General features: G+C 35.2%; 2 protein-coding genes across 3 annotated transcripts; both read left to right on the top strand.

Moving 5' to 3' along the window:
- The first annotated feature begins 43,850 nt into the window (after positions 1 to 43,850).
- On the top strand, positions 43,851 to 63,904 carry LOC145692762 (solute carrier family 61 member 1-like). Of its 2 annotated transcripts, none has more exons than XM_081768222.1 (2): positions 43,851 to 43,920; positions 61,214 to 63,904. In XM_081768222.1, the coding sequence occupies exon 2, from the start codon at positions 61,250 to 61,252 to the stop codon at positions 62,594 to 62,596; it is 1,347 nt and encodes a 448-aa protein (XP_081624348.1). In that variant the 5' UTR covers positions 43,851 to 43,920; positions 61,214 to 61,249; the 3' UTR covers positions 62,597 to 63,904. The 2 variants fall into 2 exon arrangements, with proteins under 2 accessions (XP_081624348.1, XP_081624337.1); XM_081768211.1 differs by lacking the exon at positions 43,851 to 43,920 and adding an exon at positions 43,927 to 44,320.
- Positions 63,905 to 68,875: 4,971 nt separating this feature from the next.
- Positions 68,876 to 70,990, top strand: LOC145678370 (zinc finger MYM-type protein 1-like). Its single transcript, XM_081748441.1, has one exon. The coding sequence runs from the start codon at positions 68,876 to 68,878 to the stop codon at positions 70,988 to 70,990; it is 2,115 nt and encodes a 704-aa protein (XP_081604567.1).
- Positions 70,991 to 72,089: the final 1,099 nt, after the last annotated feature.

Raw genomic sequence — 72,089 nt, 5'->3', positions numbered from 1 at the left:
TTCATAAGCCCAATTTACTGGTGGCCCAACAAGTATGTTACAACTGTGTTCAAGATGAAGATATACATCATCCGTGTGAAGTTTGTGGACAGCGGGAACATATTTTTCAAGATGATCCGATCAATGCCTTTCTTGCGTATTTACGTCAACCACGACCCAACATCAAACTTATTGTATCTTTGGCACATAACTGTAAGGGATATGATGGTCATTTTATTCTTAAATCTTTAGTGGAAGAACATGAATTGAAACCTACCTTGATCTTGAACGGAGCAAAAATTTTAAGCATGAAAGTGAATCACTTATCGTTTATTGACTCCTTAAATTTTATGCCAATGGCTTTAAGTAAATTATCCAAGGCATTTCATTTACCAGTGACCAAGGGATATTTTCCACACTTTTTTAATACTGCTGCAAATCAAACGTATGTGGGAAAAATACCGGACATCCATTATTATGGTGCAGATGAAATGAAAGTGGATGAACGAGAAAAATTCATGACATGGTACAACGAACACCAGAATGATACGTTTATTTTCCAAGAAGAATTGGTGAACTATTGTGTCCAGGACGTCAACGTACTTCGAATGGCTTGTATATCTTTTATGACCACTTTTGAACAAGAAACTCACGTTAATCCTTTCCTGGAGGCTATCACTTTGGCGAGTGCGTGCAATTTAGTATTTCGACGAAATTTCTTAAAACCCAATACTATTAGCATTCTTCCTGCACGAGGATACCGTCACAGAAACAATCAGTCACGGATTGCTTTGCAGTGGCTTGCCTACATGGAAGAAAAAGAGGGTCATTCAATTCTACATGCGGCCAAAGGAAAAGAAGTTTATGTTGCTGGTTTTCATCTGGACGGTTACTACAAAGATCACGACACTAAAGAGGAACACGTGTATGAATTTGAAGGTTGCAGAATTCACGGCTGTCCTCTATGTGTCCCTACAGGTCGTGATCAGCCCATTTATGAGAACTCCGAAGAAACGATGAACTATCGCTACGAGAGAACACAGCGTAAAATCAAATTATTACGATCCATGGGATATAAAGTACATGAAATGTGGGAATGTGAATTTCGTCAAGTGTTAAAATCCAATCCAGCATTGGCCTCTTCTTTAAGCACACATCCTTATATTAATAAGACACCATTAAATCCAAGAGACAGTTTCTATGGTGGCCGTGTTAATGCCATTAAATTGTACCACGTCGCAAATGAAAATGAAGGTGAAGAAATAAAATTCTTGGATATCGTTTCCCTGTATCCTTATGTGAATAAATGTGGACGGTATCCAATAGGACATCCACGAATATATCTACAGGGAGATCCAGAAATGCCGGCCATTCAAGATGTCAACGGATTAGTCAAGTTGAAGATTTTGCCTAGCAGAAATGTGTTTCATCCAGTGCTGCCATTTCGCTCAAATAAGAAGTTGTTGTTTCCACTTTGTGCTGCCTGTGCCACAGCATTAAATCAAGATTCTGAATGTACACATTCGGACAGTGAACGAAGTCTAACAGGAACATGGGTGTCCTATGAAATTCAAAAAGCCATTGAACTTGGGTATCAAGTCATTGAAATTTACGAAATTTGGGATTACGACATCACCGTATATGATCCAGAAACCAAGACTGGCGGATTATTCAGCGAATACATTAACACATTTTTGAAATCTAAGCTGGAAGCTTCTGGTTGGCCTGCCAATTGCGTCACCGAAGAAGAAAAGCAGCAGTATATTCAAATGGTACAACAACGTGAAGGCATAACTTTGGATGCAGCAAATATAATGACAAATTCAGCACGTCGTAGTCTTGCAAAACTCTGTTTGAATGCCTTCTGGGGACGACTCGCTATAAGAGACAATTTCAGCCAAACGACCATCATTAACGACCCCAAAGAACTGTATCAGAAATTAACTGCTCCAGACATAAAAGTCAACCAAATGTTACCTGTTAACGATTCGTTGTTATACCTTTATTGGCAGTATGAAGATCATGTTCCAGTACAAAATCACAATGCTAATGTTGTCCTTGGAGCATTTACAACGTGTCAAGCTCGTCTGGAACTCTACAAATATTTAGAACTGCTGCAAGAAAGAGTACTATATTTCGATACAGATTCCGTGATATTCACGCAGCGACCATCACAGACCACAATAGAACCAGAAGTATTTCTTGGTTCAATGTCAAATGAACTGGAATCAATTGGACCAAAAGCATACATTAAAAAATTCGTGTCTGGTGGCCCAAAACAGTACGCCTTGGAAATCTACGACCCCGACACGAAATCAACCAGTTATGTATGCAAAATTCGTGGATTCACACTCAATTATACTGAAGTCAAAAGTTAAATTTTAACAGTCTGGAGCAAATGATCATAAATCAATCGAGTGAAAAAATCTCCATTAGCACGCCGCACAAAATTTACAGAACCCACGATCATCATCTTGTCACAAAACCTGAAGAAAAGAAGTACAGTTTCAACTATAAAAAACGCCGATTAGTACCAGACACATACGAGACATTGCCCTATGGGTATAAAAAAGCCAGAACAGAATAACAGCCATATTTTTCCCTAATTCCACCAACATCACTTCCCAAAGACGGGGCAAAGAATCAACCGCAACACGGGACATGCTTCAACGAGGCCACAGCGGAGACAAAAACTCAGATGACATCACCTTGCAGAAACCAGTGGAGAAAAAAAAGGAATTCAGGTACGTCACATTTGCTTTTCTTTTTCTCACCTCACTCTCTCTTGATCAGTTAGTTCGATGTTAATTATCTGTTTTTCTTCTTTCACAGGAAAAAAAAATAAATATTACCATGTATATTCATATGTTTTATTTTCTCTTTACAGAATTTGTACCCGTCACGGACACGTCTTCCTTTGAAGAAAAAGAAATTCTGTATTCTATTTCACATGCTAAAATAAATGTACAGAAACATGATTCTGTGTTTTTATTTCACATCCTAAAATCAAATTCTTTTCCTGTACTGCGATTTCAATTTCTTTTTTCTGAATCAGTTTACCGGTAAAATAAATCAATGTTTTACGGAAAAAAAGTCAAACTAAATTTTTGTTTCAGAACTTTTTTTTTCATGTACGAAATAAAAAAAATTGTGTACCCCTATGGATGTATGTATGGATGTATGTGGAGTGTAATAAAATGATCCATTTCAATGAATTGTGTTTTTTCATTTCAAGTACAACCCCATATTCTGATGTGTACTATTGCACCACAATGTTGCCAGAGGTTTTAGTTCTAAACAGTTCCGGTTCTTTACTAATGAGTGCACAAACTTTTAAAAATGTCAAACAAAAATTTCAAACAAAAAATTTTCAAACAAAACTTTTCAAACAAAAAAATTTGAAACAAAATTTTCCAAACAAAACTGTTCAAACAAAAATTTTTAAACAGAAAAAAATTTTGGAAACGAAAAATTTCAAACGAAAAAATTTTAAACAAAAAAAATTGAAACAAAAATTTACAAACAAAAAATTTTCAAACAAAATTTTGAAACAAAAATTTCAAACAAAAAATTTTCAAACAAAATTTTGAAACAAAAATTTCAAACAAAATTTTGAAAGAAAGTTTTCAAACAAAAATTTCGAAACAAAAATTTTTAAACTAAAAATATCAAACGAAAAAATGTCAAACCAAAGTTGCAAACTTTTTAAATGTTCAAACAAAACTGAATGCAGCAAAGATTTGAAACTCATCAACCAATCAGATTGCACGAAAGATAGTGATCAGCCAATCAGATTGCTGCACTCACCTCTCTTGCAGTGTGATTTATCTTCTGAAAAGGTATGAGCAATCGTGGCACCCACTATGCTGATACTTTTTGAAGATGCAACTGGTTGTGAATGATATTCCAGGCTGACCTATAACTCATACCAATTGCACATATAATACTTTCATTATAATCCTGTCTGTGATCTTAACTTTCTCTGTCAAGACGGCATCATCAGTGAAAGATGGTCTTCCAGATCTAGAGCCGTCCTTGGTGGTCATTTGTCCAGTTTGGAATTGCCGTTTTCCACTTGGACACCATTTCATAGGATGGGCTTTCATTCCCATAGACTTCTTTTATGTCTTCGTGGATTTGCTTTGATGATTTCCCCTGAAGATGGAACTGACTGACACTCCGTGCTTCAACCTTGTCTATCATATGGGCGGGGAGGGTACTAGCACGTGGTCCTCTTTGCAGTGTTTTGAAAGTGAACTTTGCGGTAAAGGTGAAGGTGCCTCCTTTACGGATCTTTGGGGCTTTTGGATCCAGGTCTGGAACCGGTTTCTAAGGTCCGGTTCCGGAACTGGGTTTCCGGATTTAGTTCTGGAACCGGTTCCTGAGATTCGGTTTCGGAGCCGACTTTTTCGGTTCCAGGTCTGGAACCGGTTCTGAAAACCGGATCTGCAAGAACCGGTTCCTCGCGTTACCAGAACTTTGTGGCCATCCCTAATTTGAATGTTCGATCGAGATCATCGGTTTCCTCGACGACCTTTAGGGAGAATGCTCGGATGGGATAAATAGGGCCGGAATAGATCGTTGATTTATTCTCTACCACTCCATCAAGCTGAATACATCGCTGTTTGTTGCTTCTTGAGGTATGGAAGAAAGATAGGTTAAGTTTCGACGACATGGCAATTCACAGCCAGATGCAGGAGAGTAAAACCAAATCTCGAGACGTATTTTAACTTTGTGTCTGAGCGGTCTCGACCTGAAACTTTTAACTCTTTGAAGCACGGTGGTATACAAAAGGTGGTGTAATATTAGTACCATCGTGCTTCAAAGAGTTAATAGCAAACGGAGCTTAGGTTCGTGGATCACTTGTTATTGGCTTTCGGACTTGTCTACTGAGAGAACGTTCAAACTTAGAAACAAATAACTCAGATCTCTCTGTCATTGTGAGCCTAGAATAATTTATCAACAGCTGTCGAACGGCTGCCAGAAAAAAGTATCCCAAGTCTTTTGCGTTGAGATTCCCAACTTTTACTCACTCTCTCTTGAAGAGGGGTAGAGGAAATTGAAGAACTCAAGGAAATTAATCGGGCATATATATTATTAACCCTTTGGAGATCTTGGCTTTTTGGGCTATTTTTGAGACTTTCAGTCAAGCAGCTACTGCATCGTCACTATTTATCCTAGGATCATGGTTCATACCTCATTCTCTTCAGAATAGAGCTGGCTTTCAAATGATACCACTTGCATGCTCATACCGTATACCAGAAGCGGGAAAAAAATGTCAAAGTGAAAATTTCGGAGGGAAAAATTTTTTCTTGAACTTTGGCCCCCCCTGGACCCCCCCTGTGTGATCGTAGCCATCTAAAAAAAATCTGATAAATAGTACTTGGTATACTGAATGTGTGTGCCAAATTTCAAGTTTCTATCTTGAATAGTAAGGGCGGGAGAATTTTTATCAAAAATTCCCACAATGCCCCAAATCACCATAAAACACTATGATCTCAGGGGGAAAAAATCCTGAGACATCCCTAATTACCCTAGGGTCATGTGTCGCCCATATTATCTTCTGAATAGAACTGCCTTTTAGGCGGTACCATTCACATGTCTCCATCATGTATCTAAGGCGGGAAATTCCTGAAAAAAGGGAGTTTTGGGGGCAAAATTTCCTTTTTTTCAACTTTTGCCCCTCTGGTCCCCTCCTGTTTTTACGCAGAAATCGAAAAAAAACTTCTGGTAAATACTACTTGGTGGACTGAATGTTTGTGCAAAATTTCAATCTTCTACGTGAAAAAATAGGCCCGCCAGAAAAAATTTCCCTACCATGCCCCACTTTTACCCTATACAGAAGTATATTTGGATAAAAATTCACTGAGACATCCCTAATTACTCTAGAATAATAATTCGACCGTCGTTCTCTTCAGAATGGAACGGCCTTTCAGACAGTATGACTCACGTGGTCCTATCATGTTTTTTTGGCGGGAAAATGACGAAATACGGGATTTTTGGGGTAAAAAATCCCTATTTTTACCCTTTTGCCCCTCTGGTTCCCCCATGTTTTAGCACTGACATCTGAACAAAAAATCTGGTAAATACTACTTGGTGGACTGAATGTTTGTGCAAAATTTCAATCTTCTACGTAGAAAAATAAGCCCGCCAAAAAATATTGAACATAGGCTTAGAAAATGAGAAAATAAATTTTTGACTTATGACGTCATCACCTCCCATGTCTGGACACAGGACGGTCTGACACCATACGTAATGTCTTCTACAATGTCTCTGGACTTGAAAAACAAAAACAAAAACCGGACGAAAAAGTTCAAATAGAAGAGAAATAACGCAATGTACCATGAAAAACGCGTATGGTACAAAATGTACCATAAGATCTTCAAAGGGTTAAACCATTCTAGTAATCATCTTTATAGAATTATGAAATGTTACTTGTCTGGTGTGGTTATGTGTTAAGAAGCGGAACAATAAAACTCACTTTTTCGTAAGTTTTAAATATTGGATTATATATGAGCCAGACAATTCCGTTTTGAAATAGCTTCTTTCAGGCAGGGGCGGATTAAAGGAGGGGGCGAGGGGGGCGATCGCTCCCCCCAAGAGCCCTCTAAAATATTAAAATTACACACACTGCTGCTTCTAGCTTACCGCCACACGAACGAAAGTTTGGGATCGTTCTTGCGTTATTTCAAAAGAGGGTTAATTTTTTAAATTCTATTTAAAAATAGTCTCTATCCGGCACGACGCGTTTTCGCTAACGATAACTCGAGTCATAATATAAGATAAATCTCAGGAAGAATGACGGTGTTACTTGAGGCTAGAACATCTGGAAAACTATCCATTGCTGGTTCTTTCCCATAAGGTGAGGATCTTTTTGTAAATATTGCTCACTTTTTGCAACGATTTTTTTTTTTTTTTTTTGCGGGGGGCTATCAAAGAAACGTGTCCCTCCAAACTCTTGGGACTAAACCTTTAAAGAAATTCGCTACTTTCTACGGTATTTTAGAAACTCACAACAAGGCACAATACCACATTAACGCTCTTGAGTTCGGAAAAGCGTTTCTGAAAAACTACTGGGAATCAGTGAAATCAGTCGAGAATCAAATCAACTCGTCAAGAAGACAAGTCATCCAAAATCGCGACAAACTGAAATTAATGTTGCGGAATGTGATATTCCTTGGAAAGTGATATTCCTGGGACGATGCTTGTGCAGATAATTGGACCTCAGATGGTGACGGTGCAGAAACTAAGTTCAACGAGGGCAATTTTTGAGAATTGCTCAAATTTAGAATGGCTTGTACTGACGATCTGTTAAAGAATCACTGAAAGAAAGCATCGAAAAGGATCATTTTTGTCAATAAAACCACGCAAAATGCCCTCATTGAGGGTTGTGGATGAGAAATCATTTCTGTAAAATTGTCAATCGAGTGCGAGAGGATCAGTTTTATTCTATTATGTTTGATGAGATTACGGTCGTTTCGCACACATCTCAGCTGTCTTTGATTCTAAGGTACAAACACATGGGTGAAAAAAGAGAAGACTGTTTCACTAGTGTCGACGCAATAGTGTCACTAGTGTAGGCACAGAGAAAAATCTGTTCTCCGGACAACGGTATATTGTGCAAATATACGGTATCCTCTTGCTTACTATAGAAATCAGTACGGAGCACACGTTATCCGTATGCTACATAGGCACTGCCATTAGATGTTACATCATGCCGTTGCAGGATGGCCGACATCTAACAGTTTTCCGTATATCACATGCATATACTTATATTACCTTCGTCAGCTATATGTTATATACGTCCATTTGTATGTGAGATCCTGACCGCCTACATTGTTTCATACGGAAAGTACGTATAGATGGAACACTTATACAGAAAGTATTATAAAACATGCGTTTTCAGTTATAAGTCTGCTGTACGTTAAGTCCAAAAACTACAGGAAGTACGCATGTAACCTATCTTTTTAAGTATGCCACCTACATTTTTTTTCTCAGTGTGCAGATTCAAACTCCTCATCTCACTAAAAAACAAACACATCGTACGACCTTCAGGGCAGATGACACGACATTTTACTACTGAAGAACTGTCTACATTCCGTTTATAGAGTCGGTTGTAGAGGACCTCAAAACTCGTCTTGCGCAGGAAGTTTTCAATGTATACGGACTCAACATTTTATTGCCAACACGCGCAACTGACTAAACTCTGAGCAACAACTTCTGCATTCTATCAGAAAGATTTTACAAAACTATCGGAACTCAAGAGAAAATGCTGTTTTCCCTCTTTAGTTCTGAATTTGCAATCTGCACTTGTAAATGGAAGAGAATTAAAGAAGGTGGAACTCTATCACGGACTGCGTTGGAGGCATTGCCCACCAGCGACGAAGATCTTCACATGACTGACTATTCGACAACTGCTGCGCATACTTGTAACCCTGTGGTACGGATTCGACGTTAATCAGTAGGTCTCATATAGCCTCGCTGCGGAAAGGGACGTTTAACTCAACATCAACTCAACTTGTAACCCTGCATTCGAGCGTGGCCAGTGCAGAACGATCTTAATATACATTGCACCGACTGAAAACGTGGTTGCGATCTCGTTCTGGCGAAAAGCGGCTGAAGGGACTAGCACTTTTAAATGTCATAGGGACATTGTCGTAGATCGCGACAATATTATATCGACAGATACGCCTTTGGTGGTATTCGCCGAAAAGCGTGTTTTGAGTGTAACGTCTAAGTTCTTTTGTCCTTTTGTTTAATTCATTTTACTACCTGTAAAATACAGAAACATTATGAGCTTTCTAAAATATGTTTAATCTGATATTTTTTCTAGCGAAATATTTAGTAAAGCATAGCCACGACCAGGTCTATAGACAGAATATCGTTTTGGGGGAGGGGGCATTGTGGTGAAAATTCCGTGGCAATTATATTTTTTTACCCTCTTTTCCTGAATCCGTTTTACCTTTCTTTTTGGGGGGGATTTCGGGGAACATATCCCATTCCACAACAAAGAGACTCCCCCCCCAAGACGTTTGGTTTAATCCGCCAATGCTTTCAGGGCAGTGTGAGAACTAGTAGGGGGAAACAAATCTCACTCCAAGTGTGTTCTTTTGATGTTGTAAATGCAATTATCATTAATGAAATAGAAGGCAAATATTCACACAAACAGTTATCATGTCATAGTTAGTAAATGCCAGCAGTTTTTCAGCATATTTCCTTTCGAAATAACAGTAGTTGATAAATACTAACTGAATGTCGGATGATCAGTTTATATTCTTAACGGTTGTCTCAAAGTTTTCATTCATACGTTACGCCACAGCACAGATCTTTTTTTTCTCTTACTTGCGGAAATTTCGTACCCCTTTTTATTAATAAATTACCATATTTTAAAACTTCATACCGAATGGATTATTTACGAAAAGGTGAAAAGGATGTGGAAATTCTTCATAAGCTGGGAGCACAACTCTTCGTTTTACAGAAAGTGATGGATATCTATGTTCGTGATAGTAAAGAAAATAAAGTTATCTTCATCGCAGTGAGTATACTTTATCAAAAAAAATTTTTTTTAATTTATCACTATTGTATGATTAATTGGTTATCAAATATGTTTGCAGTAGAAAAGTATTTTATCAAATATGAAATTAGTTTTACATGCTTATTTGCGTTTATTTCAATCTAATTTCATACCCATCCAAGTGTCTGATTATTCTAGAGATTTTAAACCGAGAAGTCTTAGTCTAATTTTGGAACTAAATGTGAAGAAGAAGAAGAAAAAAAACAATATAGCAATATACAAAAATTTTAACACCAAAGCATTAAATTTAAATTTTACCTGTTTAACAAATACTACACTTTGAATTATTTCATGACATCTACATGTCTAAAAAAAAATAAAGAAAAGTATCTAACCGAGTTTTGAACCCTCAATCTTCAAGTTCCACAAGCTCTTTACGATCAGTGTCTCATCTCGCTTGGCAAGAGTACAAGTATTTCTTGCAGCTAGTATCTATATAGAGAATGAGGGAAAACAATTCCCTCTGTACAGATCTGTGGAAATTGTGATGGATCTAGGCTCACTTTTTTTGACTTAGTCTCTGAACTTCGGAGGTAGTGTGTAGAATAACTAAAATTTTATCATTCTACGTGCACTCCTGGGTTGGGCTACGAACTTTTCAGCAGCTCCTCGTCAACCCGTTCACAATACAATACTGTCACATAATTTTCTCCGTAGCATATCATCTTACTGTAAAATTAATTATCGAATGTCAGCTGCTTATACACAAGTTCGGTTGAATGTAGACAACTAGATGTTATGTCAATTTCATTTCAAATAATAAATAAATAAACAAGAATAACTGTAAAAAAAACACTTTTAGAAACATAAACAATGCTTTTATAAAATACACTAAAAAGGAGAAAATAATAAAATACACAAAACAAAGAGAAAAATGTAGTTGAGTGAAAACTAACAATTAAAGCTAAGGGCATTCACCACTCTAGCATTATTTTCAAATCTTATTAGGTTGTTATTGCTACGATAATTCGTATGACAAATATAAAATGTGGCTCTGTTGATATTGTTAACTGAATTAACATGGTTGGTAATCTCAATCAGGCCAGTAGCCACAACACATTGGAATAGATATTTTTTTGGGTGGGAGAGAGGGGGCAGACTTGAGATAACGTTACATTCAGGGCCGGTTCTAGACATTTCTTAAGTGTAAGCAAATAATATTTATGTGCCCCAACCTAAATGATAATAAAAGAGTAGAAAGTTGTAATGGACAAATACATTTCAAATAATTGTTACAATTGCAAATTTCTTCAACACCTGTAGCCTCCCTGTGAACATTAACGAAAAATGGCGAAATTATAACTAATTGACTGTGGATGAATACTGAGAAAAGTTCCGATTTTAATAATTAATAGCATTTTTATTTATTTATTTACGAACACAATTCCAGATACGGCTGAACAACCAGTATACACTGGAAATCTAAGAGATGAAACATAATATAATAATAATAATAATAATAATAATAATAATAATAATAATAATAATAATAATAATAATAATAATAATAATAATAATAATAATAATAATAATGACAACAGTAATAGGAACAACAACAAAATAATATGTAAGTGATAACAAGACGGTTGACAATAGCTGACTACACAACTAAGATATTAAGATATATTTTGACAAGTATGTTTGAAACATAAAAGTCAAAACAGAATAAAACTCATAGGCTTTAAGTTTAACATTAACACAAGTTTGATTTTGATAACGAGGTATGATCTTATGCTTCACTAAAAGCATATTTGCATGGAATTTTCTAGTGAAACGATTATGTTAATTAACTTAATTTCTCGTTTTCTTTATTACTGAAAAGAGTTTCATTAGCGTCTTTATTCGTTATAAAGACACTTTTTTGGCTTTCAATTTGGCAAAAAAAATCTTATTGCATCTGTATCCATTTAATTGAATATGTCTTTTTCAATAGCCATAAAAGCTAGTCCATTTAATCGTTCATTGTTGATCTTAAATAGTTCTTTATTAATTTTAGCTGAACTTCTTTAATACACAACAAATAACTAAAGCGTGTGCCTTAAGGGGATCTGATACCTCTTCGCTTAGGTTTCTAACTCTCCATTTGATAACATGTAAAATTTAATATGGTAATTTCTAACAAAGTATTGCAGGTAATGACTTGAAATTTTTAATACAAATACACAAGACCCATATAAATTTAACCACGGTCTTCAATTTACGTTACATGCGTTAGATTAACTGTAATATATTCTTCAGTAAATTTGGCAACTATGCTGTATATAGTATATGGATAGATCTTTTTGAAGGAATTGAGAACCCTCGGAACCTCTAGCCCTACTAGTCTTCGCGACACGTGGTTGTGATTTATGAGCGCTTCAGGCTAAAAACTAATGTCGCCTCTGATCCTTTCTTTCTAATTTTCTTTCTTTTTTCCTTTTTTTCAAAAACTTGTTTTGGGCAGCTTTGCCCTTTTGTCGGCTGTCTATAGAAATAACAGTCATACTCCCTGGAATTGTTGATTCTCGGTTGGAACAGTCACTTACTCTCCGTCGTGAACCTCAGTGTTAGATTCGACAAACAAAAATAAACTCGAAGACAGTAAATGTAAGACAACAGCAGCAGTAGTTTGTATTAAAAATTTGGAACGAACAAAAATATTGTATCTAAATAACGTATTTGTGTTAAATGTACTTTATCATAATAAGAAGTTCTATATTGTTCTCGTATAAGATGCTATAAATGCTCTACTTTGTAATAAAACTAAAAGTAATGTCTTTGAAAGATGGTATTAGACTTGGCAAAAATTGGTTTTGTGGGGTCAATGTAATAATTTCATATATACAATATTTTTATTCAATTTTCAGACATTAGTGTATTGGTAATATACAAAGTGTACAGTACATGTAATCAGTGTACAATATTAAGATATTTTATTGATAATTGCTTTTCGGATGAGTTAACTTCAAGCATATAATCATTTTATTCTTTTCTATAATATAATTAATATAAATGTGTACACAGAGTATAAATGTTGTTTGACAATAGTAAGGTATTTTGTTGGGAAAAATGCTTTTTGTAGAATCGTTTTAATTTCAGATATGTAGTTTCGTTTTCATAAAGTAATTAATATAAATGTATCAACAGTATAAATGTCGTTAGTGTTAGAAATGTAGTGAAATATTTCGTTGATATTTGTTTTTTGTAGAATCATTTGAATTTTAACCTTATAGTCATTCAATGGGGTTTCATAGTCTAATGATTAGAGCGTTCAACTCCTGATCGCCTGGTTCTAGGTTCGATTCCCTGCTAGAATACTCAAATTATTGGCGTCTGCCCATCGCCGTGAGGCATGCTGGGTAGCCATGTGATTAAAAGACATAACAGTCTATATACTTAATATAAATATATACACAGTACAAATGTTGTTTGACAGTAGTGAGGTATTTCGTTGATAATTTATTTTTGTAAGATGTATTCTATTTTTATAATGGTAGAATGTGTGTATACTATTTATAAGATGTAGACCTATACATTTCTTTGTATATACTTTTATAATGTATAATGAATTTTTATAATCAAGAGCGAAAGTTTAAAACCTTAGAATGGGCGAATCTTGCCACAAAAGCGAGATGTACCCGTAGAAAGATTAATAATAATAATAATAATAATAATAATAATAATAATAATAATAATAATAATAATAATAATAATAATAATAATAATAATAATAATAATAATAATAATAATAATAATAACAAGGGAAAGAATGAAGACGTACTAAAGGAAGCTAGTAAAGGACGACAGATCATGAAGATAATAGGAAAGAGAAGAAAGAGCATGCTTACCTATCTTATTCGATACTCAGATCGGACACCGTGTTGATAGAGGAAAAGGCAGAAGAAAAACCAGGAAGTGGAAGACCAAGGATAGAAAAATCTATAAGTTTTACGTCCTACAGTTATGCCTGGTAGGTTAAAGGAGCTAGTGATGTTGAGAAATGAAGGAAATGGTGGAAGGCAGAAAGTAGAAGGAAACGGAAGAACCCCGAGAAAACCCCCACACATGGTGTTTGTCCTCCACAAAGTTCACTTGGTGCGAGCTGAGATCGAAATAAGAACGCCATGCATTAGAGGTAAACGCTCTACCACTGAGCCACCGCGGCCCGACCAAGGATACATGCAGTAACGAAGAAGAGACCTTATCAAATTATAAAACAGCTCTCCCAGGGGAGAGAAAAGTTTTAAAATTTCCTTCTTGCCCATCAACCTATGATTGAAGTGAGGAAGATTATTATTATTATTATTATTATTATTATTATTATTATTATTATTATTATTATTATTATTATTATTATTATTATCTGTGGCGTATTTACGATTTTGTTTCGGGGGGCTTTGCTAAATTTTGGGGGGCTTTGCCTGAAAATGAAAATTCTGCAAGATATTTCATATACTTTACTATAGTAAGATTTCAGGGGGGCTTAAGCCCAGAAGCCCCCCTAAATACGCTACTGATTATTATTATTATTATTATTATTATTATTATTATTATTATTATTATTATTATTATTATTATTATTATTATTATTATTATCGAGAATGTACTTCTGGGTTTCCTCCTAAAAAAATACACACACTATTTCCAACTATGGTTATCTTACTTTTTACAAATTTGTCTAATTCAATATTGGTTTAAATAGTAGTTTTCAAGCTACGAGTTCTTTGACTAACTGAATAGTGCACGCTCCTTCTGGCTCACTCGCCACTATTTAACATTAAATTTCAGATGTCTCGATATATTTGCATAAGTTTATTATTTCTAAAATAAACATTACGTACAAGGTCTATTCAAATTGGTATCAAGTTTTTCTGATATGTGTCAGTGGCGGCTAATGTAAGTGTTGCAGCGTTGCGCAACGACCAAAGTATTTCAAGAAAAAAAATATTATCATCAATAGTAGTAAAGAACAGAAAAAAATACTTTTTAATACTTGCATATATACACTTTAAATAACATATTTTTTACTTCTGTAACTCTCCGTTCCGTTAATCCATTTTAAAAAGCGAAAAATAATCCGTCACAGAGTCTCTAATTTACATTGTGTTGCAGCGAGCATGCAACGACCAGATTCCTTCAGCGCGGGGATTGGAGCAAATGTTAAGTCTCTTTTCCCCTATCTCAGAAGTTAAAGGGACTGGTCGTTGCAGTGCTTCTGCAACACAGCACGATTTCCAGTGAACGAGAAGGTTTTTCACGCTAAATAAGATTTCTGAATTTTCTTTCACTAGCAATTAACAAATGGAATTTGTTTTTATGAATTCATATTTTTAAATTACGGGACCATACTGAAGTAAATCAATATAATGGCAATTAAAAAAAAAGTGATTGCAAAATTACAAAATAAGAAAGAAAATATCAAGTAGAGGAGAAAACAAATGAAAGTAGACCCACATTTACAAGTTAATTCTTAGCTTATATTGATAATGAAGGCTTCTTCTACAGTAATTTTTGAATCAAATATTAATAAGTCAGTATGTAGAATCGCCCCCCCCCCCTCTGTGGATAGTATTTTAGTATAAACATATTTCTTTTATAAAATAAGTATATTTTATACTCTTGGTAATTTCCACATAAAACTGTATGATGGGGAATGCCACATTGAATTTGGGACTAATTAGCAATGCTCAGGGGCGTAGCCACCAGGAGGTCCACCGGGTCCGGACCTCCCAAAAATTTCGAAACTTGACTAACATTTGTAGACTTTCTTAATAAACTATAATTTCCTAACACAGAAACGATTGATGTAGGCTAAATATTTTATTCTACGCCTCATCATCTACTCTTCTATTCTTAAAAAAATAATCGTTCTATCATTTTTTTCTAAAAATATAGGTGATAGTAAGTAAGAATTACTTATCGTCTTTTCGGGTGCAGTATAATTCAGGTTCCATATTATGTAGACGTGTTGGACCTCCCTCAAATACTTTGGACCCCTCCCAGTTAATATTTCTGGGTGTAGAACTGACAGTACTGTTTGTTTTGATGTTCTTTGATTTTTTTGGCTTCTGTTACATGCTGATCCTTCATCTGGCGGGTTTCGAGGTTTCTTTTCCAGAACATATCACATTGGTAGGCATTGTTTCGACTCATGTGGAAGTATATTGTGTTCATCGTGCATTGCGTAACAAGCAAGACGGATGATTTGGAATGTAGTTTTTTTTCTTTTACGCACATGTGTGTGTGTGTGTGTGTGTGTTGGTGTATGAATATGTGACATTCGGAATTCATATATCAGTACCTATTTTGTATCAGCTGTTTTGGTTTTTAATTATTAGGTTTAATTTTATTGTGTGTGCTTTAATTCTGTAAAAAACCTACAAATTCTGAATGAATTGTATACCATGACTTCTGTAAATAACTTACAAAAAACATTGACCAGCTTTCAACTGAGGAAAAATTTGCAATTAAATCTTAGACAAAACAAGAAAAGGGCAATTCAGGAGAGTGTTCGAAAAAAAAAATCCAGTTTAAATTTACAGGATATCTTATGCAGTAGTGTTGTTTGCACCAGATACATTTCCTCAATTTATTTTAAATTTTCCTGGATAAACTGTGAATAAAGTGTGTTCAATGTACATTTTTTTTATAACACTAATCTTTGCTACGAACTCTCTTCAGTCAACGCTGAAGAGGAATTCGGATCACTGTCAAGGACTGAGTTTGCTAGAATGAATCGTTCGCAATAATCTAGAAAAAATATTTAGTAAATCTACAAAGCTTTGAAATTAATATTAACAGTACCTCTGGCGTCAGCAAAAGACGAAAAGTTTTTTTCACCATGAGAAAGAATTGACACTTTCAAGGAATTGAATGTCGCAAGAAAGGTTATCACCATTGGTTATGCTTTCCATCGAAAAAGACCTGACAATAAGAATACCAGAGTTCAACCAGCATGTATTAGACATATTTGCTTCAATCAAAGAGAGGATAATGAACTTACTAATTAAATAAGGTGATTAATCGGATAAAATGTTCTGCATTTTTTATTTTTTAAAAACAGAATTTTATTTAATTTAACATGTCACATAGCATTTGCATCTAAAGTTATGCTCATTAGTCAATGAGTCAACTTTATATCTTCTGTCTCTTATCGCTCGCACTGCAACACCCGAAACCACAATCCACCGGCCGCCACTGATATGTGTATATTACGCATATCTTTCTTAATTTGCATTACTCACATTACTCCAGAGAACGAACAAATTTTAGAGTTCTGGTTTGAACTTCTCTTACAATAATAAGCAAATATACGAGGAACAAATTTACCATTATTGACGATGCGGAGGGGAGGAGATTTTCTGGACTAGGAAGGAATGTGTGCGGGTGCAGAGCAGAGGTCTGCACGGGCTGGAATTTTCAGCCCGGACCCAGCCCGTGAATTTACAATGTGAGGCCCGACCCCAGTCCGAAATATGTCTTAGTATTTAGGCCCGAGCCCGGACTGAGCTCTGTGATAATCAAATGAGCCCGAAATAAGTCCGAATTACAGAAACTTAATTATTAATGCAAAATTGTATTTTTATTTACAGTAATTCGAGGTTTGATTTTGCAGTTGTGTTTTAAAAGTCCTCCAGTTAGAAAGGTGCAATTTGTATCGTTTTACACAATGTTTACAAAGTTAGGCCAAAAAAGTCCGAGAAATATGGTTGTATATTTAAAATTTCACAGCCCGAACCCAGGGGCGTCATTTAGGGGGCAGGGAGGGGCATTTGCCCCTCTGAGTTTGAGATTTATATAGATTTTATCAATAGAATAGTAGTAACTCAGTGAAAAACGCGAAATTTTACATATATCAAGGGGTCTTGCCCCCCCCAAGCCAAATCTGAAATGACGCTACTGCCCGAACCCCTCCCGGGCCCGAAGTGATGCATGCTTTGTAGGCCCGAGCACGTGCAGACTTCTAGTGCAGGGGCGTTTCAAGTGGTGGGCGACTGCCCACGGCCTTGCATCTTTAGGGACCTCGCAAAGACCAACGAGCCTAAAACGATTTGGCACTCAATTTTGTCGTTGCAACAATAGAAACAAATATGAATTCGGACTTATTTACAGAAAAACAATACATAAGGCTTGAAACTAACTTTTCATCTATTCGTATATATTAGATCGCTAGCATACGCGACAGGCGGCGAGTTTATTTTAAGATTGCAATAATGAATGTGTATAAGTCTTTATCGTTGAGATGAATTGTTTTCGATAAATTTTATTATAATTAGCAATTTTTTAAAAAGGGGGCAGGAAGGACTCGTAAACCTTACTCGCCTTCTGTGCAGATGGTATGGTCAAAATCAATATTGGATAGGGAAAGTGTAAGTGTAAAGGCTAATATGAAACAGAGAAACAAAAGAGAACTTCTTCAGAAGGGAATTGGAAGGGGAGGGGAGGGGAGTGGAGGAGAGTACAATACTGTAACACTTGAAATGCGTCTTGATCTGTATACTTCAACAAACTTTTCTTATTAGATTACGCAATTTCTAGTTTCTTACTCCGATTATTCAAAGTATTCAAATGTTCTCGGAGGGAGTGACCGCCCCTCCCTTTAATCCGTCTGTGGTGTCATTCAGTTTTGCTTTTTGCTACTAATTCAAAATGCTTTCCGAAACAAGTTGTCTTCTTGTACTGCAGGGGGTGGAAAAAACAAACAAACTGTGAAAGGAAGAAAGAAGTGGTTTTGGGCTCTTACAGTCCAGACCATTCTAACCACTGAGAAGTGAGAATCACAACGTGATTTTTCTGGTAAGAGCGTTTTATAAAAGCAGCTAACAAGCAAACAGATGGTCAGCCCTCTCTCTCTGCAGCATACTTTTTATTCTCTGTTGCCAAACTTACTTAAGAATATATTGCAATTAATCTAACGCATGTAACGTAAATTGGAGACCATGGTTGGATTTATGTGGGTCTTGTGTATTTGTATTAAAAATTTCAAGTCATTACCTGCAATACTTTGTTAGAAATTACCATATTAAATTTTACATGTTATCAAATGGAGAGTTAGAAACCTAAGCGAAGAGGTATCAGATCTCCTTAATCGATACTTAAATTATCTTCGATCCAGTGGCGGAACTTCAAAATCAGGTACCCACGCAAAAATTATTTTCAGGGGCCCTTAGGCCTATAAAACAATTCTGTCCTTTCATGTCTTTTTCCAACATAGACATTCAAAATCAGGCAATGAGTAATATAATGTAAATACAATCAGTGGTGCACCCAAAATTTCTCTTTTGGGTCCCAAGATTTTTTCGGAGTAGCCTATAAAATTAGAGCTAGTTCTACCATATGTGCAACACAAGCATTTGCACGAGGCGGTAAGTTTCGAGAGGCTGCAAAATCTATCATAACTATATTATTTAAAACAAATATTCCTTGTTGGAAACAACCTTCATGATGATGGTGTTAAATTTACCAAGCTGAGCTATTTGAATACTATATTTGTAAATCATGTTTACGTCGCACAGTTTAAGGTCATATTGACAATACTAAAGCAAATGGTCAAACAAATTCCAGCATGAATTGCTTGATTATCAAATACAAGAACTCAATTCTCGAACAGTCAATTCTCGACAAAGACAAAACTAGTCTTGTCTTTGTCACAAACAAGTTACTTATAAGGTGAAAATAAGTCTTTTTTTAAAAAAAACAAATTAACAGATACAGAAGGAAAATCAAGAAATAAAGATAAAAGACCTAATTGCACCGGAATTGCAAACTGATATATTGAGATTGAAGCTCGATATTGAATTGAATAAAAAATGATTACCATGTTTTCTCTGCAGGTGTGTTTGCTTTATCTTTCACTAACATAATAGATTATTATTTAAAGAAAAAAAAACAGACACAACGCGATTGTATTTGTAGTTTAGGCCTTTCTGAGTGCAATTGCTCTTCCCCTCCCCTTCGTTGTTATGATGGTATAGCATACTTAAAATCGTGGCTTTTAAGATTTGTTCTTTCTGGAGAAAGGGAGCAGCAAATGATTCCGTTGCACGGGGAGACAAATTGCATAGCACCAGCCCTGTACAAAATACAAATAAATTTGTGAATTTACCCCCTGAAATCCTGCTAATTTTCTTAAAAGTTAAAAGTTTTGGGGGATCCGGACTTTCGGACTACCTCCTCGGGTACATCCCTGAACACAAGAAACTAATAATCGAAACCCTACTTTGCACTATACCTATTACCAAATGTTTAAAAATATCGCTCCGTCTAAATTTAATACGAGAGAATGGATTGATAATGATTGTTACACTGTTATAATACAGCGACCACATGTATACGCTGCTGTCATTGGCAGTGAGATTTTTTTTTAAAAAAAAAGTGTTACTTATAATTCTAATGATCTTTCGATTACAGTTACCGTTTCGAGTTATAGGCTCTACGCCTCGTATAGTACAGCGTAAAAATTAATTGTACTCAAACAAATTTTGAAATATTAAATTTAAGGTGGATCACCACCCGGAAGTCAATACATATTTTAGCTCATTTCCTTGATTACTGCGCAATGAAACGTTACATATTATAAATATTGTACTGTAAGATAGAGTTGTTTCAGCTACAACATAAGATACTAATTCATTTGGTTGTGCCTTCTGATATCAAAAAAGGTAACAAATAAAAGAAAATATTTTATTAGTTTTACAATGAGCACACAAGATGGCACTCGCTGTTTGATCTTACTAGAAGTGCTCAGTTTTATGAAATGTTTATTTGTATGTGGGCAAGGTTCTAGATTACTGGTCCCCCTTCCCATTGAGCAGTAATAAAGACAGAAAACAACGTGCCCTGCGGGGCTCTAACCCGCCTTCACTCGGTAACGCTCGCTCGGCAATACTGTATAAGTTAAATGTATAAACTTTAGTACAGAAAGAAACCTATCCAGCTACCAATCTACATGGGGGACCAGTAATGTGGAACCTTCCCTTGTATGTGAGCAAGTGTTAATAGAATTTGCCAAGTGAGAATAAATTATTGAAAAAGCAAATCCTGGAATTAAAAGCTAAGTGTGTTGACATGGAACAGTACTCTCGGTGTAATACACTGGAAATATATGGAGTGCCTGAGTCCTCCCAAGAAAATATCCCTGAAATTATAATGAACATCGGAAAGGCTTTAAATGTACACATTGATGAAACCATGATCGATGCTTGTCATCGGTTAAAGAAATTCAATAATCGACCTACTACTGGTATCATAGTTAAGTTTGTCCGAAGACATCATAAAGAGTTATTTCTTTCACGATGAAAAGTAAAGAGAAACCTGTCTACAATTGATATAGGTATGAATAGTGACAATCCAATATATATTAATCAATCCTTGGCCCCAGCCAAAAAAGTATTGTTTGCTAAGGCAAAGCAGCTGCAACGTGATAAAAACTATAAATATCTGTGGGTAGATTATAGTGGAAAAGTTAAAATCAGGAAAGGTGACCAAAGCCCTATTCATGTAATCTCCTCAGAGTAGGACTTAGAAAAAACTACAGGGTTAAATTTGTTGTGCTTTGGTCATAAAATCCTTATTAATTTCATTATAATTGTACCTTTTCATGTATATAATGGTTTTATTATTTCACTGATATCAATTGATTAATATTTATAAATACTCGTATAGAAGATGGAGTACAAAAATAAACTGTCATTGTATTATCAAAATGTTAGGGGTCTCAGGACCAAAACTCACCTCTTTCTCAAAAACATATTAAGTAGTAACTATGATATTATAGCCTTAACAGAAACATTTTTGAATACTGATGTTAAGACTGCTGAATTATTCGATAACAGGTATAATGTTTTTAGAAATGATAGAGACCTTACTTTGTCAGGTAAATCTGGAGGTGGGGGTGTACTTGTGGCGGTTAAGAAGTTATATAAAACTATTCATGAGGTAACATATAATGCACAAAATTGTGAATCACTCACAATATATATTCGTGATGAAACTCAAAAGTTATTTATAAATGTGGTTTATATAACACCATCTTCCCCAATAAGTGTATATCAAGATTATTTTAATAATTTATAACAAAACAACTGTTTAGTTGCTTCCGACATCTTTATAGTTGGAAACTTTAATATAAAAGAAATTGGTAATTCAAATCATAATCTCCTAGGAGGATCGAGAACGTGTCAAAGGCTACAACAATTTATTTCATATTTTAACATGACTTCATATAATACTATACAAAATTATAACCTAAGAACCTTAGATTTGGTTCTAGCGAATGTTACAGTGGAACTCGAGCAAGATAAGTCTCCCTTAGTACCTGAAGATGTTAATCATCCTAGTTTATCGATTTCAATAATGTCAGTCAAAAAAAATGCCTATAAGTAAGACAACGCAAAGGAAATATTATAATTATAGGAAAGCTGATTTTTACAAATTATACTGTACACTGCGTGATTATGACTGGAAAAACCTATATGATTTCGGTAGTGTCGACTTAGCATTAATCTTTCTATATGATTCTTTATATAAATGTTTTGATAATTGTATACCAATATGTACGCAAGCTAGGAAGTCTAGGTATCCGGTATGGTTTACCAGAGAAATAATTCAAACTATTAAAATTAAGAAAAATGTGCTAAAAAGCGTAAATTCTCTAGGTATTATGACGAAAGATTCAGGAACTTAAGGTCGGAATTAAAACAGCTTATACATAGAGCTTATGATGAATACATAGAACATCTCCAAATGAATGTCAATGATAATATAAAACGATTTTGGTCATTTGTAAATACCATACAACAACATAACATAAGAAATCTAGTGTACACTTTGAATAACGAGAACTTTTCCCAAGGCAGTATTTCAAACGGTTTTGCAAAATATTTTTCTTCAGTTTACAGACAAACCAACTTTAGTTATAAAATTAACGATGTTCTTGGAGATTTTACGAACATACATCACAAACTTGATATTTTGCATTTTAACTATGTTACTTCAGATGAGGTTACAAGTGCTATTAAGCATTTCAAACCCAAACAATCTTGTGGCCCAGATGGAATTCCTTCTTACGTTATTAAAGCATGTGGAGAGGTTCTATCCAAACAAATTAAACTTATTATTAATTTGTCATTGAAAACTAATATTTTTCCTCAAAAATGGAAAGAAACAAAAATAACTCCAATTTTGAAATCAGGTAATTCGAACGTTATGACAAATTATAGGCCTATTTCAATAACTAATTCAATGTGTAAAGTATATGAATACATACTATACGAAAAAGTTTTTGATCATGTGAAAATTTGCATTTCTCCAAATCAATATGGCTTTTTCCCTAACAGATCAACAGTAACTAACTTGTTGGAATTCTCACAGGAGATCTACAATTGTTTTTTTTAAAAAAGGAACAAATGGATGTAATATATTTGGACTTTGCTAAGGCTTTTGACAAAATAGATCATGAAATATTAATCAAGAAACTTATAACATTCGGATTATCCAAAAATTTAATTATGTTGTTTCTATCTTATTTACATAATAGAAATCAATATGTAGAGTTTCAACAAGATATTTCTTATCAGTTTGTAAGTTCATCTGGAGTTCCGCAAGGTTCCAATCTTGGCCCTTTGTTGTTTTTAATCATAATTAATGATTTGCCTGAGGTTGTAGAAAATTCCAATTGTTTGTTATTTGCCGACGATGTAAAGATTTATAAATCAGTTACAGTTGAAGAAGATAGCAAAATTTTACAACAAAACTTAAATAAAATCATAGATTGGTGTATTTTAAATAAACTACAACTGAACGAAAATAAGTGTAAAAGTGTAACCTTTAGTAGAAAAAAACAAATTAGTTAAATATGTATACAAAATTAATAATATCCAAATAGAGAATGTTACATCGATTAGAGATCTTGGTGTAATTTTTGATTGTAAATTAACATTTGGTAATCATTTAGTTAGTGTTATAGACTCAGCAAATAGAGCCTTAGGTTTTGTTATCAGAAACACAAAAATATTTTCACAACCATCAGTAATTATCAAGTTATATGCAACCCTAGTTAGAAGCAAATTGGAGTATGCGTCGGTAATCTGGAGTCCCCACTTTAAGAGAGACATCCAAGCAATTGAGGTGATTAAAAACAAATTTTTGAGATATTTATATTATAAAACATTTAAACCAGATTCAACAACTTATTTGTCAGTGTCACTTTTACGCTCACTATTCAACCTAAGTAGCTTAAAGGATAGAAGAATTGTACATTCTCTTATTATTTTAAGAAATATATTGACAAATAGAATTAATAGTTCAACACTGTTGCTACATATCCCTTTCTATGTACCAAGATATCGCTTCAGAAATCAAAATATATTTTATATACATATGTCGAAAAGTTCAACTCATGCACACTCACCTATTATGCGAATGCTGAGAGTCTATAATAAATTAAATGATAGGATAGATCTATTTTCATATGGAAAAGTTAAATTTGTTAAATTTCTCTATGAAATACTGAATAATGATCATGTATGATCTATCATTATTTGTTAACGTACTGATATATATATATATATATATATATATATATATATATATATATATATATATATATATATATATGAAAATGAAATGAAATGAAATCTTTGGGTTTTACGACCCACGGTTATGCCGGTTAGGCTAAAGGAGACGGTGATGATGAGTAATGAATGAAATGGTGGAATGAAGAGTGGGAGGGAACGGGAGAACCCCGAGGAAACCCACGCACACGGTGTTTGTCCACCACAAAGTTCACTTGGTGGGGGCTGGGATCGAACCCGGGACCCCAAGCACCAGAGGTGAACGCTCTACCACTGAGCCACCGCCAATAAATAAATACCTAATATATTTATAGCACCCCTTAACTGTAATATTACCTCTTCTTTATTTGTTCGAGGCTGCCCTACACAACCAAGGGTGACAAAAAGAATAGGAAAAGTGTCTAAAGATTACAAAGCACTTTATATTTTGTCAGAAACAAGGCAGCATATACACAGCATTGCTTTCGTTAACAAGTGTTTCACCCTTGAGTCGCTTATAAAATTAGGCAGAATAAACTTTTGTCGATCATTGTTCTAGAGGGATTTGTTCTGGATGGTTTGGTATCGGGCTAATAACGATGAGTATGTTTATTTACATCACCGTTAAAGAAATAGCAAACTTTCTGAAAGGAACTTACTTAGGAAACAGATCTTCCTTCTACTTAGCCAGAGCCCACTCTGAAAAATTGCATCTGGCGTTCTGAGTGAAAGTTCTATGGGACTATTAGAAAAATATATATTTCCGTTTCCACGCTGATGGTAGAATTTCTTAAGCAGTTATTGAATTACGTTCGAAGCACAGGCGTAAATAGCGCCCCCGCAACCCTGTGGCGTGGGGACCGCACAAACTGCAAGGCCAAAAAGTATACAGAAAGTACGCAGGGGCGGAGCAGGCTAAATTTTCACACGGGCAAAGTGACTTTTTGGCGCCTTCCCTCTAGTACTAGCCTATATTTTACATTTTATCATAGTGTTTTTAATATTTTAAACCCATTTTTCACAAAGAAATCCATTACCTAGGAAAACTTCAGAAAGAATATGGCCCGCTATAAACAATACGAACTCCGCCCCCTGGTCTAGTGGCTAGCACGCCTGCCTTCTGTGGTACCGGGTCCAATTCCCAGTGGATTACTGTTGAACGATAAAAGTGGTTCGGATTCCACTATAATTAGTATCCACATATCCCTTGGCCATTAAGACATAACCGTGGAACGCTAAACTCAAGCAAACAAACAAACAATACTTACTTCCCGGCACTCTTTATTCTACATGCCATCTCTCCATTTTTCGATACAGCCCCCTTAGTACTATGAAACTCTCTTTTTCCATAGTGAATAATTTCGCGAATTTCCTCTCTGTTTGAAATGTTCAGTAAGTGATCGGTTAGTGAAATAATTTCGACGGTTACTCATGTTTAAAGTTTAGTTAAGACAAAGCTACCTAACCAAATACATTTGATATCGCGATGTCACAATTTGATTTTTCCTCACATAAAAAAGATAAAAACAATAGTAATAAAATCCCTTACTCGCACTGAGCTCGAAATAACAACCTAATTCGTACACACTAGTTGCTCTGACCAACTGAGTTTCGATTTCTTACGCGAAAGAAGTCTGTTATATTAAGAGGCATGCTTTTCATTCTCAAAACTGTTCGAAGTAATACGAACATGGCTTAAGAACAGAGACGGAACTGAATCACCACTCGATTGACCTTGAGGGAAAATCACCAAAGGGTAGCTATAAACGTAAGTTCAGCATGCATTTCTGTGGAGTTCTGTTCAGTATTCCTATCTGCCAGTCATGCTTGATCGTAGGAGTAATATTTTACAAACCTAACATTTCGATAGAGCACAATGACAGAGAACCAATGGAAAGGAATTCTTGCCCTTGTGAACGTGGGATACCACCATCTGCAATAAAACTGACGCTTCTCCTTGAAGTGATATTTCATCGAAAATAACTCGTTTTCCTTTATATAGTCTATCCGAAGTTTTTGAGGGTTTCAAAATGAGGAAACGTTATTGACAAACAAGGACGCATTTAGGGATGGGTCCAGGGGGTCTGGACCCCCTCTGAAATCCCAACTTTTCTCTAAATTTAGCCTAATTTTGGGGATTATCTTTTAAAATTTTATTATAATTTATCCTAATATTGAAGTCGGACCCCTCCCGAAATACATTCTGCATACGTGTCTGCTGACAATTTTCAATATATTCGTTAAATAATAAAGTAAAATAACTAAATTAGGAGCAAAAAGCTTCAACACGGGCTAACTTTTGTCCACTGCCAATATTGTTAGAAGGGATATTAATAGCAAAAACTGCTAGTGAATGTTGAACCTTGGAACGTCATCCCGAACAACAAGCCTATTATTGAGAACTACATATAAAACATGTTATCAAAACTTATCCAGCTTTTATTTGGATTAAATTATTATATACACCAAAATTCACTCTCCTAAAATGTGTATCTAAACATTGCTCTACGTATCTACGAAGCAATGAAATTTTTTTATCGAAATATGTGAGCAGGAAACTCTAACAGCCAGCCATTTTATTTAAATCGTAATAAACCCTGTAACCGTGCGTTAACGTGAAGACAAAGCTTGGTTCATTGGTAAAGTGTTGGAAGAATGAAAACTCAATGTTCGTAGATTCGAATCTATCCACTCACCACAACATTTTATTCTTATGTGTAACGATGAAATAAGAAAAAATGTATAACCGTTAAGACAAAACTTCAACCAAGTCTGAAGGGAACAATACTAAAATAGTAACACAATGACGTCAACCAAGAATTATTTCGTGTAGCGTTTGGACGAAATTACAGCTGTCAACAATTGCAGAAGTAGAAACAGGCTGATAGGTGTAATGCAGTCTAGACTTCTGAATGCATTTACTCCCTGAAAACTTAAGTCTCGTCATTGGTATGCCGTTAGTCATTGTAAAACCTTTCAATTGGAAGCGAAATGACACAAACTAAAACAATTTTAAATCAATAAATGTCTATGTGTAAAAGTAGGTGTCTCTGAGTTCCTTTTACTTTGAAGTGACAAATGAGAGAAGAAAGTATGGTGTTCGAAAAAAAATCAAATTTGAGATTTCAACGAATTTACGCGTATTATAGGCCCTAACACCGAAAAAGTTATTTTTCGATACATGTCTATCTGTTCGTCCGTCCGTTCGCTACACTTTTCTGTGCACTCGCCTAGAGGACATACCGTCCAACTTATCTGCACCAAATTTTAGTTTAAGATTTTCATAATATTTCATATAGTTTTTTTTTTAAATTTCCCTCCTACTCGCAAAACAAGGGTAGTTTCCTGTACGTTGAAAATAGAAAAAAGATATTTTCTCATAAATGGCTCTAACAATCTTGTTTTCTTTCTTTTTTATAAATCAATATTTAATTAGCAACCCTATTTTGTGGTATAAGGCATTTATCTGGGAAAAATCTACAAGGGGTAGTTTATACTAAGGGGGTGTTTTTTTTCTCAGTGGTTTTCTCAAAATGGACTCTAAGTGTGTTCGTTCATATTTCATAAATAAAGATTACATTAATAACTTAACAATATGGCATAACTCGTTTGTCCTTTAAAAAAATGCGAGGAGTAGTTTATTCTTGGTGAAGTGTGTTGTCTGGGCGATTTTCTCAAAAACGACTCAAAAGAGTTTATTCATATTTCAAAAATAAATATTTCGTTAATAACCGAACAATATGGCAAAACTCGTTTGTTCTGAAAAATATGCGAGGGGTATTTTACTCTTGGGGTTTTTTCCTCCATGGTCTTCTGAAAAATGAGTCAAGCAATTTTGTTCGTACTCAAAAATAAATATTTCATTAAAAACCTAATAATATGGAATAACTCGCTTCTCTGAAAGAATCCTCAAGAGATAGTTTATTCGGGGAGTTATTTTTCCCTCACGATTTTCTCAAAAATTAGTCGGACAATTTTATTGATAATTCATAAGTAAGTATTTCATTTTAGTATAAGTCATTTATATGAAAAACAATTACAACGGATAGTTTATTTTGGGGGTCAAGGTTATTTCCCCGACAATTTTCTCGAACGACAGGCGATTTTGTTCAAATTTCGCAAATAAATATTTCATTAATAACCAAAAATATATCTTAACTCATTGTTCGAAACAATTCACAAGAGGAAGGTTACTCCTGACGTGTTCTTTTTGAACGACTTTCTCAAAAATGACTCATTTGATTTTTTTCATATTTCATAAACAATGATTGCATTAATTGGACTATTATATGTCTAATGAAAATGTGCTCAAAGTGTTAGTTAGTTTTGTAGTGTGGATTTTCTTCAATCGAAGTTTTTTATTCGATAATCTGACATTCGATGTATTTGAATAATACGATAATTTTATTCGTATTATCCAAATACACACTTCAGTAAGAACTGCGGCCTAACACAGTTAAGAAATTGAATTGAAAAAGTTCAGTGCGGTGACCCTGTAATTGAATATTTTTTGGTAAACTCCCTAGGTTTTTGTGGTAAACTCAGGCTTTTCCTTTTCGAGCGATAAAAGAGAGAATATAGTGATTGTGAAAATAATATATCAAATTCAGATTTCAACGGATTTACATGTTTCATGGCGTCTACAAACCGAAAATGTGATTTTTTCGACACCCGTCCTTCCGGTCCGTCCGTTCGGTACTCTTTTCTATGCACTCGCCTAGAGGCCATACCGGTCAACTTATCTACACCAAATTTTAAACTTAGGGTTTCCATAGTATTTCTACAGGAGCTTTTCCAATTTTTTTCCTACCACCTAAAATAAGTGTGGTTTACCAACAGCTAAAAATCGAAAAAAGCTATTTTCTCAAAAATGGTTTTAACAATTTTGTTTTTTATTAATCAATATTTAATTAACAACGCTATATTGCAGTATCAGATATTTCTCTTAGAAAAATTTACGAGGGGTAGTTTATTCTTGGAGGTGACTTTTTCTAGATGATTTTCTCAGAAAAGACTGGCGAATTTTGTACACACTTCATAAATAAATATTTAACCTTACAAGATGGTATAAGTCAATTGACCTGAAAAATATATGAGTAGTAGTTTATTCTTGGAGCTGAATTTATTCCCAGTGAGTTTCTCAAACACGACCAGTTGGCAACCCTGTATCTCGACAACGAAGCTGAATTCGAAAACTGCAAGAGGGCCATTTGTCTCCTTTTGATGTCACGAATCATCTCCCGAAGTTTGTGGACATCTTTCAGGTTCACCCTTAATGAAGCTTCTTTTCGAAAAGTTAACTATTAATTTTAGGCATTCTTTATCTTTTTTAAATCACAAATACCGTTATTAATTTTAAGGCAGAGAACTACTTCTGAGAGAATTTTAAAACTTAGACTTTTGTTTTCGAGACATTCCAGACAAGACGAGACATTTTACAAGCTATCTCGTGTCCAAAACATTTGCCTCGCCTTATCTTGGATGTCACAAAGCGCGTCTCGTCTCTTTCTCGAGACATGTCTTAGCTCGTGCGCATTCGTTAACACTTGGAAAGGATTGTCTTTCTACTCAAAGCATTGTTTTTATAATGGTTGCATATTTATGATAATTGCTGTCAACATAAACTACAGTCCTTTCAGTTGAATTAATTTTTATTATTATTATTGAAATTAAAAGCAATATCTAGTTTAACGTTGGACAATTATGCACCTACGCTAAGGCAGAATGATGATGAATGAAATGGTGAAATGAAGAAAGTGGGAGAAAAATGGAAAATCTCAGGAAAACACATATCCATGCGCACGGTATTTGTCCACCTCAAATTTCACTTGGCGCGAAGTGGAATCGAGCCACGGACCCCTGCACCAAAGGTGCATGCTTTATTATTATTATTATTATTATTATTATTATTATTATTATTATTATTAATAATAATAATAATAATAATAATAATAATAATAATAATAATAATAATAATAATAATAATAATAATAATAATTGAAGCGAGCTTAACGAGTTTCAACCGTACGACTCAACCAACGTTTGGGTGCCTGTTCGTTCGTCTGCTCCATGACAACTTCTCATAAAAGACATTACATTTTAATGAAACTAGTAAGTGCCTTCTTTTAACTTTGCGAAGTAACTATTGCTTGGAATTTGAATCTGCAAAATATAAGAGGTAAAATTAACCAAATGGTGCAAGTTTCCACTCATGTATACAAAACAATTTTGCAATATCAACTACGTGAATCTTGTCCCATAAAGAAGCCGAAACCCCTGCACCGAAGAGCCCTCCGAGATTTGATCACTGGCTGAAGTTGTCATTTGAAGCCAAGACTTTAATATGAAGCCAATAATTTCTTTAAAATAGACGAAAAATTCGAAAGTTATAAGCATTTTCATATTTTTGCCTTTTCCCATAAGGGAGCCGTAGCTCCCAATACTGAAGGTTCCCCCCCCCCCCGAGATTTGATTATTGTCCACTCGGACTGAAATTGTCATTTGGAACCAACACTTTAATACGAAGCAAAATATTTCTTTAAAATAGACGAAAAATTCGAAAGTTATAAACATGTTAATATTTTTGCCTTTTCTCATAAGGGGGCCGTATTAGCCTACACTGAAGAGCCCCACGAGATTTGATCATTGACCACTTGGACTGAAATTCTTATTTGAAACCAAAACTTTAATATGAAGCCAAAAATTAAACTTTTACATCAATTTAAACTGACTGGGTCCGGTTCACCCCACTATTGTTTAGTTTAGTTAAGTGGTAATTTGTGACAGCTTCATATCATCAAAAGAATGTTTCACTTCCCCGTCCCTCCCCCAGGAGTTCGTGCTGGATCCGCCACTGGAATCAATAGACACTTTTCCTATTCTTTTTGTCACCCTTGATTGTGTAGGGGCTCCCTCGTACAAATAAAGAAGCGGTAATATTACAATCAAGGGGCGCTATATATTAGGTATTTCTTTAGTTACCTACCCCTAACCGCACAGAGCTATCTTTGGTAGAATAAAAAATTTTACGTGATATTCCAATCATGAAAGGGGAGAGGATGCTGTAAATATATTTCTTATTCATTTTATCTGTCCTGCTTATCAGAAATTACTTTCTGTTGGAAGGGTACTGAAATGAGAGGGGCAAAATAAAACGTCGTACCCCCTCCTACATGGTTGCTCAAACAATTACTAAGAAAGCATTTTAAAGTAAGATATTTAAGATTTAAACTAAGAAAATAAGATATCCTTATATTATGTAACGATAGCATATTCAGGATTATTATTATTATTATTATTATTATTATTATTATTATTATATGAATGTTTTTGGAGCACCGAAATTTTGTGAGACTAGTGTTGCCAGGAGACGAGACGAGACGAGACATCAAGGTGTCTCGTCTCGTCTAAAGCATGTCTCGTCTCGTGTCTCGTCTCGAAAAACTGCGTTCGTCCCGTCTCGTGTCTCGTCTCGAGAGGTTCTGTCCCGTCTCGTCTCGTTTGTATCGTTTTGTCTCGTCTTGTCTCGTAAAAATATAGCAGCATACCATGAGAACGAAAGTAAAATGTAGCAGGCTGCATCATGCTAATCAAGATACAACAAAGTTACAAGTATTACCCAGAACACACAAGACAAGAAATGTCACGGTAGCTACACCGTGAAGCCTTCACCTCTGGTGTATGTGATATTCGGTTCGATCTCGGTTAGTCGATGTGAGCTTTGTGGTGGACAAACATTGAATGTGTGTGGAGACGGCGGTGGCTCAGTGGTAGAGCGTTCACCTCTGGTGCTTGGGGTCTCGGGTTCTATCCCAGCCCCGCCAAGTGAACTTTATTGGACAAACACCGTGTGTGTGGGTTTTCTCGGGGTTTTCCCGTTTCCTCCCACTTTCTTCATTCCACCATTTCATTCATTACTCATCAGCACTGTCTCCTTTAGCCGAACCGGCATATAAGTTGGACGTAAAACTCAAAGATTTCGTTTCATTTTTCGAATGTGTGTTTTCTCGAAGTTGTCTAGTATCCTACTACTTTCTTCATTCCACTAATTTCCCCATCATCATCCATTCGGCCGAATTTGCCTAAAGGTCTTAAATTCAAATAAGCTCACAAGGAAAGGACAAATCGTTTACAAGATAATATATCTCTGCTCTTAGTTGTCTGACCCTGGCTTTTTTTAAAAAAAAAAACATTCTGAAACATTGAAATTTGTTTCACCAGTTTCAATACACGAATATACAGTAAATTGCTCATAGGTACGTCGAAGATGAAGACACTGTCAAATAATGTTTACACGACAAGCAAAGTTTGATGTAAAAGTGTCACCATGCCCGACACTACCGTATACTATTAGCCCATTTGCTTTATAGTATATATATATATATACATATATATATATATATATATATATATATATATATATATATATATATATATATATATATATATAGAGAGAGAGAGAGAGAGAGAGAGAGAGAGAGATGGAAAGATATATAGATAAATAGAGAGATAGATATGTGGGTACACTTTGAATACATATATTCCAGCCTTTAGGTTTCACACTGTTAACCCATACCAATCAAAAAACTACTTTCCATTTTACCATGTTTAGATTTGTTGCAATTATTTTTTTTTAAAAAAAGCTCGGAACCAAATAATTTTATTGAGTAATGGAAAGTATTTGATTGAAATTTTATATGTTACTGCACAGTAAGCTCTACTTAAAGTGCCATAGTAATGGGAGCTGAACGACACATCGGACGAAAAAATGCTTGGGGCCAGTCTTCACCTCCATGGTTCAAATCTGTTCCCATAACCTCGGGGTGTGTGATACTATGTGGTGGTTGCCCTGTTTGTGTAACAAACTCATGACAGTACACCCAGATTAGCTAGTGGTCTAAAATAAAAAAGTTGTTTTTTGGGTGGCCATTTGGATTAAAGTTTCTGATATTGTCGTGAACTATTCGCGATCATACAACGTACCGTACATCTTCATACCAAGCCGAGCGGTCTGCGGCGATAGACCATCGGCTTGAAGGTCCCGAGTTGAGTCCCGGAAGGGTCATGTGTATGGATTTTAACAGCATTTGTTTTTTCGTATTGTGTCAGGGGGGGAAATAGTACGGGATAAAAGGATTTCAGTCTGAAAAAATTGGAGAGAATATCCTCCCCAGGATACTTTCATGGAAGTAAGGAAATAGTAAAAACATAGGATATACATTTTATAGCAGGTTTTAAAATATGGTTTGGGTATCCTATTTCTTTTCTGTTAATTATGTTCTTCAATGTTCGAATTTTGATCATTCTCATGATATTTTCTGCTTTCAACGGAGTTCCATGAATATTGTACCAAATTTTCTTTACATTTATCAAGGTTTTATGCGCCTGTTTTGAAGATAATTCAGGTCCTAAAGAATATTATTCACTAGGAAAGGAAAGTATTGCCCTCCTCTCAACATGGAAGCAGAGGGCAATTTCGCACTCTGGTCATATCAAACATTTCCGCGTAACAAAAGGGAGGCCCCCCTGTAAAACCTCTTCACCTCCAGTGGTATTGTTAGTACCAAAAATTTGCTGAAAGCAAACAATTTGAAGGGTTCGTCGACAATATCTTTGCTTTCTTTGTCCTTCGCCCGGCTTCCAAACGAATAGGTGAATTTTACAACATGACTGCAGTATAATAAGCGAGCGATTGGTAAAATGGTAAAAGTGTGTTTTTATGTGAATGTATGTGTGTGTGTGTGTGTGTGAGAGAGAGAGAGAGAGAGAGAGAGAGAAGACAAAATTTTAGTTGCAAGATGACATACTTCAATTGCCGTTTTCGGTTCATATAGCAAAAAGAATACCGCCACCAGAGAATAAAGACAAGTGTAGTCTGTTCTGTTCTCTTCCGCCATCTCAGCCAGAACTTTCAACTACAGCCTGTAATGAGTGTAGACATTACCCAGTTTTCAAATTGAATAGATGGTGGTGGTAGTTCGGTTTCTTGACCTTGCAAAAATCTTCCCTGTCTTTGATTTTGTTTGTCATCATTCCAGCCAGAAATGAAAAAAATGGGAATTCCTCAGTTTACAGCAAGGGGAATTGGGGACAAGACATTAAGGATGATATTCCTGGAAGCTCATGTATCACGATTGTTTCATTCAATAGACAGAGGACACCTTTCTATGAAGGCGTTTCAACATGTTTTCTCATAAAGGAGATTTTCCTTTTGCAATCTATATGACCACTGCCAATTTCAATCTTGGCCATTCCCGCCAACGTTTTCATTTTCGAGACACGAGACGAGACATTTTACGAGACGTCCCGTCTTTCTCGTGTCTCGTCTCGTTTTCGAGACGGGACAAGTAGTCTGTCTCGTCTCGTGTCTCGTCTAAAAGGGTTCTGTCCCACGAGACGAGACACGAGAAATGTCCCGTCTCGTGGCAACACTATGTGAGACGAACAATGGTATGTAGAGGTTTAAGATGGGTGGTCATAGGGGAGGAAAAACCAGGATTTTTCTCTGTCTGGCTCTCTAACGTAAAGATTATGTGCTGAAGGTAAGAAGCATCATGATTCTACAATAGGTTGCTCTTACGTAGAATATCAATTACTTGAGTTCTCCTTCGGGCTACTTACCTTATGTAGTAAATTCAAAAGAATTTCAATTCAATACAAATACATTGTAAAACTTTTCCGTAATTAAACATCTAGGGAAAATTAAACATTTAATAGGGACATCTGTTATCAAAATATCCAAACACGTAGATAGAAGACTATCTAGTGAGAAATATTGTGAAACTTTATAAAATTCTCCAAATTAGAATTAATATTTACTGGGAAACATTCGTTATGCGCCAGCGAGCATATAGTGAGCAGTGAGCACAGGAGAAATGATTACGAAACTGTTTGCAAACAAAATTAGGGACGCTAATGCAAGTGCAATAACGACATTTTTTTTCTTTTTTTGGTATCGTCATGAGTTTTACACATATGTTACAATTTGATTCTTTCCCAAAAAAAAAAAAAATAAAATAACCATAGTGATAAAAATGACAACAGCACTTCCATGGGATCGAACCCACTACCTTCGGCATACAGACTCGTTGCTTTAACTAACTGAGCTATGTGTTTTCTTACGTGAACTGAGCCTGTTCCAGTAAAGACGATATTTCATTACGATCGTGCTACCAATTCGTCCTTTTCCATGGATAATTTCCACTATTTGCTCTATCTTTACGTTAATACTTAACATATATTCATATATTTGGAGTTTGCAGATAATGCATGTAATAAGCAATATTAGAAATATTCGTTAAAAGTTTAGTTTGTAGATTTAATCCACATTTCTCTCAATGACATAGATGTCGCTGCTTCGTGTTGAACTGCAGAATTCCCTCGCGTTCTTGAAAATTTTCCACATTAGCAGAGTTGGTAATTCTCGAGATTTCTGTGAATTTAATGTTTTTTGCTTCTAATTTATTTATTTTAAGCTAATATCTAACACAAATATTAAAAACGGGTTTGTTATTAACCTGTCCTGCTGGGAAAACCTTCCGAAATTTCGAACATGTAAAGAAAACGGAGATATTTTCAAAAAACTTCAAAATAAAGAGACGCGTCATTTATTTTGCTCATAGTAGTACATTCTTTCCTTTTTTTATTTTTTAGTGTTTTTCTTTTCTTTCCATGTTTTATTTTTCTTCTTTGTAAGGTCACGTTACCATCAATTATGTAAGTCAAGAAGGTACGTTATGGTGTATGCCTGTGTACTTTCATATAAATAAATAAATAAATAAATAAATAAATGTGTAAAGTATTTTAAAGTAACGATCTTATTACGAAGTAGATATATTGTTTGACCGTTTTTCGTGTTATGTTGCACAATTTATTTGAATACTAATTTACATTTAAGAAAATAGATTTTGAAAAGAAACTTGCGCAGAACGCCGTAATGCGTTGTTGCCAAATTTGAACGTTTAGTGTAGTAGTCATAATAATCAAATTCCTGGATTCTAGCGTTGCAGTTTGAGAAGTGGAACTTAGCTGTGAATTGCGGGAAAGTTCGAAAACTAATTTCTCCAGTAATTATTCAAGCGAATTCCATCATTACTTCCTTTATTATCTGGCATCAGTAAACACTCGACCTATCTGGCAACGCTGCACTATTCGAGCAGCGTTTAGCATAGCACCGAGAACACCTAGTGATCCACCTTAACTCAGATCCGTAACCGAAAAGACCGTATTCATTCCATTTTAATTTAACAATTAAATTACTGCAATCAAGAAAAATGAACTTACAGTTTGAAAAGTTTGTCGACTTGCAAATGCTTCGTTAACAATAACTGGTATTGACAACTCCCGTGTCTCAACATATGTATGATTATCACTTTCGAAATTTTACCCAGAAGTCGAACGAAACTTTTTAGTGCCTTCGCTTGCCTCTCATCTTCTTTCAAGTTTCGTAGCTTTCTTTTCCGATAAAGTGCTCACTTTTTTTAACGTTTGCCATTATCACTCGTATTTAGAGATGCAAAAAAGCCGGCTTTTTTGAATCGATGGTTTTTTTCACATAAAAAGCCGGCTTTTTTGGGAAAAAAACGAGAATTTTGGAAATTTTGGCTTTTTTCAACTTCATGATTTTTCTATCTAAATAGCTTTCTTATAGTATATTCTATAGTTAGATAAGAATTCCATGACCTGAATGTGATATTTCGCTCTTACGAATTAAAGCTAACATGAAGAATGTAGTATTTGAGGGTAATTTTAGAGGCTATTTAACTTTATTTTAACTTTTGAGTTATCGACATCTTTTTTCTTCTCTAGTATGTCATCCGTGTTTCATTTCTAAGAGCTTTTAGTACTCTAGCTTCTAGCGCAAAAGTTAAACTTGCCCGTTTTTTATTTATCCGTCAAAGCGTACGTTCTTCAATATATCCGTCAAACCGTACTTCCACATTTCTGTTATACTGTAGCTGTGAAGTGATTTAGCAATAATTTTCCGGACACAACCTTGAATACCAATTTATACAAATAATCAGTAGCGGATTTAGAAAAGTACTTTAGGAGGGGTTTTTCTGATTGTGTCGTTTCCTAAAAAGTCCTAATTTTATTTGGGAAGTGCTTGAAGTTTATGAGTACAGGCATAACTAATATTTCGTTTGATTTATATGTTTAGCAATAATCTTCCGGATACAACTTTAAAAATCATTTTATACTGAGAATCAGTGGCGGATTTAGAAAAGTATTTTGGGAAGGGTTTCTTAATAATGTTTAGTTTTTTTAAACATTCGTAATTTTTATTTGACGGGAGCTTAAAGTTTATGAGTAAAGGCATAAATAATAGATATTTCGTTTGTTGCAGACATTTCGTAACTTTGGGGAACGGGCTTCCTCGCCCCTCTAACCTTCGCAAAACCGTCACTGCTGGTAATTAGTAATAATAACGATTTAAAAACAATAAAAAAGGAAGTCGCCTAACTCACAGTACACGCACTATTTCTACATTCACAGATGGAATGAAGAAAAGCTTTGTCAGAATGGTCGAATGCTGGTTGAATCCCGGACTTCCCGATAGAAGCGCAAAAGCTAATCACTCAGTCATGTTTGTTGTGCAGTTGTATTTAGCTTAACTTAAATATATTCCGTTATCCTTTCTTTTTTTTTTTGGGGGGGGGAGGGGGAGTTCCGTAATGATATGTTGAATCCCTCTTGTTAAAAATTCAGAAAACTTGAGGATTGGGTAAACTGTGATGGTGGTTCTATAAAACTTAACTGTAGAATTTCAAGAATATACAGAACCAAAAGCTCTAGATGTGCAGCCTTTAAGTGTATCATATAAATCTAAGTATTTCTCTTATGTTTTATTTTAATTTTATTTTGTTTCAAAAAGAGGGTATGGAATATTTTGAAGTAAAAATACTACATACTATTTTGCTAGTTATTTGTGTATTCTTTAAAAAGAAGTGTTACTTTTAGGGTTGGCTGGTTTACACCAACATTTTTTTTAATAACTGGTTTAAACCACAAAAATAAAAACAATGAAAAATGCGAATCCTGTGAACTTCATGTTGACGTTTCCAGATATCAAACCACCTGCAATAGTTTTATTTCCCTTTCACCTTTTAATCAAGGTGTCCCATGTTCAATTCTCGGTCGAACCACAATCCTTCTTTCATGCGTAACCCAAGTAGCGGTTCGGATGTCAGTTTAAGCGAAAGTCTTCTTCTTGATAACCTCGGTATTTCGTAAGGGTGTTAAGTCTAAATATAAGAAACAAACCAAATTGTATATTTCTGCATTCCTAAATGCGTGTTGTTTTATAAAGAAGCCAATATTGCTTAAATATATTGATAGAAATTGGCAAAATTTATCGATTGCCTACGTAGCTTCCAACATTAGCTTGGATTGGATTTTCAATGATATCTACGTACTAAATTTGTAATTTAATACCTCAGTTTTAGCGTACTGATTATGGTACGTTGACCTTTAAATTTTACATGCAAAGCAATAACAGGATTTTCCCGTTATTGTCTTACATTTCAAGTAATGACGGGATTTTCCCAATGGCTAGGGCGGGAGATTCTCAACTTAAGAAATTTATTGACCGCAGTTCTTTAAGCTTATGGGAGTTCTTCCGGCATAACCCCGCTGTTGCATAATAACATCAAGGCGAAACAAACTTATTTCTGTGAATATGTAATATAAATACATAAAGCAAAAAATCTGAATCAAAAAAGCCTGGTTTAAACCGAAAAAGCCTGGTTTAAACATCCCCCTAAAAACGGGTTTTTGGCATTTTCAAAAACAACCACGGTTCTTGCCAACTCTGCTTACTTTTGTATATAGGAGGTTAAAAAATTCTTATTATATACATTGGTTAATCCTGTGGAATTCATAATGTAAATATGTTGAAGAAAAATTGTTTGAAATATTTTTTCGAAATTCATAGTTTATTTTCGATGTTTTATATTATTATCAGCATCAACCACTAATTAAATGATTTTTTGTATTATAGAGAAGCGATACAAAGTCTGTTTTATCAATTTAAAGCAGTATTTTGAAAAAAGCCCAAAATTTCCCAAGCAAAAAAGCAAAGCAGAAAAAACCGAGTTTTTTTCCAAAAAAGCCGGTTTTTTTCCGAGCCCTTGCATCTCTACTCGTATTACATGAAAAACAAAGCTATTGGAAATGAAAACGCACATCATGATAAATGAATAAACGACTCGGGATTGGAACGAAAATGTTGACGAATGACAAATGAACTAATATGTATTAACAAAGTGAATATTAAGCAGTGGGCAGCGTTTGTGAACCACTCATATTAGGAACTTAAGTTAAAATTTATCTCAGAAATAATCAAAATTTCAATGTGTTCCTCCCGTCTTTTCTTAATATTCGTCCCACTCCCTGGGTCAATGGACATCAGAAGCCTAGTCGCTTCAACTTCGACAATGTGCATTTCATTTCCGCTTATCTTTCTCGACTCTTAACTGTGGTCATTGAACCGAAGTACTATGCGGAGACAAGGCGGAGCAGCCTTGAAAACATTACTTTCAATCATGATAATGCCACCCAATCCATAAGCAACACATACAGTTGATTTTTTTTTTTTTTTTGTTTGTTTGTTGATCCATTCCTATTTTAAAGACATATTTGGCAATAATATTCTCTGGCAAGATCGCGGAAGGGTTGTTGGGAAAGGAATAAAGAGTCTGTTTTACTTGTGTTTTATGCATATGATGGAATTGTGGAAAGAGTGCCGCTGTCTTTAGTCGTACTGTCATAGTGCTTAATATAACATCCATTGAAAAGCTTAAATTTCTACGTTGTATCTCATATTCGTAAAATCTCCCTCTTACCCTATTTAAAAATCTCCCTGCGCTGTTGGAAATTTTCCTGAAACTAGCATCACTTTGAGTGTGACATTGGAGCCAATAATGTACGAGTCTATTTCAATTGTAAACAGACATTTTACAGCCAACCACGCAAAGATTCGAATTTATTGTCCTTTTGATGTATTATTTTTGAATCTCAGTCTGTACAATATTCATTTGAAGCTATTTGGAAAATTTTTCATCATAACATTTTCTCTAATAAGTATTCACATTTCAAACACAAAATTCCTTTTTTTAATTGGCGCCCTCTTCATTTGGCGCTTCCTGCGGGTGTATAGTTCGCAGGATTATAGGTCCAGTCCTGGTTACATTCATACAAACCATAGGCGGCGCCAGGATTTTGGTAATGTGGCTGCAGGCTAGGATGGGACAACATATCCTAACATTGTTGGCAGAACGCTCTGTATCATTGAGCTTTAATATCTCAAAAATAATTCCTAAGTTTTACTTAAAAAAAAAAAAAAAAAAAAAAAAAACTAGAAAAACACGGTATGATAGCAAGTAACTTATGAGAGACTTAAGAAGTCACTCAAATCTTAAAATCTTTAAATTTTACGTCCCACGGTTATGTCGGTTAGGCTAAAGGAGACGGAGATGATAAATATATCCAAACATAGGAAACAATAAATATACAAAATAGAAAGGATTAAGTTATTATAGGAAATCTTAAAATCGAAGTTAATGTGAGTGCAGCTGCACCCACTGTGGCGCCGCCTATGATACAAAACTAAAAGGACCAGGGAAACTGAAGGTAATCGCAGGATTTTCAGCCCCCTTCTCCTCCCCTAGCTCAGGTCCTGATCTCTTCAGTGGCGGTCGGTAGATTGTGGTTTCGGGTGTTGCAGTACGAACAATCGAAGAAAGAAAATATAAACTGCACTAATTGACTAATCAGCATAACTTTGGATGCAAATGCTAAGTGACATGTGAAATTAAATAAAATTCTGATTTAAAAAAAATAAAAAATAATGCAGAACATTTTATTCGATTAAACATCTTATTTAATTAGTACGTCCATTCTCCTCTCTTTAATTGGAGTAAATTTATTTTATACATACTGGTTGAACTCTGGTATTCCCATTATCAGGTCTTTTTCGATGGAAAGTGAACCAATGGTGATAACCATTCTTGGAACATTCAATCCCTTAAAAGTGTCAATTCTTTTCGATGTGGCCTGTCTCCTTTTGGTGACGTCATAGGTATAGTTAATATTAATTTCAGAAGCTTTGTAAATTTCCTAAATTTGTTTTCTAGATTATTGCGAACAACTCATTCTAGAACCCAGTTCCTGACAGTAATCCAAATTCCGCTGCAGCGTAGACTGAAGACAGTTCGTGGCAGAAATTAGTGTTATAAAAAACATGCAAATTGAACACACTTTGTTCACAGTTTACCTAGGAAAAATTTTTAAAAAATTGTAGAAATATATCTAAGGCAAACAACATTGTTACCGTAAGATGTCCTGTGTATTTAATCCTTTTTTTTTTTTTTAAATACTCTCCTGAATTACCCTTTGCTTGTTTTGTCTAAGCCTTAATTGCAAGTTTTCCCTCAGTGGAGAGCTGGGCAAATTGCACGTTATTTACAGAAATCATGATATAGAATTAATTCAGAATTTATAGGTTATTTACAGAATTAGAACACACACAACTGAAGTAAATCTAATAACTAAAACCCAAAACAACAGATTCAGAAAATACAGCTGATATAAAAGAGGTATATGAATCGCGAATGTCACTTATAAACCAACCCACACACGTTCGTATAAGAAAAACTACATTCTAAGTTACCCGTCTTGGTTGTAAGGAATGCGCAATGAACACAATATACTTCCACACGAGGCGAAACAAGGTTTATTAGTGATACGTTCTGGAGAGCATACTTTAGCCACCAGATGTAGGATCTTGTCTTGTCTTGCACACCGTTATCAGTGTTATTATAGAGCATCAGCTTCGCCAAGTATGCTATAAATGTGTGTAAATTGAAATGATTTTATTGACATTGTAACTAATTTTACAAATGGCGGAAGCCGCCATTTGCATTTTTTGGTCGACTTTCTAGTCGTATTACCTGTTACATATAGTATTAAATATATATTTAAATATAAATTGTTAGTTAAGTAGATTGTAATGTATAAAGAAACAATTAGACAAATCCAGATAAGAATTGTAACGTCTTAGTCAGGTATGACAATGGTCAAAATCGAGAAGGAGTTCCAGCGGGAAGAAGAGGGCCAGTACCCAGATGATCGGGGTGAAAATGTTGGATAAAGGAAAAAATAAATGAAATGAATGCTTGTAGAGTAATTATGAATGTGTGTAAATGTTTTCGTGTTTAAATGTGAGGTGTGTAGATGGTGAATGATGAATATTTTCTATTTTAACCACTTCCTCTTCGGCAGCTCACTATCGGAGTTGTTTGCACTTTCACAATCACCGCGGAACTTCAGATGTAGGATCAGCATGTAACAGAAACTAAACAGCATTGCCAGTTCTACACCCAGAAATGTTTGCTGGGTTGAGTCCAATACACCTAAGTAATATCGAACCTGTCTTATTCTGCACACGAAAAGAAGATAAGTAGTTAATTACTGTCACCTATACTTTAAAAAAAAAAAAAAACTGATATAGCCTACACGAAAAAAAAAATACATATTTAGACTACACGAATCATTTCTCTGTTTAATAAGTATGGTTCGTTAAAAAAAGTCTATAAATGTTAGTCGAGTTTGGAAATTGTTGGGAGCTTCGGACCTGTTGGACCCCTCCCTCGTGACTACGCCCCTAAGCATTGCTAACTAGCCGCAAATTCAATGTGGCGTTTCCCATCATAATGTTTTATGTGGAAAGTTATCAAGAGTATAAAATACATTTGTTTTATAAAATATATGTATATGCTAAAATATTATCCACAAAGGGGAGGGGGATTCTATATATTGACTTATTAACATCTGGTTCATAAATTGCTGTACAAGAAGCCTACATCTATATAAGCTAAGAATTAACTAGTAAATGCGTGTTTACTTTCATTTGCTTTCTACTCTATTACATCTTTTCTATCTTATTCTGTAATTCAGCAATCACTTTTTTTATTGTCATTATATTGATTTGCTTCAGTATAGTCCTGTAATTTAAAAATATGAATGTATAAAAATAAATTCCATTTGTAATTGGTAGGGAAATAAGATTCAGAAATTTTATTTAGCGCGAGAACCCTTCTTGTTCACTGGAAGCACTGCAACGACCAGAGCCTTTAACTTCTGAAAGAGGGGAAGGGAGACTTAACATTCGCTCCAATTGCCGCGCTGAAGAAATCTGGTCGTTGTATGCTCGCTGCAACGCAACATAAATTACAGACCATGTGACGCATTGTTTTTCGCTTTTTAAAAAGATTAATGGATTTTACAATTATAGAAGAAAAAAATATGTTACTTAAAGTATATGAGAGCATTAAAAAGTTTTTTTCCTGTTCTCTACTACTACTGCTAATAATATTTTTTTTTCTTGAAATGCTTTGGTCGTTGCGCAACGCTGCAACACTCACATTAGCCGCCACTGCCTATAATATGCAGTTATTATCTGCTTTGTGATTTTAAGCCGAATAAATCAACTTACCTAGAACTTGCATTTAATACATTATATTTTATCAGTAACCACGAGCAGAAAGTTCTTTTTTTATTGTTAACTGACACTTGACCTCTTTCGATAACAGTTTGCGTCAACGCAATACTTTGCATCTTATGCCTTATGCCCACAATCGGAATAGCAGTTCTAATTTGATTTCTATATACTGCATTGTCCTACGCAAGTTTTGCGAAGGCTAATACGAAATGAGGCCCACTACACAATATTACTGCACATGCAAATCATGTAACCAGAGTAAATTGTGCTTTATTAAAAACTGAATAAGAGAAGTCATACTGGCGCTTTGCCGCAATGGTTTTGTTTTTGTTCAAGCAGTGAGTAAATCTTTGCCAGTGCATCGTTCCACACCCTTGCAAACTCTAACTGGCACCGTTAGAATCTTGTACGGCCATTGATAGAGCATAATCCTGCAAAATAATAGATATTGTAAACGTAAATTTGACAATTCTTAGTAGTAAATTACTAAGCTCTCCGGCGGTGTCAAGTCAAATATGGTAGCGAGGTGCTTCGTGGCAAAGATTGATTTATAAAACTTGTTATTTTGAAAGTGTACAGCATTTATCAGCTATTTGAGAGTAATGTTTGTTCTAATTATGTCAGAAACGCCCCCTTTTTATTTTGCAATGGATTGCGAATAAGAGGCGTGTCCAGTGGAAATATGTAATATTTCTTCAATAGTCGATTGACAGAATAATATTTCTGTCGTTTCTAAGAGTTAGTAATATTACTTCCTAGTTATTTATATACGTGCAGTTTTACTATATGGATCCCATAGTATAAGTAGTAATAGTAGGAGTAGGAACGGGTTAGAAGCTCGGCAGGGGTTCTGTTGTCGACATAAAATGGACAAATTAAAGACTTCCCCAGATTGTTTCGTACATTTTATAATTGTGGATCCGTATAGTAAAACTGTACCTTTATATGTATTAAGCCTTATTTAGCACATAGAACATGCATCTAAAAAGGGACTATATCGTTATATATATATCTTGGATTGAGTATAGCCCGCTCCCCCCAGTGATTTTTAACGAATCATAGTGATTCTAACAATTCATATTAGTTCATAATCGATCGGAATCGCATGTTATAAAGATTTAAGCTGTAAATCTTGTGGTAAGGGAGCTTTAGTATAAGTAGTAGTAGTAGGAATAGGTTAGAAGTCCCGCAGCGGTTGGTTGGCTTCTGTTCTCGATATAAGTAGTAGTAGTAGTAGTGACTCTTCCAGTTCCGGTGACAAAGCGGGCTATACACAAGCCCTTTTTTTCGGTACTGAATCGACTGTCCCTTAAACAGTAAATGGACACCGAAATGAGATTGTGACAGAGGGCTGGGCTATTGTTTAGCGATGAGGAAGCCAGCTTTTTTACCTATTTTTTTTTTTTTTTCAATATTCTCTTCCCATTCGGTCGTTTTATGGTTCCATACGTTGAATTAAAGGTAATAGTATACATGAGAACCCCCTGATGTGCGTTTCTTCTGTGTCCTATTACCACTTCTACATGAAATACCACAAATTTTCTACGTAGTGCAATAGTAAGAAGTATCCATGTGCACAAGACATGCGATATGCGTTAAATTCCCCCCTCCCCACACATACAGTCATAGATAAAGTACAAGGGCACTACACATGCAGATATAAAGTACAGGTACGTTCTTTTTTATTTTCGTATCAGTCGATAAGTAAATAAAAGTCGCTTTGTTACCCCCTTGTTAAGTTTGTAGATACTCAATGAATAATCCCTAAAAGTATGAGCGTCCAGCTCCTTCGGGAACTGACGCGGCTTTATGTATACTATATCCGAATTAAATTACCAACATTTAATTCAGACAGTGTTGCCAAGCGAGCGTTAGCGAGTTAAGGCGGATTAGAGCCTCGCAGGGCACGTTATTTTCTGTTTTCGTTACACTTTCTTTTCTCACATAAATCACTTCCACTTACGTTTACAGTTTGTATAGGTCCCCTAGTGTCTTCAAACAGTTGTGTACGGTATTTTCTCACTAGTATCAACTCATTTCTGTAAAACAACATGTTTTTCACTAATTTTGGCGCCCATCTTTAAACAATCACCAAAATAAGGGCACTAGTTCGAAACAATTACGAGTGCTGTACGAAGCTATAATATCTGTCGATAATTTTGAGGGTGCAGATTTACAATAGCGTAGATCTTAATTTTACGATTAATAAATGAGTGCATGTGACAGGATTGTATTAGATGGTTGAAATTCCTTAGTTCGTATACCGCTAAAATGATAAAATATTTATCTGAATAGTGAAAGAATGGTAAGTTATCCTAATTATATTTTTGAAAGAAAATCTCCGAAATTAAAAGCAGAATGGAGGAAATAATAATAATAAAAAAGAACTATATGTATAACAGAACAAAATAATACAAAAAAGGCACGAAGTATTTCCAGGTAGTGTAATGCAAAAGTTGTAAAACGACAATGACATAATTCTTTCTACTTTCATTTTCATCGATCTTCCAAAAATATAATTAAGATATCATTATTTCAATATTCAAATAATTAATTGCAACTCATGCACATTACGAATAAGACTACACATATGTTAAATAACTCACAATATTATAATGTCTCAAAGTGTGGCCATTCTTTATGGAGCGGCGAAAATAATATAACTACTGAATAAACACACAACTAGCCCTTATATTGACTTAATTTTAACACGAACAAGTTGACAAAAAGCAAACTAGTAAAATGTTACTCTCGCGAAGTGTATATTCCCTGAACAACAACACATTCCCACAAAATAGGAGCAAGTGAAACAATAGAATTGATGACTAGCTTATATGTTAAGTGGGACAAGCCTCCTTAACCCCAATCACAGACTAAATAACAATAGCATTACTATTGTAATAGATATTTGACTGTTTAACTTTTAAAATGACGTAACACACCGTCACAACACTAGTTTTTTAACAGTCCACCTCAGAATACCAAATAACAAACTAGACCCTATTAGATATTAGTTTTTGCGGTCGGAATAATTCTACATAAAGTAGGGAAGCTGAATATTATATTTACACTTATAGTTACTACTGTGAAACTATTACAATCCCTGTAGGACCTCGTACCAGCGAAATCCTGATTAAGGTACTTGTGAATACAACATACAAGAAGAGCTCCTTCGTGGCTAAACGGAGCGATTACTGTACGCGCCTTTAGGAACCTGGATTCGATTCCCGGCGGAAGCTCATCTGGTTCGAATTCCACGTTAATCAGTAGGTTCCGCCCCATATAGCATCGCTGCTGATAGAGACGTTAACTTAACATACAAGAACTAACCTAACTTATTCAGTTTTTCCCCTAATAATGAATAATCATATTGAATATATTTTTCTTTTGTAGTAAATGGTAAATTACTGCATTTACGAACATCTAACTTAAATTTATTGTTTTTACACCTAATTTCAAGATTTTGTAAGTAACTGAAGTTCTAAACAGTCCTGAATTATTTTAATTGTGGTGAATATTTTAAGGTTATCAGCAAAGAGTAGATTTCTAGAAAATTGAAAACACTCAGGAAGATCATTTATCGCCAAAATGAAAAGTAGAGGTCCCAGATTCGAGCCTTGAGGGACTCCAGATGTTGCATGAAAGATTTGAGATTTGTGATTTCGATACAGTACAGTTTGTTTACGATCTTGAAGATAGGAAGCAAAGTATTGCAGAGTTGATTTCGAGAAGTTAAAGGAATGTCATGGCCAATGATGTCAAATGCTTTAGAAAAATCAGTATATAGGCTATGACATCTACTTGTCCTTGCTTGTCAAGTTCTTTCGAAATGTAGTCTGTTATTAGTGCTAGATTTGATACAGTAGATCTACCCTTCAGAAATCCATGTTGACTGACAGACAATGCAGGTTTAATATGATCCATTATTCGCTTATGCAATATATATTCAGACACCTTGGCAAACGCAGATAAAATAGAAATTGATCGGAACTGTTCAATGTTACTAGCTATGTTTGTTTTGGTTATAGGACACACAACTCACTCCTTCCATTTTTCAGGAAAGGTATATGCTTTTATAGATAAATATAATATTCAGAGGTTGTATAACTATATCTGAACAGCCTTTCACAATGTACGCTGGGATCCTATCTGGGCCACTTGCTGTTTTCGATTTCAACTTCTTTATTGCTTCTTTTATTTCTTTTTCGGATATGAGAGGCAGTGAAAATATATCATGAAGAGCACTGGAACGATCATTTAGAGACATGTGCGATACGTCATAGTCCGCTTTTAAGGAGCCATAGACTGAACTAAAATGTTGCCCGAATGCTTTAGCTATGTTCCTATCATCAGTAAGGTCGTGACCATTGTAGTGTACGCGATTAGAAGACAAATGATGCGATTTATTCTTAATGAAGGACTATAATAATTTCGGATCATTTTTTAATTTATCTTCTGTGCTGCTTAAAAACTCTTTATAAGCAACAGTTATTTCTGCTTTAATTTCCCTACGCAGTTGACGGAATTGCTCTTCATGGTACTTAGTGTTGCCTACACTGAGACGACTTTTTTTTTCGATGATACGTTTTACGTTTCATTTTATTAATAATATTCCGGGTGTGTAATGTTTGGTTTATGTTGAAATTTGAATCGGATCTCATTGAGTGCTCAAAATGCAACTTTGTGGTGTTTTAGTTTACATATGAGACTACAATCTGGATAATTTTGAACAAATTCACAGGGACATTTCTGTGCGAAATTCAAATTTGAATTTGAATTTTTGAAGTGTTATTTTTTATTGTACAAGTTTTCTCAATATAGTACAACTTGTAGAACAATCTTTAAGCTTTCCAATGGTGTTTGTTCCATGTCTCTAGTGCACATATTAACCATTTTATGACAATTTTTAATAATCACTGTAACTGAAACAATGTCCTTTTTTGTTTTAAAATATTTGAACACCCTGTATGGGGACACTTTCAGGAGGAGAGGGGTAATATTTGGGATTTTTTCATCTCCCATTGTAATAAAGCTGTGCACCAATTTTTACAAAAATATGAGATGGTCAAGTCTGATAACTTGTTGATTTGACATGGAATGTCACACAAGTAAAATAAAGTATATATTTCCTTTTAACCGAGAAACTATTATAAAGCTACACGATTCTGATTACTTACAATAATAATAATTGCGTCAATCCATTTCAAATCACCCAGGCAATGTTGCTCAACATTTTTTTTTATTTTTCTGTTTTTTGTCATGAGTTTCCTATAGGTAGACAGTCACAAAACAGTGTTTGAAAAAAAAATATATGCCATAATTTTTTCTCTGACAGCCATTTTTAAGAAGAAGGTTCAGCATGTTTTAATAAAAATAATAATAATAATAAAAACGTGGCTTCCGAAAAGTGTAATTGCTTAACTATTTTTAAAAATAGAATAATTCAAAAACCAGTGTGTTCAGCATAAAATGAACTTCGGGTATACATTATTCTAATTCTTCTACCATGCAAGAGAGTCAGTCAAACTCTTTACTGTAAAAACTATATCAATCGTTAATTTTGAAAACCATTAGTTTTATGAAAGAAAGATTTTTCTTAGGCCAATATCTAAAAAGGGACTGAATGAAAACAACTGAAAATTTTACAGAATGTTCTTCATACAAATAGGAATATCTCAAAGAAAACTTATGACTGAGACTCAACTATATTTACAGCAATAAAGCAGTGAATTTCAGTAAAAACGCTACTCTCCTATATGCTCGTGCAGTGCCAAGGTAGCAAACTAGGGCTTTAAATTATACAATTGACATTGGTCGAATGATGTTAAAATCAGTACAGCAAATAAATGATCAAATATTTCTACTTTTAAATAACAGTGGGCAGTGCTAACAATAGGTGAAGTTCTAATTCTTTAACGTAACTTGCCGATGCATTTTATTGTACTACGCTTGCGTACAGTTTACACAGAATAATGTTTCTCTGAGTATTTATATTTAAAACTTTAAACTTGTTGCTAGCTGTAATTCTCATTAGAGAGTTAAACAAACACGATATTTCATTGCATAGTTTATCAGTTACGTTGTGTGTTCTTCCACACACTGTTGCGAGTTCCAATGGAGTCACTTTTCGTAGTATTTCCTTTGGAGGCACCCAAGCAGTATCATTTTTCGAAAGTTTAAGGGAAAGTTGGTCTTGAACTTTCCAAAAATGATACTGCTTGGGTGCCTGCAAAGGTAATACTACGAAAAGTGACTCCATTGGAACTCGCAACAGTGAGTGAAAGAACACACAACATACCTGATGAACTATGCAATGAAATATCGTGTTTGTGTGTATACTGTACGCAATTGGAGTATAGTAAAATGTATTAGTAAGTTGGTACATGCAATAAAATATCATGTTTGTGTGTATTCTGTACGCAAGTGGAGTACAGTAAAATGTATCAGTAAGTTACGTTTAAGAATTAGAACTTCACCTATTGTTAGCACTGCCCATTGTTATTTAAAAGTAGAAATATTTGATCATTTATTGTCTGTAATGATTTTAACATCATTCAACCAATGTCAATAGTAATAATTTCAAGCCTAGTTTGCTACCTTGGCACTGCACGAGTGTGTAGAAGGGTAGAGTTTTTACTGAAACTCACTGCTCTATTACTCTAAATGTAGTTGAGTCTCAGTCATACGTTTTCTGTGAGATATTCCTGTTTGTATAAAGAACATTCTGTAAAATTTTTCAGTTGTTTTCATTCAGTCCCTTTTTAGATATTAACCTGAGAAATTTGACGTTAAAAGGTTTTCGATCATTTTGGAAAAGCTCTAGAAAAAAAAAAAGGAGTGCATTCTCGGAACAAGAACTTATACTGCAGGTAGTCCTTCATAAAACTAATTGTCTTCAAAATTAACAATTTATGCATTTTTCGGAGTTTTCACAGTAAAGAGTTTGACTAACTCTCCTGCATGATAGAGGAATTAAAATACTTTTTCCCTTAAGTTCATTTCATGCTGAACACACTGGTTTTTGAATTATTCTGATATCTTTAAAAATAGCTCGGCAATTAAACTTTCCGAAAACCACGTTTTTTATTAAAATTTGCCCAACCTCCTTTTAAAAATGGCTGCAAAAGAAACTATGGTATGTAAATTTTTTTCAAACAGTGTTTTGTGACTTGTCTACCTATAGGGAACTCATGACAAGAAAAATAGTAAAATAAAAAATGTTGAGCAATAACTTTGTGCAAAATTGGGCGATTTGAAATGGATTGACCCAATTACAGCAGACAGTTCGCTTCTGTCAAGACAAAGGTTTCTTATACGTATGTCTACGAAGCACTACAAAATCCACATTAAGGTACCTGTAAACGCAAGATTCAAGCATGATCGAACTGGTCCTAGCAGTGGTCAACTAGCACAGTGTAGTGCGTATTTTGTGTTTTTGACATATCCACTGTCGCTTCGTGCTGTCCTAATAGATACAGTTCATGCTTGTAGTAATCCCTAGTTAAGGTTGGTTTTTGTATTTCACATGATTAATTTTCTTTGTGACACATCAATTTTCGTACAAATAATCAATCTGAGGCAATTATTTGGGCATGGTAGACAAATATAAGAGAGTAGACCGTCTTAGGGAATCGTTCGAAGGAAGAGAAGCAAGTTGATGCGTGTTTCTGCCATACTTTTTTTTTTTTTATGACATCAGTTTGCACACATATCATCAATCTGTACGTAGTTATTTGGGTATGCCCTAGGAAAATAAGAGTGCAGGTTGTCTTAGGGGATCATTTGTAGGAAGAAAAGTGAAATCAAAATTTGTTTTGAATTTACCAGATTATTGTAAAACATATCGCAACTAAAATTGACTTCTGGGCCACGGTGGCTCAGTGGTAGAGCGCTCACCTGTGGTGCATGGGGTCCCTGGTTCGATCTCAACTTGCGCCAAGTGAACTTTTGTGGTGGACAAACACCGTGTGCGTGGGTTTCCTCGGGGTTCTCCCACTTTCTTATTTCAGCGTTTCATTCATTTCTCATTATCATTGTTTCCCTTAGCCTAGCCGGCATAACCATGGAACGTAAAACTCAAAGATTTCATTTCATTTTAATTTTAAAATTGACTTTTTGTTTTCGTTTGCTATTTTGTGCTTGTGATTGTACGCTCATGTCCAAAATTATTGTCGCATGTCTATAAATATGTTTTTGCAGGAATATAATTTGATAACGCTTTCGTCCGGTATTTCTTATAATGTTAGTATGTGTATAATCGGCAAAGACATGTCTGTGGCAAATTTCATGTCAAAAGAGCAGTTAATTAGAACAATAAAACGAAAATAAAACTTTCTTGTCCATAAAGCAACACTTTGTTCTACTCATTCTAATTTTCGTATTTTTAACTCTTTTCCTATGAAATCTACCACAAATATACATTTCCCAATTATACACATACTATCAGTATTAAAATTATCCAGCAAAATCATTATCGAACTATATTCTTTGAAAAAGACAGTTATAGATATGCGACAATCATTTTGGAATGAGTGTACATAAGTCTCCTGTAGGCGAGTGCAAGGATACAAAATAGTAAGTATATGTTCTGTTCTGTACTATATACAGGGTCTGTCCTGAATGAAACCAGACTAAGGCTGTGGAACTGGATGTATTGAAAGTAACATAAACTACAACTAATAATCTTCAAAATAACACCCACTGGCATCTACACAGCGCTTCCAGCGATTCTGCCACTGTAGATAAGCTCCCTGGAAATCCTCTTGTAAAACAATGTTCAGGGCCCTTGTAACGGCAGCTTGAACAGCTTCGATAGACTCGAATCGACGTCCTTTGAGGTCTCGTTTTAGCCGGGGGAAGAGGAAAAAGCCACACGGGGACAGATCAGGGCTGTAGGGAGGTTGTGGAAGCGTAGAAATATTTTTCTTGTCCCAAACTCCTGCACAATCCTTGCCGTGTGACTGGGCGCATTGTCGTGGTGCAGAGTCCAGTTGTTGGCGATGTCTCTTCGAACGCGGGCGACCCGTCTGCGGAATCTTTCGAGGACCTGGACGTAGAAAGTTGCGTTCACCGTCGCTCCTTGTGAGACGAATTCCTTATGGACGACGCCTTGAGCGTCGTTTTGACTTTTGACGTCTCACTCAATTCACACCGAACCACTGCTCGCAGCAGACCGAACACTTGTGCGTGGTGTTGCTACGGCCCCCCACTACCTCTCCCGGCAGTTAGTTTCACTGCGCGACGCGAGAGGGCGCCACATCAGAGCTTCTGGTTTCATGCAGGACAGACCCTGTAAATCTCTATATTGTTGGTGCAAATTAGGAATATGGTGTCATTTTTCAAAATTACTTACAAGTAAAATACAGGGTGGCCCAAAGGTAGGTATACAGTCCTACAAAGTATGACATTTTAGTTTATTAAGATTTAGTTTATTTGCTTCTGTTTGTTCCAAGCTTAAGATATGAGTGAAAAGAGATTAAAAACAAATAATAAAAATAATGCAGGGCTCCCAGCTGTCCTATTTTTCCTATACTTTGGAAATTTGTCTATATATTTGTCCTATATATGTCCTATATTTAATCTTGTCCTTTATTTTTTATATTTTTCAGTGATTGAATTATTAAAAATACAAGCCAAGGGCAGTTCCAGTGATGATTTAAATTGCTACATATTAGCAATATGCTAAATGTGTCTTAGGTTTTTTTTACTAGTCACTAATCCACACTATTATTTTTTTAAATTTGCTTTTTCCTATCTTCCCATGTTCAGGCCTTTTTTCCTTTCTTTATTTCCCTATGTGCTTATTCTTCCGCACTGAAGCTTAGGTGAGGAACCTTGCCATGCTTCAGTCTCTTATAACGCAAGCTGTGTCTGCATTTTATTTCATCAGTGTGTGCAGCAGTATTGGCTACGCATTGAGATGTGTTGGTATTCACCAACATATCCCAACGCCTTCCAATATTGTTGTACGTAATATGCAGGGTTCTACGCACTCTTGTAAAAGTAAAAATATATAAGAAAACCGCTTTCCGGATCTGCCCTCCTGCTGTTCCACCAACGAATACTTTCAGGAAATCAACTTATCTGGTTAAGACATTAAAGAACATTTCCAAAAAGGAATTACAGAATTTTTCCCGGATCGCCCTCAAGTCTCAACAATGAGATGAGCATCAAGCACTCGTCTTGGAATTCTCACGGACATCCAGATGATCGCTCAGATCACGACACACAAAAATATCACTTAGACACGCAACAAAAACACATTAAGGCTGTGTCCAACACTCGGAATGCGATGGGATTTCCCTATATAATAACATGGCATATTTCTTTCCAAAATATTATGAAAACTATTTGTTTTATACTTTTCAAAATTCCTGGAAGGCCTGAAAATGTAAGTCACTGCTTATGTGGATAACAGTAAGTAAATTATATAAAATGTCATGAGCCGGTCAGTACGGGATTGTATACCTACTTTTGAGCCACCCTGTATATTAATTCAGAAAGGAAGAGTAATATTGTGGAGCAAATTTATCTAGACGGTAAACATGTAAATAATCGTGGACATAGGAACAGCATTGAAAATTATGGCTCATTACTGTGCAATTGTAATGCAGGACTAAACTTATCTTGCATTAACCACCTTGCACAGGCTAGTTGGTTCTATTATAATTTATGAGAAACACGGTTCTATTCATTCAGTTTACAGTTTTTTTTTTCTTTTCTTCAAACAGTTCCAATTCTAGTTACGAGTTCTTTTATAATTCGTTGATCATTTCATTTGCTCATAATCTGTGTAAATACTGCAAAGTAGTTCATGCTGTAGTGATATTTAATACTGTAGAAACCCAGAAAAGTACTCATCATGTATCTGTTTCTATAGCATTATTAAAACTCATATAATCTTTCACATTTCATCCTGCGCCAAGGCCATGGATGCCAACACTCCTAGCGCAAATTAGAAGGAATTCAATTAGACATTGTTGTTGTTTTGGTCCTTCATAAAAGAAAACCCGTCGAGTATTCAAAAAAAAAAAAAAAAAAACTTTTAAAAGATCGAGTATTAATAAAAACGCAATAGCAACAGCTGCAAGACGAATTTCTTATCAAGTTCAAATATGCATCCTAGAGCATCTAGCAGTAATTTCACAGGAGAAACACGTTATATACAATCAAAACATCACGGAATTTGTAATGTCATGGAATTATATTTTCGAAAGAAAATCTCCAGAATTAAAAATAGTACGGAACAAACAAATAAATAAATAAATAAATAAAACGAATTATTAAGGAACAAAGTAATATTAAAAGACACGAACTATTTCCGGGTAGTGTAATGCAAATGTTGAACACTGCAATGACGTAATCCTTCCTACTTTCATTTTCATCGATTTCCAAAAATGTGTGTCCCGAAGCATAGTTGACTTCCAATTTATCCATGTTTAAGTTTAGTTTAGTTTAATGTTCTACGGTTATGCCCTTTAGACTAAAGAAGACAAATTAATAATGAGATTGAATAATTGTGAAAGTAATTTTTGTTCTCTCCTGCTGTGAGTCGAGCAGTGGATCACGTACACCAAAGGTACACACACTAAGCATTAGTCCAGCAGGGAGGGCTTTTATGCATGGATCGATTCGAATGCCGAATATCTTTGGCGCACACGCTAGCTACTAGACTAGTATGGAGGGGTTTTTATGCATACAGTAGATTCGAATGCCCAATATCTTTGACACCAAGAATTCTTGTACTTCTTGTTTGTTTAACGTTCTAACATTGTGCACAGAGGCTAAAGGAGATGTGGAATGATGAAAGTGGGAGAACGAGTGACCAAGTGTGTTTGTTCATCACTACATAGTGTTTGTTCATCACCAAGCCCACTTGGCACGAGTTGGGACCGACTCACGCACCAGAGAAGAACACTTTTACCACTGAGCCACTATGGCCCCAATGATAAAATCAATACTACTACCAAGAGTAAGAACAAAAATAGTAGTTCTTTTGTAGCTATACAGTTAGCGTACGCGCTTTTGGTCAAGGAGTCCCAAGTTCGACTCCCAGTGAGAGCCCCGTGTTTCGAATCTCACGTTAAGCTGTAAGTCCACGTCTCATATAGCTTCGGTGCTGAACGGGATGCTAAACTTCAAATCAACCAACCTTTACTGATAGTGGCTGTAGGATACGTATTGAATAACTTAAGAATTAAATATACATTACCTTGTATCCGGGTAAGTAGGAACTTTCTCAGACCATTTCGTTGCTCTCTGGGAAATTTATCAGTGGTACCAGGGTTGTTCAATAATTATTGTTCCTGATACAGAAGGAAATCTGTTTATTCACAAAGTTACTTATTATGGAAATGCACTTCGTTCACCTATGTTCTAGAGTTGTTAGAATTTGTAAAATAACACTAACAAAAAGATAGTGGTTAGTAAGCCACTGTTCCCCCAGCATGTGCAATAGCCGCATCATTTTCAAAATTCTTCCGCGAATGTGCTGTTTTAACTTGAAAAACAAATGGTAGTCGATGGCAATGAGTCGAGAATAGGGAAGATGTACAAATAGTTGAAGCCCTGCAGCAGCAAGTATTTGGCATTTGGCCACAGCACGCACTTCATTTTTTTTTCCATGTTCACATTCCGGACGCAATTCTAACTGCAAAACACAGAAAAGACAACAAATATCAACGACATTGCCCTGTACTCTGACACACATACTTCTAAAGCTTTAGAATACAACATATTACAAGGACAATATTTTTGTTCAGCTGTATCAGGGACAATGGTTGTTGAACACTCTTCGTATAACTTTCACCTCTGGTGCTTGGGGTCCCGGGTTCGATCCCAGCCCCCGCCAAGTGAACTTTGTGGTGGACAAACACCGTGTGCGTGGGTTTTCTCGGGGATCTCCCGTTTCCTCCCACTTTCTTCATTCCACCATTTCATTCATTACTCATCATCACCGTCTCCCTTAGCCTAACCGGTATAACCGTGGGACGTAAAACTCAAAGATTTCATTTCATTTTTTTCTTCGTATAACTTTGCTCCCAAGCTGGTAACGTGCAAAAAGGCTTCATATCTGCGGAGTCCTTCCAGTAGAAAATATCTTACCAGCAAGTAGAAAATTACAACTGTAGATCAAAAAAGTAGATACATCTTCAGAGTGCAACTTGGCTAGGATGCCACGCTTTACCAAGTTTATAAAGCGAGGATCAAATTTACTTTCACTCTTGAAAGGACTCTACATAAATGAAGTAATTCCTCTGTATGTTACCAGTGTAGGAGCGAATTATAATCATTAAGAAAGTTGTCAGAGAGCGACGGAACTGTCTGAGGAGGTATCTGTTTATTCATACACGAGGTAAGGTATATTTATTTCCTTAAGTTACACCACACCCTACTTCGTTATCAAAAGTAGTTTCCATTTAATACAGTTTGGGGCAGGATGATGATGGAGAACATCGCGCTTTTGTGTGGTTTGGATCCGTTGTTCAGCAGTGTAAGCATGTTCGTAAATAAGGAAATCCTCACTTTCTCAGATGTAGCTAATCTTGAGGGTGATCGAATCACGGGAAAACGGCTGAACCATTTTAAATGAATTTTGGAATATAGTTATCATCTAGCTCAAACTGGAATTTTATCAGGTCACTTGATTGAAATGTGTATCCTATGCGGGGAACGTTGGCTATAATTTATGCAAAAAGTGAGTATCAAAATTACTAAAACTATCAAAACAAATGGTTTCAAGAATTCTCTGTCCTCTTTATCAGAGTATTTTCTTTCGCTACTCTACCGACTAAAAGGGAAGGAGGCTCAGTGGTAGAACGCTCAACTCTGGTGATAGAGGCTCCTGGTTCGGTCCTAAGCCAAGTGAGTTTGTGCTGGGAAGCATTGTGTTCGTGGGTTTCTGGAAGTTCATCCGTATTCTCATTCCCTTAATTATTTCTTAATAGTTTATTTACACTTATCATCTAGCTTATAGGACGTAATCGTGAGATTTATTTTTTTTAACGTACTAAAAGATTATGAAGGTTCAGTATTGTTCGTAACTCCAAATTAATACTGTTTATTGCTTAAATGTGTACATTAAATAGATTGCTTGCTTTGTATGAATTGATAAGTGATAAGGAAAGTTATGTTTTTGATTGACCTTTAATGATAATTTTACAATTCAGTTTTATCGGTAGTGGAAATGCATTTAGTGATTTCGAAGCATCTTTAATTTGGCTAGTGAAAATATATATATATATATATCAGTATTTAAGCTTATGAAAATCGAAATTAATGAAGATACATGAGACTGTCTACGGAAAACCTCCTCATTATTGAACTTCTTGTTTCATGTTTTAACATAACAATAAAAGGTGTATACTTACAAGATTAAGGTTTTTGGTCCTTGACTTCTGAATACCAACTTCCTCACTTCCAAGGTGTGTCCTATCGACGTTAAGACTAAAGTGACCAGAAAGATCAGAGTGCCCATTGTCTGTTTTGAAGGCAGGTTATATAGTTTTCAGGTTACTTTTTACCTGTGTCTTCCTGCTTTCATTTTCTGTACTTATTACTTTCACTCTTGCTTATCGATCTTGTTTTTTCTAGGAAGTTAGTTGATCATTTTCTCTTTTCAGAAATTGATTAATTTCTTTTACTAAAATATTATAAATTTATAAAATTTAACATACGTAAGTTGAATACATAACACAGTATATCCATAAAAGCCCATGCTTAAATAGAAGACCTTTGCCAGAGTGAGAAGACCAGTTCAAACCCGGTTGTGGTTCGGAACCCACATTAATAGTATTCCCCTTCCTTCATAACCTCGGTGCTGTTGCATAAGGATGCAAAACTCAAAAATATAACTCAAAGAGATAAGTTCAATCCACATAATCGAAATACATTGATTATAGAGACCAGAAAGCAGTTACAAATCAGCAAGGTGTCTCACATCTTGATGTTAAAGGAATAATTTGTTCCCAACTGTATAACGCATTGTCACTGAGATCTGTAATTTGCTTTGAAAACGTTACATTGACAGTTTCTAGGCTGATTATTCTTTTATTTTTCACTCTCATTTCGTTACATTTTCTATTATTTCGTTCAAAATTCTGATATAAAATTTTAGATGTGACAACGTAATTGGGAACTGTAGAGGAGAGAGAAGAAAAAAAAACCTTCGTTGAGAAACCAAGAACAAGAACCAAGAACAAAAAAGAAAGAAAAAAATTGTCAATTCTTGAATCATCTGCCATCTTTGCGTTTCTGCAGTAAGTTCCTACAGTCAACAAAGACTAGAGAATACAGTTTTTTGGGTCGTGAGTTCAGTCGAATAATAATAATAATAGTAGTAATAATAATACAAATTACAGTCTTGTTCGCCTGCAAGGTAAAATATGCAACTGAACTTGTCGTTAAGGTGTTCGGGTTGCCTAACTTCAATGTGTCCGTGCTTGGAAGACATATACTTTATAATTTGAGTTTCATAGGTTCGTAGCTTCAAACTCGAAGTTTTATCTGTGGTGCAGATGTCTAACTTTGAAGAACCCCATTCAGGTATATGTGTTTCGTTATCAGATATCCAAGCAAAGCTATTCAGATCTAAGGAAGCCCAAGCAAGCTCCAAACCAAATCGGCGCCCATGCCTTACTTTGGACAAGGAAATAGATATGAAAAGAACGAGATCTATTTCTCCCATTATTTTTTTGGTATTAAAAGTATTAAGTTCACTTGTTTTGAGTTCAACTTTGTATGAGTTCTGAAATATTCGGTTTAAAAAACTTGATATTTGCTTTGCACAGTGTTCTTTTTCAGCAGGTTTAGTTACATGAGTGAGTTAATTTGATTTTAACGTCCCTTTCAGCAGCGAGGCTATATGAGACGGGACCTACTGATTAATGTGGAATCCGAACCACATGAGCTCCCGCCGGGAATCGAACCCGGGTCTCCCACGCCAAAGGCGCGTACGCTAACCTCTTAGCCACGAAGGAGCTCTTACGTTACATGAAGATCTAATCACTGTTGAAAATATTTATGTACTACCTAACTTTTTTTTTTTTTTTTTTTTTTTTAAGAAAATTTTTCGCATCCTACTTAGGTTACGAGTCGCGGTACGTCAGATTCTGTACGCAGTACATTATATATTGGTTTTCCCCATACTTGCAAATACAATAGATCTATAATTAGTTTCAGTGTCAAAATATGGAAATGGGTAGTGTATCAAACCCATGTCTCGTTACCAGTGCTTTAACCATTGTGGTAGTAGGCTTTCTTTCAGATTAGCCACATATTTGCACTCAGAGGCATTGATATAGGTATTAGGGCATCTACTCTAGTTATTAGACCACGAAATATCCTCTTATCTCTGAATTGCAGTGTTTTAGTATTTAGTTTAATTGGTAAGATCTTGCAAGTAAGGAAATAAAAGTGAATAGATAAATAATAAAATGAAGAAAGAAAAAAAAAACAGGTGATTGTGTTAAACTAATACAGGGTTCACACTGATTTTGAAAGTTAGGGAAATTCTTCAAAATATGTCGAAAGTCAGGGAAGTCTGATATATTTCACAGAAGAATCAAGAATTATGACGTCCATATCTCATATAGCCTCGCCGCTTTAAGGGACGCTAAACCCAAATCGAATCTAAAATACAAAACTAGTTAGTTTTTAAAATATACAGAAAGAAAGATATTTAAATGTTTATTTTAAATTGTAGAAGTGTACCAATTAAAGAAAGCTTCATCTTAAGCCTCTGTTTAATGGAAATTTGCACACAGTCTTGAGCTGAGTCTTCCTTTAGTTATTCAGTATGCTTCGTATTCTATCACTAAGCAATTGTACCAACTGCTGTTAATAGAACTTTTAGAGAAGTATATGCATATGGACTTTAAAAAATCCTGTGAGCTGTACGAGCCATACTCCTATTGTTATATTTTACGATACTTGAAATATATTGATATTTAAGATGACGAAATATGGAACACTAATGTGCTCGGAACAATGTCTCAGTATAGATGGTTAATGCAATAATTGCGAACTGTGAAGGCATGATACGGTTAAGAATAAGAGAACGTGAAAAGAAAAAAAAGTTATAGGAAGTATATAGTTGTGAGGAAAAATTGTAATGCAACGTCTGGAATATTGTTAACGACGAAAGATCTGTGTTGTGTCTAAGTCATGCCACACTTAGCTACAGATAATGCAATTACAGTCAGAGGAAGAGGTGGCACTGAGCAAATTTCAGGTTAGGAAGGATTATATGTAAATATAAATCTGGATTCTTTGGGGGAAAAAATACAGCCAGTGATTGGTATATAAGAGAGTTTTTCCTTTCTATCACGTTTAAAATCTCACGTTTGACTTGTTTGAGACAAGTTAGTATTAGTATTGAACAATAAAGGCTCCTATTTCATGAAAATAACCATGTTCTAGCCTTGGAAAAATATATATTCGAAAAACCTGTTGTAGTCACGCCCCAAGATTATATTATAGAGAGATAGGTTAACAGTTCAGAATCATTGCTCTTATTTGTAAGTTGTTAGCTGCATTCCACACTTCATAAAATGTTCTAGATGTTGTAATGCTTTATCTGGACAAGATTTTTAAAAATAACTTTAATCTGACATTTTCTTATTTTTGTTCCAGAACATTCCCCGAGGAGTAACATCATAAGTAACTAGGATGCTAGCATTAATATATACGAGCTTTGTAGCCTTAGGGCTCGTCTCCCTTGGAATTCAAGCGTTGGCCATGAAGACCAAGCCCCAGCTATCATCTGGAAACAATCCACAATTTAGACAATTTCAGCGAAAATTTTTCACCGTCTACTTTTTGGCTCTGTTTTCAGATTGGTTACAGGGCCCATATGTATATAAACTTTATAGCTACTATGGATTTGCAGAATCTCAGATAGCATTACTTTATGTTGTGGGCTTCGCTGCCAGTGTTATATTCGGGACAGCTACAGGTCCACTAGCCGATCTGTTTGGTCGTAAAAAAATGTGCATCGCTTTTAGTGTATTGTATTCAGTATGTTGTTTGACGAAGCTCAGCCCAAATTTTTATGTGCTATTTATTGGACGAATATTAGGAGGAATATCAACGTCTATGTTATTTTCCAGTTTCGAGGCTTGGTATGTATACGAGCATACAGAACATTTTGATTTCCCTCCAGAGTGGATCTCGGTAACGTTTTCAAAAGTTACATTTTGGAATGGATTCTTAGCAATAGTGGCTGGAGTATTGGCGAATTTTACTGTTGAGTGGTTAAACTGGGGACCAGTTGCTCCTTTTCTGTTGGCTGTACCATTTTTAATGTCTTGTGGAGTGGTGGTTTTTAATATATGGGAAGAAAATTACGGAGATAAAAAGCTTAAATTTTGTAATTCATGCAAAGAAGGTTTATCACGAATTTTATATAAAGAATCCATTCTGTTATTAGGGTTTGTACAGTCACTGTTTGAATCTGTGATGTATATTTTTGTCTTTCTGTGGACTCCGGTGCTTGATTCTGCTCATCCACCTTTGGGAATGATATTTTCCTGTTTTATGGTGTGTATCATGATAGGATCGTCTTTATACGCGTTGCTTCTGGCTCAGAAATTTTCTTCAGAGAAAGTGTTAACTCTGTCGACAATCCTTGCACTGTTGTGTACTTCAACTTGCGTTGTTTCTACTTCCCCGGGAAACCCTTATCCAGAAGTTTCATTCCTTGCGTTTCTTGTGTTAGAAATTGCTGTTGGTTTGTATTTCCCAGCGGCCGGCTACTTAAGAAGTCAAGTTGTACCTGAAGAGCTGAGAGCAAATATTACAAACTGGTTTCGTTTACCAATGAACTTGCTTACGTGTAGTGGACTTTTGTGGCTTGAAGGAGAGGATTCGAATCAGGCTGCAAGTCAGAACCGTACTATGTTTGCCATGTGTTCAGTATTACTAATAGGCGCTACACTCCTTAGTGTTCGGTTTTCTAAAAAATATCAGGAAGACTGTAAGCAAAATAACTCCTTGTTGAACGATACAGAAACGTAAATACAGTATCTATATTTCGCTGTCAGTTGTAATATCTGCGCTTTTGCTTTAAATTTTTATCAATTTCATTAGTGTACATATATAATATTGTACAAAATAATTATGATTTGTATTTTTTCCTGTTGAAAACCAAAGAGAAAGATATTTTATGTGAAAATAGCTTCTGTTATGATGTTCGCAGATGTTGGTGCGCAAATACTATATCAATAATATGTACAGAAATAGTAAATACACCAATTACTTCATACATTTATCTTTGACTCTAAAAATATGATGGTGTTACTTCTAGATTTAACTTCAGTTTAAGGTGGTTCCTACATAGAAACAGAAATAGATACACGTTAGCTATTTTCATAGATCCTCAGTAACGGAGCGTCAATATTTTGTGATATTTCATAATAAAATTCAGTGACGCTCTAGATAGAACTTAGGGTATTAATTTCTCAATTTAATACGGTAACAAGCCCGAAAATGAAGTCAATAATAATTTATTAAAAAGTTGATTTTTCATATAACGGACTGAATAAAATAATTCTAAAAATTCATTTCGTGAATGGATAATGATTTTGCCTAACATTAGTAAACCTAATGTTTTTGAGTGAAAAAAGCTAAATAATCTGGTTGAAGTCATTTTATGGTGACCTTTGGAAAATAATAGTTTTCATGAAACTGGAAGAATTTCAGCTTAAATACGTTAAAATATCTTCAATTTCATTATTATGTTTAGAATCGACTTACGTTTAACCATCTGAATCGAGATTATTGAGCATTAAACGTAAATAATAGCTATTTTTTGTGTATTGAACCACCTTTTACTTTGAAAACAGGGTGATGGCTTTTTTGTGTGTATGTATGTGTGATACATGAAGAATAATTCGTTGGAAAATATTTCTTTGCAGAAGATTTAAAAATGTTAGTCTATGTACATTTTTAAGTGTGTGGTCTATATATCTAGATATTTTTGTATGGTATGACAAAGTGTATTGTGGTGATTAGGGAACAGTTTTAGGTACTAAAAAATTAGAAGAACGTATATATATATATATATATATATATATATATATATATTTGCTGAAAATTGAAAGATATTCGATAAAAATATTTACTCAGTTATCACGGCAATTATTTTTTAGTTAAATAGTGCACAATAAACGCCATTACATAGTGTATATGTGCCAGATAAGTTTTTAGTGTATACTTACTGAGCTAGAAATGCCGCAGTTTTGCTCATAATTTGGGATCTTTTGATATTTCATGCAAATTTGATTTTATATTTTAAAATCTGTAAATGAATTTATTTGACTTTCAGTATTGTGTATTTCTGGAACACTTTCTATAAAAGTTTTCTCTAGAGTTTTAACAAAAATATGAGCCATCTCGTTTCTTAGGGAATTCTTGAACAAATCTTGAATAGTCTCTAATGTATAGCTGTAGTATCATCTTCGTTCAATTTATCTCTAACTGACTTGAAACTACTAAATTATCCGCATTAGTATGCCACTGCATAAAGCAATGTTCCCAGCAAGTATCTATGGGCGTTCATGAGATGGTAATGAAAGATTGGGATTTTTTAATTCTGAAGAGATTAGTTCTAAATGGGGATTTTACGAATACCTTATTTGCACAATGATATCTCTACATTAGCCTACCTGATCTGTCTTCTAGCGAAAACCTGGAAGTCAGAGGATTTATAAATTTCTGAAACAATCGGGAAATATGTACTATTCTGGAATGTTGATGTTGATAAATTTATTTTGCAAAATACTAAAAATTTAATGAATGTTTCCGTATAACGAAAGCAGATTTTGGAGCGGTCTTCCTAGCTTTTCAGTCTCTTTTTGCTAAAGAAATTTATTTCAATCTTCTTTTTCAGTAGAAGTCTACAAATAGTTTTTTTTCTTGAAGAAGAGCAAGCTGTAAGTCTCTAATTTAAATTAGGGTAGTTATCTTCAAGTATGAAGAATATTGCAGGGAGAAAGATACAACTAAAAATTTTAAACTGACTCTTTCCATGAAATACAAATAAGAGATCTGAAGAAGTAATTCATTATGAACGCGGAAACTTGTATTGTTCCCTTGTGACGCGTTTTGCTGTTTTAAAGAAAATCAAGACCAGCCTTTCACTTTTGCTTCTCTTCTCCCTCGTTTGTATATATAGTGTATGTGCAATGTATATATATATATATATGTGTGTGTGTGTGTATATGTGTGTGTGTGTGTATATGTGATACAGCCTTGGTGTTGAAATAGGACGCTAAACTTCAGTCAACCAAGTGTCTGTACAGATCTACAATCAGTGAAACCCTCTTTCATAGACTAAGTTTGAATAGCAATAATTGCCCAAAGAAAGTATAACTTGAAAGCAAGAGCAATTTTTCTTTCGCACAAAGAGGAAGTGAAAGTTTAATTATGCAAAATCTTAATTTTATATATACGACGGTCATTGCAAAAATCATGGCAACTATTTTTTTCTCGAAAATGGTAACGAATAAAAAGATTCTGAAATATGCAAATGGCAGGTTAGGTGATATGTGAACATTACATGTAGGGAAATGGATGAACACACACTCCACCGTAAAGATATAGCACGAGAAAAAAATACTAAAGAGTGTAAGTATTGTGTTTTGCCTTGAACTTCTGTTCGATCATTAGTTAAGAAAGACTTCAATGCTCACAAAACTTTCCAGAAAAAAGACTGTAATGATCGCAAGAAGTTGTGAAGTTTGACCTAGATGTACAAATTTCACAACCCGATAGAACACGAGGGGCTGTTCCGGTTGTCAGCTCATATCTGTGTCGTCTCTCGTGCTACACGGGTAACATCTGAGGATACAGTGTTATCGGAGTACCGCTAAATTTCGCTTTGTTGCTTCATGTTTTCGTTATTGTTATTCGTGTTATTGGTACTGTTTAATTCGAATAATTGTTACCGTTCGTGTTATTTACAGTGCTTTTGCGGTTATTGTTGTACAGCGTTAACCCCTTCAGTGCGTAATTTTCAGATGCGAACCGCTGTAAAAAGTGTAGTTTTTTTATTATTATTTTTTTTTTTTTATAGAACTTTGTATGTTGATTCTAAATCTGTTTCAAAATCACTTACATCAGAATCACTAATTAATAACTCTTCCTCGATGTCATCATCGTTGAAATATCGTTTTGAACCCATTACTGTGCTGTCTGCTCTCAAACAAAGCAAAGAATGAAAACTGTATTTGACGAAGCCCAAACTCTATTTTAATTTCTTTCATTTTCCTCTTCTTCTTTTAATTAAGTAACAATTGAAACCAGCTGAGCGCAAACTCGCTATATATTGTCGGGATAACATTACTCATACTATGGGCAAGTATATACGCCATCCGCACAGCAGGTGCGTTTTGAAGATACGAGTTAACTCGCCACCCACACTGAAGGAGTTAATATTGATCGTTTTTAAGCAGCGGCGGCCCGTGGGGGTAGGCTGCAGGACTGCAGCCCCCCCAAAGTAATTCCATATTTCCGATCCGAGACTTCATAATCAATCTTTATATATATGCTCTTTTAACACGCGTTTTGTTGTTCAATTTTTCGCCTGCTTTTGTTCCACTTCACTCCCTGGGACTGCCAGTACAATCTCCTGGCCTTTCTTACGACGTTGTGATTCCACTTCCTCCCCTTTTTAGCATGTCTTTCCAGATAACGTGTGGACTGCTTTCCCTGCAGTCCTTTCGCAGTTTTGACAGTTTGCGCAAGCGCGTTCTTCTCAATTTGTGTTCGTCTGCTTTGTTTGACGATGCGCGAGTATATTCAGACTTGCCAACTCTAGGGAAATCTCCCCTGGCTAATCCTATATAAAATCTTCAGTTTCTGATTTTTAGCTGCGAGTGGCATAATCTCCCTTTCTTTGATTAGCAACGCTGAGTATAGTTGTGTTGTTGTCTACTGGCGGGATGTTTCTAGTAGGCAAGCGATTTATTCTGTGCAACAGTGGATTATATTAATTCTTTGAAAATGCGGTTCAGTGAGTACTTGCGTTGCGTCGTGCGAGTGATCTGGTGTTACTTGTGAATTTTGTGTTCCGTATCAGTGTTCCCAATAGACAAGTGAAACTATACAACTATACAATTAGAATACGCTGGTGAAGTAAACGTCATTTCCGCTTCCTGTTCAGCTAGCTGGTTACAAACAAACCAGCTTCGAGCGGGTTATATGAAGAAGTTTACATGGTACTCGCCTATGAAAATGATTTGTTTCGTTTTCGTATATAACCATAACAGTTTAAGAGGTACATGCAATGTTTTTTTGTTTTCCCAAGAATGAAATTAGAAATATTGTACTATATAACATATTAAAGAGAAACAAAAACAAAGCCACAGTGTACAAGTGATATAGTGATTAATTACTTATTGGGCGAACAGATATAGCTCAATCTTTTTGAAGAACACTTTCTCTCCTTGCATATTCCGCCAGAAAGAAATTAAAATACACATATTTTTCCAAAGCTCCCTTGCTCTATCTTTTTGTTGTTGTTGTTGTTTGTTTGTTTGTGACATGTTTAGGCTAATTTCGCTGTTTAATATATATTAATACTCAGAACACTGAAAAATCGTTTCTTAGTAAACTGATAATTGAATCACACGCTTAAAGGCATACTATAATCTTCGAACAGTGCCTGCCCCGGCATGGAGTGTGATATCCGCTCTTTCCGATCCTCACCAGCGTAAGTTCGATAGCAATTTTACCTTTGTGATTATATATATGTGTACAAATTTGAAACTCTTGATATAATTGAGATTTGCAGGCAATGGATGATTTTAAAATTGGTAAATCGGCATTACACATATACATATGTAGGACAACCGCATTTAAGCAATCACAATCTAACCTAACCGTACCTTACCGCATATGAATTTTGGTAAGAGTATAGTACAGGCAATATAGTAAAGTTTGAACCGAATTTGTTAATTTGTCTCATCCCGTTTGACATAAAATATAATTGCTCCATCCTATCGTTCTACGCTCAGTACGCATGAAAAATACGGGATCATTATTTGTAAATTTATGTGTAAAATTTGTCTAATCTACGAAAATACTTCTGTGCAAGAAAATTATTTATGTAGAGGGAGAATATAGAAACAGCGTTAAAAAGGTGCCATGGTTACTAAGAAATTGAAATGCAAATCCACTTGTAGTGACTACTAGCTCTGGCTTGTGTACGCTTTTCGTACCTGTCTTTCTTTCACGCATACCCAACTTCACTGATCTGCCGCTCCCTACAGATGCATCCTTACATGCGCTCGAGCTTCAAGCTGCCCTTTATCATCATAAATGTAGTGTTACGTGAAGTGACCACCCAGCGTCCATTGGTATGTGTTCCTAAAGAATTTTAATATATGTATATGCTGGCATGTTACAAATCTGTACGTCGTTTATGTTAGACGCAAAGAAAATAATTCAGATAACATTAGGACATTATATAGGATAGTTACAGAGTTATACATTTTAAATTATTTAATTATTTCTGGTGGCGCATTTCAACTTTACCAGTGCCAAGCAAAGAATGGACACCCGCTAGCAAAAGAATGAAGAATAAATTAGCAAATTATTTCCACGAAGATGCTAAGTTTCTGAGATTATGTATTCGTAATTGTATCCTTTAAAATGCATTGGTTATTCTAGCGATGTATTTTTTTGTTCCGAATATCTGATCACTAATTTTATAAACAAGTTTCTTCATATTAAACATTTTCACTGAAGCTAAACAAACAATATGACAGAAGTATATAGCATAACTATTTTCAATAATTTTAATTAAACTACTCAATCTAAAATTATTATTACGGGGCGCTCATGCACATGGTTGGTATTCTCACTCACTTGTTATCCAGCAAGTTATTAGCGATTGAAGGAATTAAAATGTAGAGTAATTTTATTTCATATTATGATAAATATAGCCTTCCTCTACGTATAAAGTAAATATATTCACTGCTATTCGTGAAGATGTAGACTTTTTTTTTTTTTTTTTCATAATTTTAAGTTCGTCTTTCACAAGACTCACAGCTGCCACATACAACGCCATTGAAACTGCCTTGACAACCACCTTAGCAACAGATTGTTTGTAACCAATATGGCTGCGCCCAGTAAAATTCACAGCAGACGACTTCAGCAGCGTATTCCTGCAGTTCTTTTAGGGTGGTCTGTTTCGTCCTTGTCTTCTTGTGAGTGCATTGGTGTTCTGTGACGACGTGCGTGTATTTTTTCGTACTTTGTTGTGGTTCCACATCTTGTATTTGTAAAGGGAAAATGAATAATTCAGTAGAATATTTAAAATCTATTCGATTTGGTAGTTTAACATTGGCAGAAAAGTGTGAAATTAAAGCACATGGGAGACCAACTCCTGTACTAAACATAACACAAACTGCTGTTAGTCGTCAAAAACAGTACACTAGGTGTTTCAATACTGAAATATATAATAAATATGAGTGGATATGTGGGTGTGAAATAAGAAACGCACTTTTCTGTTTCCCTTGTCTTTTGTTCGGGATTGACGATGACGCAGCGAACATAGCGTGGGTTGAAAAAGGGGTATCGGATTTGAAGCGACTTCATGACAAAAGCCATAAACATGAAATATCAAGGAAGCATGTTAATAACATGTTAAATCTAGCCACACTTGGTTCTGTGAACGTCCAGACTTGTTTAAGTCAAGCCTATAAAGACTCGATTGAACGTCATAATAGTCAGGTGCAAAAAAATAGGGACACTCTTTCAAAAATCGTTAACTGCGTAAAATTTTGTGGTTTTCATGAACTAGCGTTAAGGGGGCATGATGAGCGTGAAGGATCGAAAAATCAAGGCGTGTTCATGGGGTTGATTAAATATACATCTGAACTAGATTCCTTATTGAAGTCTCATCTTGACAGTACATCAGCATTTAAAGGGACTTCTAAAAGTATTCAAAATGAGTTACTTCAATGTATGCTGGAGGTCACCAGGGAAAATATAATAGAAGAAATTAAAGCTGCCGAATATGTTTCTCTTATGGCTGACGAAACAACTGACATTGCAGATATGTTTCAGCTTGTTATTGTCTTAAGGTACTGTACTGCAGAAGGTGTTCCTGTGGAAAGATTCTGGGGCTTTTTTAATCCAAATGGCCAAAATGCCGACTCCATTGCTGAATGCATACTTTCTGAAATTAATCAAATCTTAAAACAAGAAAGTAAACTTATTGGGCAAAGCTATGATGGCGCAGCTGTAATGAGTGGGGCTATAAATGGAGTTCAGGCCAAAGTGAGAGAGGTATACCCTAATGCTTATTTTGTGCACTGTTTTGCTCATCAATTGAATCTTGTGATGGAGAGAGCTACCAGACAAAACACTAAAGCCAGAATATTCTTTTCTAATCTTTCTGCTATCCCGGCTTTTTTTTCTCGCTCTCACAACAGAACAGCTGTTTTAGATTCCTGTGTTGCCAAGCGGATACCCACTGGTGGACCAACTAGATGGAATTTTAAATCTAGGACAGTTAATGTAGTGTATGAAAAGCAGGAAGAACTGAAAGAATGCTTCCAAATTTTGTCAGAATCCGAGACCTCAAGCACCGCAACAATAAATGAAGCGTCTGCTTTGTTGAGTTATCTTCAAAATGAAGAATTTTGTTTCTGGCTAAATTTTTTTCACTTAGTTATGCCACATCTTGATATTCTATATAACCAACTACAGAGTCGTCAAATAGATGCAGCAAAAGTCCAATCATATTTATCTGCCTTTACTACTGAAATTAATAAAATCAGGGAATCAGTAGGACTAATTGATACCGAAACGCAAAGTCAAAACAAAAGGAGAATTGTTTCAAACGCACAGTCAAGAACAGCCGCAGCCAAAGAAGTGTGTGATGTTATTTTAAACCAAGTGAACCTGCGCTTCCATTTTACAGACCACTTATCCATATCTTCACTTCTGCAGGAATCTACTTTTGATCAGTTTAGTGCTTCCTTTCCCGAAGAAATCTTCAATAAATGTACAGAACTCTTTCCTGTGTTTGATAAAGATAAACTTCATACAGAACTTAGTGTAGTTTATGCAAGAGAAGAGTTGAGGAAACTTGGTGGTGCTGTGAATTTCCTCCAATATATTATAAACAATAGTCTTGCTTCCACTTTTTCTGAAGTGCTAAAACTTTTGAAAATATTTATAACGTTGCCCTTAACTACTAGTGAACCTGAGCGATGCTTTTCTACCCTTAAAAGAGTGAAAACTTTTCTGAGAAACACAATGGGAGAAGAACGGTTAACAGCACTTGCCATGTTATCAATAGAAAAGGAAATGGTTGAAAAGATCCCTAACTTTAATAATAGAGTTATCGACAAGTTTGCTACAAGGAAGGACCGTCGTATGGAATTAATTTTTAAATAAGGTAAGTGTTTTATTTTATGCAGCCCTCCTAAGTATAAGTAGCACGAGCCGCCACTGTTTTTAAGTGTTGTGTGATATATACATACAGGATGAGTAAAAGGTCCTTGGACACCCTTATAATTTCAAGCCTGAAGGGAACAAATGAAAAGTAAGAATGGGCAACTAATATTGGATGAAAGGCCGCAAGTTTTGTATGTCGATCATGGCCGCCATTTTGGATTTAAGTCGAATTTTTTAAATGGGAAAGGGACCATGTGTCATATTAAGTAACACTAGCTTGCGCTTACAAATGCAGTTTTTTTTTTTGGGGGGGGGGGTCGTCTTGTTGAAGGGTTCGAGAGTTGTGAAGGCCCAAAGCTGGCAAATTATCTTTCAAGTGCATGCTATAACACAGTTTCTATGTGGTGTCCATCCCGTGCAATGCATAACTGTAGTCGCCGCAACCACTCTGACTGCACACGGAGGAGAATGTCGGATGAAATTTGGTCACGCGTGTTGGATGCGTGCCTCAACGTGTCTCAAATTGCGGATTTTCTCAGCATTACAATCTGCTTAAGATGTCCCCACAGATAAAAATAATGGGACATGAGGACAGGGGATCAGTGTGGCCACTACACGGGAGCACGACGACCAATTTACTTCCCTGAAAGTTGTGCATCTAACCATTGATGCACACCAATTCCATACTGTGACGACTCCGTCGTGTTAAAATGGGAAGCTGCCGCACAGTGGTCCAGATAGCTATAAAAGAGGGACAAAAATATTTTGACACAATTAATTGCCGAAATTACAGTATATACTATATAATAATAACTTCTAATTTACTACAGTAAACTAGTAAAATAAGTAGTCACAGTAAGGTTGAAGTCTCTAGGTGTCCAGCCTCACTCGTTTTCGGAAGCAGGCGTTGCCGAGTCTTCATCTACTTTTTCTCTTACACTTCTTTGGATATACAAAGAAGACCAGTCACTTCCGAAGGCAGGTTTCTATTTTTTTAAGTCCACCTAAACTTGAAATTAGTGGGTCAGAACTTAACATTAACCTACGGAAAAGGTCCAAATTAGTGTCTTCTTATGAAATTTTTTGAGTATAGTTTTCT

Source organism: Thermobia domestica, chromosome 1, assembly GCF_964235325.1.
Source record: "Thermobia domestica chromosome 1, izTheDome1.hap1.1, whole genome shotgun sequence".
Taxonomy (NCBI): Eukaryota; Metazoa; Arthropoda; class Insecta; order Zygentoma; family Lepismatidae; genus Thermobia; species Thermobia domestica.
Note: the sequence above shows the minus strand (reverse complement) of the source record. Positions and strands in the feature narration are given on the sequence as shown.

Bases quoted from the DNA above. Each gene is read 5' to 3' on its own strand.
- LOC145678370 (XM_081748441.1), top strand. From the start codon at position 68,876: ATGAATAATTCAGTAGAATATTTAAAATCTATTCGATTTGGTAGTTTA.
- LOC145692762 (XM_081768222.1), top strand. From the start codon at position 61,250: ATGCTAGCATTAATATATACGAGCTTTGTAGCCTTAGGGCTCGTCTCC.